Genomic DNA, 71,755 nt, shown 5'->3' with positions numbered 1-71,755 from the left:
GTGTGACCATACAAGTAGGGCTGCAAGCGCTGCAGGGCCCAGACTATGGCCAGGCACTCCTTCTCAATTGTGGAGTAGGCCACTTCCCTCGGCAAAAGTTTCCGGCTCAGGTATAACACGGGGTGCTCTTGGTCCTCCGAGTCAACCTGGCTGAGCACAGCACCAAGGCCAAACTCGCTGGCGTCGGTCTGCACCAAGAACGGTCGACTGCTGTCGACTGCTTTCAACACAGGGGCGTTGCACAGTGCGGTTTTCAACGCCTGGAAGGCCCCCTCACAGCCATCTGTCCAGTTGACAATGTGAGGTAGCTTCTTCCTGGTGAGGTCCGTCAAAGGTTTTGCCAGGCTACTATAGTGCTTTACGAAGCGCCTATAGTACCCTGCAGTGCCCAAGAAGGACATCACCTGTTTCTTGGTCACGGGAGTGGGCCAGTTCACGATCACTCCCACTTTGTCAGGCTCTGGCTTCAGGGTGTTCCCGCCTACCCGGTGCCCCAGGTAGTGAACCTCCCTCATGCCCATCTGACACTTTCCCGGCTTGATAGTCAGTCCTGCTTGGTGAATTCGCCTGAGCACCTCCTCGAGATGCTGCAGGTGTTCCTTCCAGGAGGGACTGAAGATGGCAATGTCATCCAAGTACGCCACGGCTTACGTCTCCAGTCCCTGAAGCAGGAGGTTGACCATCCGCTGGAAAGTGGCAGGGGCATTCTTCATGCCGAAGGGCATGACCGTGGACTCGTACAGTCCAAAGGGTGTGATAAAGGCGGACTTTTCCTGCGCCTCGGGGCTCAGGGGAATCTGCCAGTATCCTCGACTCAGATCCATTATTGTTAGGTAATCTGTGCCAGCTAACTTCTCAAGCAGCTCCTCCATGCGCGGCATTGGGTGCGCATCCGAGGCTGTGATGGCGTTGAGCCCCCTGTAGTCCACGCAGAACCGGGTGGTCCGGTCCTTCTTTTGCACGAGAACTACAGGTGATGCCCACGCGCTCTTTGACCGTCGAATCACCCCCAGCTGTAACATCTCATCGATCTCTTGGCGCATAGTCTGCTGCACCTGGTCAGAGATTCGATAGGGTGTTCGCCGTAGTGGGGCGTGATTCCCGGTGTCCACCTCGTGGATGGCTAACTCAGTCCTCCCAGGTCGGTTGGAGAACACGACCCGGAAGGGTTCCAGTGTGGTTTGCAACTGCAACCGCTGGGGTTCAGTTAACGAGGCGCTTACCTCCACGTCCTCAATGGACCCATTGGCCTTGGCTTGGGCCAACATGTCCAGGAGGGTGTCTTCCTCACCGTCTTCGGGCAAGCTGCAGACCGGTAGGACGAAAGGTTCACGTTCGTGATGAGCCTTCATCATGTTGACGTGAAAGGCCTTTCGCCTACCCCGAGCGTGGTCAAGCGTGACCACGTAAGTGACCGGGTTGAGCTGTTGGTGGACGACGTACGGGCCCTCCCAGGCTGCCTGAAGCTTATCCGTTGGTACAGGGACCAGCACCCACACCTTTTGACCCACGTGGTAGGTCCGCTCCCGGGCGTTCTGGTCGTACCAGTGCTTCTGGTCAGCCTGAGCCTGCGTCATGTTGTCATGCACCAACTGCGTCAAGGTCTGCATCTTGTCACGGAAGCGCATGACATACTCCACTATGGACACTTCAGAAGGGTTCGGCTCCTCTTCCCAGGATTCTCTTACCAACCCAAGGGGTCCCCGGACTCGCCTGCCGTACAGGAGCTCGAAGGGTGAGAACCCCGTCGAGGCCTGCAGAACCTCTCGGTAAGCGAACAGCAGGTGTGGGAGGTACCGCTCCCAGTCGCGCCCTTGGGTCTCAACCAGCATGCGTAGCATCTGTTTGAGGGTACCATTGAAGCGTTCACACAAGCCATTGGTCTGTGGGTGATACGCACTCGATACCAGGTGCTTCACCTGCATTCTCTTACAGAGAGCCTCCATTAGGCGAGACATAAATTGGGTCCCTTGATCAGTAAGCATTTCCCTGGGAAATCCTACACGTGAAAAGATGGCCAACAGGGCATCCGCCACCTTATCTGCCCTAGTTGACGACAGAGCTACTGCCTCTGGGTACCGGGTAGCATAGTCTACCACAGTAAGGATGTATTGCTTTCCAGAGCTGCTGGGGACGGCCAGCGGGCCCACAATGTCCACCGCGATCCTCTGGAAAGGCTCCTCTATCACTGGCAAAGGGATCAGGGGAGCCTTAATAGCAGGTCCCGCCTTCCCCACTCTTTGACAAGTGATACAGGAGCCGCAGTAGTTTGACACATCTGTCCCCATCTTAGGCCAATAGAAGTGTTGAGACAGCCGGGCCTTAGTTTTGCTGATCCCCAAGTGTCCAGCTAGCGGGATCTCATGGGCAATCCGCAACAACTCACCCCGGAATTGCTGCGGGACGACCAGCTGTCTTTCCCTCAACCACTCCTTTTGTGATTCTCCAGGTACTGTCTCCCGGTACAACCTACCTTGTTCCCAGAACACCTTCTCCTTATCAGTCTCGGAGAAGTGCGTCCCGGCAAGTTGTCTCAAACTCTCTAGGCTCGCATCTGTGTGCAGAGCGGCCTGCAACTCCTGGCTAGGGGAAGCCAGAAGCGATGTCAGGGTCCCTTCCCCACGGGAACCCTCTTGGACCTGCTCTGGGTCCACCTCTGGTTCAGTCACAGTGATGACTGAGGAGGGTCCGGAAGGCTGACAGTTATCTGCGTTCCGGGCACTCTGACTGCGGGTGACAGCAGCTACGTAGGCTGTCTCCCCGGGGATTTCTACAGACCCATCAGCCGGCGCTGCTATGGGCTCTACCTCCCCATCCACCCCCAACACTCCAGGGGCAGTGCTACTTATGGGCCAGTTACCTTCCTCGGTGGCACTGGTCAATTTCATGGCATCACCTTTCTCACGGTTCCCATGCCTCTCCCCATTTCCTGTAGCACCGACACTTGCCCCTGTTAGGGGTTCCTCAGCCGTCTCACTCCGCAGAGCGACGTGGCTGGGCACGCCTGCACCTATGGACACATTAACCTTCACAGAAAAATCATTATCAGGTTCAGCTGGCACAGGTACAACATTTTCACCATCAATCCTAGGGAAAAAATGGTTATTAGATGCATCATTACAAGATAAAGCATGGTCAGGTAACACATGCGATTTCCCATCATCATCATCATCAGGGTTAACTTTACCCTTATTAGTAGATTGGGGAGGGGTGTCAGGGACGTAGTATGCAACCATCCTCCCCAAATCAGTCCCCAACAAAACATCAGTGGGCAAATTATCAGACAGCCCCACTTCCCTCACCCCGCTCCCGGCACCCCAATCAATAAAAACCCGCGCCATCGGTAAGGGACAGCTGATGCCCCCAATCCCAGTGACAGTTGGGGTTTTCCCCGGAATGATTTCTTCAGGGGCCGCCAGTTCGGGTCGGATGAGGGTTCGTTCAGCCCCGGTGTCCTTGAGGCCTGTAGCAACATGGCCTCCCACAGTGACGGGCTGTACGTTGTCACACACCCTCCCAACCACACCACCCACCAAAAGAACTGCTGCATTAGGCCCTGGGGCCTTGGCTGGGGGGTTCTTCGGCCTGTCTGGACAGAAGGTACTGATATGCCCAGGCCGCTTGCTGGTGTGACACGTGCGAGGTTCGGTGGTAGGTCTGGTGCTGTTGGCCACAGGGCCAGGACCTCTGGTGTGCTGGCTGGCAGGGGTACTGGCGTTGGTTGCAGGCTTACCCCCTCTCCAGCTGGTAGTGACTGGCTTCCGCACTTCCGATCTACGGTTGGCCTCATAGGCATCGGCAATCTGCGCTGCTTTCGTCACGTCTTTGGGTTCTCTGTCCATCACGGAACTGTCGCACCTCAGCTGGGCAAAGATGAAAGAACTGGTCTTTGATCATCAGGTCTCGCAGCTGTGCAAAGGTGGTCACTGACAGTCCTTGGGTCCACTGGTCAAAGTGGGTCCCCAGTCCATGCACCACATCGCTGTAACTGTCGTGTGGGCCACGTTGGAGGGTCCGGAACTTTCTACGGTACACCTCGGGAGTAAGCTGGTACTTTGCTATCAGGGCCTGCTTGATGGCCTCATAGTCTCCATCTTGTTCTTGAGGGAGGGCAGCAAACGCCTCCAGAGCTTTGCCTCTCAGCCCTGGTGTCAGGTATCGGGCCCATTCTTCTGTAGGCAGCCGGTACTGTCTGCAGGCTTTCTCAAAGGCCCGCAGAAAAGTGTCCAAGTCTCCGTCCTTCTCCATAACAGGGAAGTGATCGGGCCGGGGCTTAGGCATCTGAGCGCTGCTGGGCTCACGGCTGGACTGGGACGACCCCTGCATTTGCAGTCGGGCCATCTGCAGCTGGTACTCCCGCTCCGCTTGGGCCTCTCGCTCGGCTCGCTGGGCCTCTCTCTCGGCTCGCTGGGCCTGGGCCTCTCTCTCAGCTCGCTCCTGGTATTGCTGGATCAGCTGCAGACGTCTCTCTAGGTCATCTGCGGAGCATTGTTGCAGAGCCAGCTGCAGGAGGAGGTCTGCGCCCCCCTGGTTGCCAGTAGGGCCCGTATTTAGTGGTTGGACCTCTGCTGCAGCCTCATGTTCGCTGGTGCTGGCTTCTGCGGCCTCTGAGCTCTGAGATTGGTCTCGAGCGGCTTCCCATTGCACCAGATCTGCGACCAGTTGGGCTTTGTTTTTGCTTGCAAAGTCAATGTGCTGTGACTTGCATAAGGCAACAAGGGTGTCTCTGGTCTGCTGCTCATAGAAGGTTTCTCCCAGCACAACCATGGTTGCCAAATAAAAGATAGGATAGAAAAACGAAGAGAAAGGGAAGGGATAATTACCAGTACGCAATTGTCTCACAACTAAAAAGCACTAAATTCGTTCTCCAAACTTATTTGCGCAGAGTCCTCGCAAGAACTTTCTGCAAGTTTTTAGTGAGAGGAATGATTACTCAAACCAAATCACTAATGCTCTAAGATATCCCACCGCCTTGCCACCAATTGTCACGATTCCCCTGACCGCTGTCACCACTGGGTCAGGATTCACACCGTGACCGTCACCCCTACGTCACGGATCAGGGTGACTTTAGGCCAACAGACGGCTATCACATGTGCAGGGGGGCTTATCTTAGTTATCCCTCCACTGCTAACAATGTGATGAAAAAACCACACACAAGGCTATTGACCTCTTAGTTTACAGCAGGGGCTTATTCTAGGTATCCCACTGCTTTTCTATATACCACGAACTGCAGGGATTTATGTATATCCCGCTTACAGTTCCACTTAACACTTGCAGCTCTCTGGCGCCCCCCTTACTCTCAGGTCAGATTAGGTACTGCACCCTGGGTAATTAGTCGCCAGAAAGGCTGCCTGCTATGTACTGGCTATTGGGCACGCTGCAGCGACGCGATAACTACTCCCACACAGGCAGGAACAATAATTATCAAACCCGCAGTTGCTTCAGCATAATCCAACCGTCAGCACACTTTCGCTGCCACCAGCTTCGATTAAACGGGTCCGAAGCTAACCCAACTCAACAGTAATAGTAGCGAATTTTCCCTTCAAGAGACTTAGGGTACAGTTTAGAGCAGGAGAACGAACTAATATATAATAGTATATCCCATTCAAAATAACTAGGCAGTGCGTTATCAAAAATAGTTTATAAAGATGTTATACATGAGACAATTGCAAATATGTACAAGGGTAATTATAACATACAGGGAATAAATGAGAAAAGATAACACTCACATATTAAAAGCATTGCAGGCATCCAGGCTAGTGCAGTTTCCATACATCCCAGTCCATGGGATGTACCAGCTCTTCCAGGACAATAGGACAAAGCAGTCCAGAAGGAGAAATCAGCAAAAAGTGACTCCTCAGAGCCTGCCAGACACTTAAAACATTAAGGCTGTGACATCACAGAAAGGCTGGCTTATCCAGACCCTCCTCTCTCTACATTCTGCCTAAACTTTAAACTATTCTCTCTAATTTCTATAACTTCACTACAAAACATGACAGAGTCATACCAAACCCATAATTCATCTCGGATTAACGTGAGCATTCTAATGAGATCAAATATGTCCTATCTGGGATACATATTTACAGAGAAAACCCTACTTCTTTACCAGATGGAGTTAGAAACCCGAGATTCATGGGATGTGTAAATACACCGAGTGAGAATAAAAATATATATTTTCGTATTTCTAGCTTAAATCGTTTGCCTAATATCTAACAAAAACTAAACAAAGAATCTTTCCTGAATCTTGGAGCCACTTTTCCAGTTTGAACTAGAGAATGTGGGAGGGGTGAGGGACTTTCCTCTGAGCCTGGAATTTACGACCCCAGAGCAATAAAACCTCTCTTCCCCCATACTCTCAGAGAAGGAAAGCCAGGAATTTGCAGCTACAAACTGTTGCTCCAAGAAGGGGGGCTTAGCCCACACAGGCTAGAGAACTACTTATGATATTTCATACCATATCGTGACAGATGCATACGGGGGGCTGCGCATCGCCTTTTCTCGCCGATCTGCCCGCGATTACAGGACCCGCCGGCATTGAACTGTAGTGAATGGAAATGTCGGCCGAGCCCAAATAAATGTCCTCGGCGGGCCACATGCGGCCTGTGGGCCACAGTTTGAGGACCCCTGTTCTAACTATATATCACTATGGGAAAACGCCCGTTAAATTTATGGATCTCCGCAGCAGCTTTTGAGACCCCAGGTGATGTGATGAGTTTGTCTATACGAGGCCATGTTAAGTATTTTACATCCGTATTTGTGTTCGCTCACACTTGCTTCTAAATACGTTGAGTGCAATGTGATATAAAAACAATCGCATCATGCTGCATATGGATGTGTGAAATGAAGAACGGTGTTGGTTGCGTATATAATTAACTAGCTGAAGAGCCCGGCGTTGCCTGGGCATAGTAAATATCTGTGGTTAGTTATAGCACGTCACTTCTCTTACTTTCCCATCACGCCTCTCATTTTCCCCCTCACATCTCTCATTTTCTCCCTCACACCTCTCATTTTCTCCCTCACTCCTCTCATTTTCTCCCTCACTCCTCTCATTCCCCCCTAACACTTGTCATTTCGACCTCACATCTGTCATTTTCTGATCACTCCACTATATTCCCTCACTCCTCTCATTTTGCACTCACACCTTTTCATTTTCACCTCACACCTCTCATTTTCACCTCAGTATATACATGTTTGTCATCTCCCTTATATATAGTATACACCTGTATGTCATCTCCTGTATATAGTATATACCTGTATGTCATCTCCCCTGTATATAGTATATACCTGTGTGTCATCTCCCCTGTATATAGTATATATCTGTGTCATCTCCTCCTGTATATAGTATATACCTGTATGTCATCTTCTATATATAGCATATACCTGTATGTCATCTCCTCCTGTATATAGTATATACCTGTAGGTAATCTGCTCCTGTATATAGTATATACCTGTGTGTCATCTCCTCCTGTATTTAGTATATACCTGTATGTCATCTCCTCCTCTATATAGTATATACCTGTGTTATCTCTCCTGTATATAGTATATATCTGTGTGTCATCTCCCCTGTATATAATATATACCTGTGTGATCTCCTGTATTAGACCTCGTTAACACGTTATTTGCTCAGTATTTTTACCTCAGTATTTGTAAGATAAATTGGCAGCCTGATAAATCCCCAGCCAACAGGAAGCCCTCCCCCTGGCAGTATATATTAGCTCACACATACACATAATAGACAGGTCATGTGACTGACAGCTGCCGTATTTCCTATATGGTACATTTGTTGCTCTTGTAGTTTGTCTGCTTATTAATCAGATTTTTATTTTTGAAGGCTAATACCAGACTTGTGTGTGTTTTAGGGCGAGTTTTGTTTGTCAAGTTGTGTGTTGAGTTTTGTGTGGCAACATGCGTGTAGCAACTTTTTGTGTGTCGAGTTGCATGTAACAGGTTAGTGTAGCAAGTTGTGTGCAGCAAGTTTTGCGCATGGCGAGTTTTGCGCGTGGTGAGTTTTATGTCTGGTGCCTTTTGAGTATGTGCAACTTTTGTGTGAGGCAACTTTTGCATGTGTTGCAAATTTTGTGCATGTGGCAATTTTTCCGCGTGTGCAAGTTTTGCGTGTGGCGAGTTTTCCATGAGGTGAGTTTTGCACTTGTGGCGAGTTTTGCGGGAGCCTAGTTTTTGCATGTGGCGAGTTTTGCGCGTGGCGAGTTTTGAGCGGCGACTTTTGTGTTTCGACTTTTATGTGGCGAGGTTGGTGTATGTGTGGTGAAATGTGTGCTGAGGGTGATATGTGTTCAAGCACGTGGTAGTGTGTGGCGCATTGTGTGTGTGTTCATATCCCCATGTGTGGTGAGTATCTCATGTCGGAGCCCCACCTTAGCAACTGTACGGTATATACTCTTTTGCGCCATCGCTCTCATCCTTTAAGTCCCCCTTGTTCACATCTGGCAGCTGTCAATTTGCCTCCAACACTTTTCCTTTCACTTTTTTCCCCATTATGTAGATAGGAGCAAAATTGTTTGGTGAATTGGAACGTGCGGGGTTAAAATTTTGCCTCACAACATAGCCTATGACGCTCTCGGGGTCCATACGTGTGACTGTGCAAAATTTTGTGGCTGTAGCTGCGACAGTGCAGATGGCAATCCCGGACATACACACACACACACACACACACACACACACACACACACACACACACACACACACACACACACACACACACACACACACACACACACACACACACACACACACACACACACACATACACACATTCAGCTTTATATAGTAGATGGAGGTCCTCTCATGCTCTGTAACCCAACTGATGCAGGGGATAGGTGCTGCCCTTATATTTCAGTCGATTTCCTGTCCTTGGTGGGTGGACCACTCTCAGGTGTGCTGTCATGGGTCCCGAAAAAATGATTAGCTGCAAGTAATTTTGGTATTTTTCAAGGATTGCAATTAAAATTGGTTGGAACTATTTTGTATACAGACCTTACGCAGTATGTTTTATCACCCTCTTTATACAGCCTCTGAAATTCCAGTGAAATCAAACGTGAATGCAACATATGGCGACTCTGGAGCACCGCCAAGCAACAATACAATGAGCCACATTTTAGTCTGACAGCTAAGGTACCTGAGGTGCAGGGAGGGGAACCTCTAGTCAGTCATTTGATCTTGGGCCACCAGCCCTGTTTTTCTTTTTGCCAGTTGTTTGAGTTTTCTGACAAGCATGCGCGCACACACAGCATTCACTACTGAAATGAAGACCATGGGACATGCAGAGCTAGCTTGCATCCATCGCTGGCCAGTGTCAGCATCAGGACGTTCTTTTTTGGAGGGGCTTAGCGAGCTCCGCGCTCCAGCCTATGAGTTGTAGGCAGCTGTCAGTGTCTCCTGAGTGATATATGCAGGAGTCACAGTTTCTCCTATGTGATGTATATACAGCAGTGTCAGTTAGCACATCTGGCCGAGTCATGAAGATACCACCAATTTGGCAAGGACACAGTGGCTCAGTGGTAAGCACTGCAGCCTTGCAGTATTAGTATTACTACATCCAGACTCATATTGTGACCCTCACCAGTAGCTTGGCCACTAAATAAACCTCCATATATGTCAATATACAAAAAGGAGAACGACATGGAGTTTGTTAAAAATATATATACACATAATCTTTAATTATATTTCCCAAAAAAACACTAGTACAAAAATACACAAATAAACATGAAAGAGAAATGATGTGAAGATGCCTAAAAACAAATACAACGAGCCACATATCATGGGGTAGTATGGTACATAATATGTAATAACAGGTGCAGGGCACCACCCTGCCTAACCTCTCCCAAAGTGAGTGAAAGTAGCACAGTCACCCCCTCTAATTACTTGGTCCATGCTCCATTGCACAAAACCTAGCCCCTTAAATAAGGAATCTGTCCCCATAATCCATATTGTGACAGCCAGAGGGAGGAAATAGATGTATGGTGGGAGTAGGAGGAAGGTATGGATGTCACCTCACCAGTGGCCACGCTGCCCAAACGTCCCCAGACGTTGTTTTTAGGCATCTTCACATCATTTCTCTTTCATGTTTATTTGTGTATTTTTGTACTAGTGTTTTTTTGGGAAATATAATTAAAGATTATGTGTATATATATTTTTAACAAACTCCATGTAGCCTTGCAGTATTGTAGTCCTGGGTACTAATCCCACCTTGGACAACATCTGCAAGGAGTTTGTATGTTCTCCCCGTGTTTGCATGGGTTTCCTCCGGGTACTACTGGTTTCCTCCCACATTCCAAAGACATACTGATAGGGAATTTAGAGTGTGAGCCCCAACTTCGGGACAGTGATGATAATGTGTGCAAAACTGTAAAGCGCTGCGGGATATGTTAGCTCTATATAAAAAAAATATAGATTATTATAACAGCAGGAGGAATCACACAGCTCCCACCAGTTTGTCAAGGATAACAGCAGGAGGAATCACACAGCTCTCACCAGTTTGTCAAGGATAACAGCAGGAGGAATCGCACAGCTCCCACCAGTTTGTCAAGGATAACAGCAGGAGGAATCACACAGCTACCACCAGTTTGTCAAGGATAACAGCAGGGAAAAAAAAAATCACACAGATCCCACCGCTGTCACCAATTTGTCAAGAGCTGCAACTCAACGGCCTCAAATTGTCATCTGAATTAAGCAATTAACTGATGAGTGGTGGACAAGGCCGAGGTTGCTTCCACTACTAGCTAAGTTATTGGGGAACTCACAGTGAACATGTGGTTTATAAAACGGATTCCAATGCATAGAATATATACAGCCTTAATCCGGCATACAGGGATTTGGGCCATCTTATTTCGGGCTACTTTTTATGATCTTTAGCAAGGAGCTTGGCTCATAGTGAAATAATGCAGAGCAGCCTAAAGACACCGCGGCTTTAGAACGTTATTAACGTTAAATTTTACAGCACCTTTTACATTTTTTTTTGTAAAAGGGATTGTCAGGTCTTTTGATATTGATGAGCCATTTCTCAGGATAGGTCATTAATATCTGATTGTCGTGGGTGTCAGGTGGGGGCTGCACATAAACAATGAACAGAGCTGAACAGCAGAGCTCCATTCAACATGTAGCAGTCACTGCAGAAACAGGAGAAGAACCCCTAATCAGCCATCTTGACATGTTTGTTAACCCCTTTACCCCCAGGGGCGGTTTGCACGTTAATGACCGGGCCAATTTTTACAATTCTGACCACTGTCCCTTTATGAGGTTATAACTCTGGAACGCTTCAACGCATCCTGATGATTCTGACATTGTTTTCTTGTGACATATTGTACTTCATGATTGTGGTAAAATTTCTTTGATATTACTTGCGTTTATTTGTGCAAAAAAAACTGAAATTTGGCAAAAATTTCGCAATTTTCCAACTTTGAATTTTTATGCTCTTAAATCAGAGATATGTCACACAAAATACTTATTAAGTAACATTTCCCACATGTCTACTTTACATCAGCACAATTTTGGAACCAATATTTTTTTGTTAGGGAGTTATAAGGGATAAAAGTTGACCAGCAATTTCTCTTTTTTTACAACATTTTTTTTTTAGGGACATCACATTTGAAGTCACTTTGAGGGGTGTTGTGAACAGGTTATTCAGAACCACAATGGACCTTGTAGTTCAGAGTACACCAAGTGACCTGACAATTACCAAAAACATAGGACGAGCTCTGAGACGTGGGAACTCTGCTGACCGCAATCCCTAATCCTATCCAACCACACTAAAGGTAGCCGTGGAGCGCTCCTGACCAGTCCTATGCGCCTCGAGCACAGCCTGAGAAACTAGCTAGCCCTAAGAAAGAAAAATAAGCCTAGCTTGCCACAGAGAAATACCCCAAAGGAAAAGGCAGCCCCCACATATAATGACTGTGAGTTGAGATGAAAATACAAACGCAGAGATGAAATAGATTTAGCAAAGTGAGGCCCAACTTACTGAACAGACCGAAGATAGGAAAGATAGCTTTGCGGTCAACACAAAACCCTACAAACAACCACGCAGAGGGGGCAAAAAGACCCTCCGTACCGACTAACGGTACGGAGGTGCTCCCTCTGCGTCCCAGAGCTTCCAGCAAGCAAGAAAAACCAATATAGCAAGCTGGACAGAAAAAATAGCAAACAAAAATAACACAAGCAAAACTTAGCTTATGCAGGAAGACAGGCCACAGGAACGATCCAGGAGAAAGCAAGACCAATACTAGAACATTGACTGGAGGCCAGGATCAAAGCACTAGGTGGAGTTAAATAGAGCAGCACCTAACGACTTAACCTCAGCACCTGAGGAAGGAAACTCAGAAGCCGCAGTACCACTCCCATCCACCAAAGGAAGCTCATAGACAGAACCAGCCGAAGTACCACTCACGACCACAGGAGGGAGCCCGGCCACAGAATTCACAACAGAGGGGTCTATATGATAGAAAATACCCAAATGACACCATTCTAAAAACTGTACCCCTCAAGGTGCTCAAAACCACATTCAAGAAGTTTATAAACCCTTTACGTGCTTCACAGGAATTTTTGGAATGTTTAAACAACAAATGAACATTTAACTTTTCTTCACAAACAATTTACTTCAGCTCCAATTTGTTTTTTTTTACCAAGGGTAACAGGAGAAATTGGACCCCAAAAGTTATTGTGCAATTTGAGGACGCTGATACCCCATATGTGGGGGTAAACCATTGTTTGGGCGCATGGCAGAGCTCGAAAGGGAAGGAGCACCGTTTGACTTTTCAATGCAATATTGATTGGAATTGAGATGGGACGTCATGTCGCATTTGGAGAGCCCCCGATGTGCCTAAACATTGAAACCTCCCACAAGTGACGCCATTTGGAAAGTAGACCCCCTAAGGAACTTATCTAGATGTGTGGTGAGCACTTTGACGCACCAAGTGCTTCACAGAAGTTTATAATGTAGAGCCGTAAAAATCAAAAATATTTTTTCACAAAAATTATTTTGCCCCCAATTTTTTATTTTCCCAAGGTAACAGAAGAAATTGGATCCCAAAAGTTGTTGTGCAATTTGTCCTGAGTACGCCGATACCCCATATGTGGGGGTAAACCACTGTTTGGGCGCATGGCAGCGCTCGGAAGGGAAGGAGCACTGTTTGACTTTTCAATGCAAAATTGTCTGGAATTGAGATCGGACGCCATGTCGCGTTTGGAGAGCCACTGATGTGCCTAAACATTGAAACCCCCCCAATTATAATGGAAACCCTAACCCAAACACACCCCTAACCCTAATCCCAACTGTGAAGAAACCAGATTGTATCTTAATTTCCCAGACAACCATATTTTTGTAAACCAAAAGTACTGGCTTTTTTTCTGTATATTGGCTTGTGAATTTAAATGTTTATGACTGGTGGGTCAAGAAGACAGACTGGCCAACTGATATACTATCTAACATACTGTGTAAAGGTACCTTCACACATAACGATTTCGTTAACGATATCGTTGCAACGTCACGCTTTTTGTGATGTAGCAACGATCCCGCTAACGATTTCGTTATGTGTGACAGCGACCAACGATCAGGCCCCTGCTGGGAGATCGTTGGTCGTTGGGGAATGATCAGGACCTTTTTTTGGTCGCTGATCACCCCCTGTCATCGCTGGATCGGCGTGTGTGACGCCGATCCAGCGATGTGTTCACTGGTAACCAGGGTAAATATCGAGATACTAAGGGCAGGGCCGCGCTTAGTAACCCGATATTTACCCTGGTTACCATTGTAAAAGATAAAAAAAAAACACTACATACTCACATTCCGATGTCTGTCACGTCCCCGCCGTCAGCTTCCCTGCACTGACTGTCAGCGCCGGCCGTAAAGCAGAGCACAGCGGTGACGTCACTGCTGTGCTCTGCTTTACGGCCGGCGCTGACACTGTCAGTTACGGGAAGCTGACGGCGGGGGACGTGACAGACATCGGAATGTGAGTATGTAGTGTTTTTTTTTAATCTTTTACAATGGTAACCAGGGTAAATATCGGGTTACTAAGCGCGGCCCTGCGCTTAGTAACCCAATGTTTACCCTAGTTACCTGGGGACTTCGGCATCGTTGAAGACAGTTTCAACGATGCCGAAGTCGTTCCCCTGATCGTTGGTCGCTGGAGAGAGCTGTCTGTGTGACAGCTCCCCAGCGACCACACAACGACTTACCAACGATCACGGCCAGGTCGTATCCCTGGTCGTGATCGTTGGCAAGTCATTTAGTGTAACGGTACCTTAAGTCTAATAGTGACTGTACATAGGGTGTATTAGGCTTTGTTTATTGATGTGTGCTGATTAGTGTTGAGCGATACCGTCCGATACTTGAAAGTATCGGTATCGGATAGTATCGGCCGATACCCGAAAAATATCGAATATCGCCGATACCGATATCCGATACCAATACAAGTCAATGGGACATCAAGTATCGGAAGGTATTCTCATGGTTCCCAGGGTCTGCCGCTACGTCTTTGAAAGCCATTAACGCGCTCATTTTTAAAAATGAGCGCGTTAATAGCTTGCGGTGACGTCGCGGCTTGTGATTGGTCGCGTGGCCGCGACCAATCACAAGCCGCTACGTCTTTGAAAGCCATTAACGCGCTCATTTTTAAAAAATGAGCGCGTTAAGGACCTGCGAATGACGTCGTGGCTTGTGATTGGTCGCGTGGCGGTCACATGGGCGGCCCGCGACCAATCAGAAGCCTGGACGTGATTCTCAGGTCCTAAAAGCGCTGATTTTGAACAACGAAGCCTGCCGGTTACCCGTGCTGAGTCCAGGGGCGCCGGAGAGGTAAATATATCAATATTTTTTATTTTAACTCTTTATTTTACACATCTCTATGTATCCGATACCGATACCCGATACCACAAAAGTATCGGATCTCGGTATCGGAATTCCGATACCGCAAGTATCGGCCGATACCCGATACTTGCGGTATCGGAATGCTCAACACTAGTGCTGATATATTAATAGTGCTACTTGATCCCATCACCATTTTTTTACCTGGTCTTGATGTTGGACTGAAGAATCCTGGGTAATTCGAAAAATAGCTTACTTGCCTTGGGTATAAAAAGACTCAGATCACATCATTGAGACTGAAGTAACACAGTGCTACCAGCCAGACATTCTGCAAAACACCCAACAGACAAGAGAAACGACTGCAGCTAATTCATCATGGCACCATCACGAGGGACACTGATCTAGGATTCTATAGGAAACAACCCAGGGGTTTTCAGCTCCGGTTGGAAGGACACAGATCTGTTCCAGTGACCATCTCTGAACCATGGATATATCTGGAGAAAGCCAGGTTTGGGACTCGCAGGTTGCCTGGTTCCATGGAGATGGTCAGATAAGCCAGGTGGTGACTCTCGTGTCAACTGGCTTTTGACCTTGTACAGACTCTATGGACAGTTCTGTCATCTTCCTACGCTTGTCGATATCTCTTCTCCGTGTGTATATCACAGGTGGAATAGCAACCCTGGGAGCTCTAATATAACATCTACCATTATCCCAGCGAGACAACGGAAGAGTAAAGGTACCGTCACACTAAGCGACGCTGCAGCGATACAACGATGTCGATCACTGCAGCGTCGCTGTTTGGTCGCTGGAGAGCTGTCACACAGACAGCTCTCCAGCGACCAACAATGCCGGTAACCAGGGTAAACACCGGGTTACTAAGCGCAGGGCCGCGCTTAGTAACCCGATGTTTACCCTGGTTACCATCGTAAAAAAAAAAAACAAACACTACATACTTACCTTCCGCTGTCTGTCCCCGACACTGTGCTTTCCTGCACTGGCTGTGAGCACAGCGGCCGGAAAGCAGAGCGGTGACGTCACCGCTCTGCTTTCCGGCTGGCCGGCGCTCACAGCCAGTGCAGAAGCACAGCGCCGGGGACAGACAGCGGAAGGTAAGTATGTAGTGTTTGTTTGTTTTTTACTTTTATGATGGTAACCAGGGTAAACATCGGGTTACTAAGTTCTGCCCTGCACTTAGTAACCCAATGTTTACCCTGGTTACCAGTGAAGACATCGCTGAATCGACGTCACACACGCCGATTCAGCGATGTCTGCAGAGAGTCCAGCGACGAAACAGTGCTGGACTTTCTGCAGCGACCAACGATATCACAGCAGGATCCAGATTGCTGCTGCGTGTCAAACTGAACGATATCGCTATCCAGGACGCTGCAACGTCACGGATCGCTAGCGATATCGTTCAGTGTGACGGTACCTTAAGACCCTGTCATGTGCACTATGATGGGGTAAATGATGAGATTGTTCTGTTTGCTATTGTGTGTTGTGGTTTAATAAAGTATTAAAGTATTAAGTAACCCTAACCACACTCCTAACTCCAACACACTCCTAATCCCAACCATAACCCTAACCACACTCCTAACCCTAATCCCAACCGTAAAAGTAATCCAAACCCTAACCCTAATTTTAGCCCCATCCCTAACTTTTTATTGCAAAAAATTGTTTTGTGTCTCCACATTTTGAGAGCTGTAATTTTTCCATATTTTGGTCCAGAGTCATGTGAGGTCTTGTTTTTTGCGAGACGAGTTGACGTTTTTATTGGTACCATTTTCAGTCACATGAAATTTTTTGATCGCTTTTTATTCCGATTTATGGTGAGGCAGAATGACCAAAAACCAGCAATTCATGAATTCCTTTTGGGGGGTTTGGCGCTTTTATACAATAAAAACTTTTATATAAAAAATTATTTTTGCATCGCTTTATTCTGAGGACTATAACTTTATTTTTTCCTTGATGACGGTGTATGGTGGCTCGTTTTTTGCGGGACAAGATGACGTTTTCAGCGGTACCATTTTTTTTTTATCCCTCTTTTTGATCGCGTGTTATTACACATTTTGTTTGGCGGTATGATAATAAAGCATTGTTGTTTTTTGCCTCTTTTTTACGGGGTTCACTGAAGGGGTTAACTAGTGGGACAGTTTTATAGGTTGGGTCATTACGGACTCGGCGATATTAAATGTGTACTTTTATTTTATTTTTTATTTAAAGAAATGTATTTATTGGAACAATAATATTTTTTTCTTTAATTTAGTTTTTTTTTTTTACTTGTTTACTTTGCGCCAGGGGGGCATGACTATATAGTGTCAGATAGCTGATCTGACACTTTACACAGCACTGTGTCAGACCAGTGATCTGACAGGCACTGCAGAAGGCTTGCCGGCGCTTGCAAGCCACCTCCCTGGAGGACGGACCTGGAAGGAGCCCCACGGCCATTTTGGATCCAGGGTCTGCAGGGAGGAGGACATAGGAGACCCTCTGAGCAACGCGATCACATCGCGTTGCTCCGAGGTTCTCAGGGAAGCCCGCAGGGAGCCCCCTCCCTGCGCGATGCTTCCCTATGCTGCCGGACCGCTGCGATCATGTTTGATCGCAGTGTTCCGGGGGTTAATGTGCCAGGAGCGGCTCCCGACACCCGGCCCCGCATGCCCCCCCCCCCCCCCCCCCCCCCGTGAGTGCGGCTGATCGGTGATGACGTACGATCCCTTTGATCATAGGGGCCCATACCTCCTCGACGGGATAGTACATCAGATGTCAGAAAGGGGTTAAAGGCCAGATTCACGTTCTGAATACAGTCTGGTGTCCGGACAGGCCACTTTTCTTCTGACCCGAACTCAACAGGCTTATATATGCTTAAAGGGGTTGTCCAGGACTTAAGTCTTTAGGCCCACAGTGAAGAAAAAGAAAAAAAACAAAAAACAGGCAAGTAGTTGATAACTGTTTTACCCGGCGCCGGGTCACAGCGGCCGCCAACTGCTCCTACCGGAGCTCCACATCAACACAGCAGTTCTTTTGCTCTGCAAGCGACATGACTGCTGACATTATGCTGATTTACAGCCAGTCCACCGTGCAGAGCTGAACAGTTGCTCTGCCGTCGTGACATCACCATAAGCTGCTGAATCGCCAGCAGGAGCGGTCTGTGAAAACTCTGTGCCGGCAGAGGTCAGCACCGGGCACAACAGGCAGGTAGTTAGCAACCACCTGCCTCTTATTTCTTAGGCATGTAGTAAAAGTAAAGTCCCAGATAACACCTTTAACCCCTTCAAGACGCAGCCCTTTTTAGTTTTTGCGTTTTTATTTTTTGCTCCCCTCCTTCCCAGAGCCATAACTTTTTTATTTTTCCGTCAATATGGCCTTGTTAGGGCTTATGTTTTGCGGGACGAATTGTACTTTTGAACGACACCATTGGTTTTACCTTGTCTTGTACTAGAAAACGGGAAAAAAATTCCAAGTGTGCTGAAATTGCAAAAAAAAGTGCAATCCCACACTTGTTTTTTGTTTGGCTTTTTATTGCTAGGTTCACTAAATGCTAAATCCGACCTACAATTGCGATTCTCCAGGTCATTACGAGTTCATAGACACCAAACATGTCTAGGTTATTTTTTATCCAAGTGGTGAAATAAAAAAAATTCCTAACTTTTGCTAAAAAAAAAAAAAATTGCGCCATTTTTCGAGACCCATAGTGTTTCCATTTTTCGGGATCTCGGGTCAGGTGAGGGCTTATTTTTTGCATGCCGAGCTGACATTTTTAATGATACCACTGTTGTGCAGATACATTCTTTTGATCGCCCGTTGTTACATTTTAATGCAATGGCGTGGCAACCAAAAAAAGTAATTATGGCGTTTTGAGTTTTTTTTCGGTACGCCGTTTAGCGATCAGGTTAATCCTTTTTTTTTTTACGGATCGGGTGATTCTGAGCGCAGCAATACCAAATGTGTTTGATTGATTTTTTTTTTTTTTTAATGGGGCGAAAGAGGGGTGATTTATACTTTCATATTTTTTAAAACTTTTTTTATAACTTTTGCCATGCTTCAATAGCCTCCATGGGAGGCTAGAAGCTGGCACAACTGGATAGGCTCTGCTACATAGGAGCGATTATCAGCAGCAAGCCGGAAAGGAGACCTCAGGTTGTCATGCCGACGCCTGATCACATGACGGGGGTCATCGATGCGCCCTCCAGTACCTTCTCAGACTACGCAGCACTTTTGCTGTGTGGGAATGTACCCTAACAGACACAAGCCTGAAGTTTACACTTTTGTTCATGTCCAGTTAAAAAAATTATTGGGCACAATAGAGAGGAAAAGTGAGGTATAAACTGCCGATAGTAGTTAGCAAATCCAAGAAATCGCTGAATTGCTTTCACTCCAAGAGGACGTGGCCAGTTGAGCACGACAGAAACTTTTCCCGGATCCATACACAAACCAGCGTCAGAAATGATGAAACCCAAGAAGGGCAGAGATGAATGTTTGAAGACACATTTTTCCAGTTTAGCGTACAGCCGATTCTCTCTCAAACGCTGAAGTACTTCCCGTACATCTCTTCTCTGAGTAGACAGATCTGGAGAGAACACAAGGATATCGTCCAAGTACACTACAACACAGGTGTAACGTAAATCCTGAAAAACATCATTTACAAACTCCTGGAAGACTGCGGGTGCATTGCGAATGGCATAACCAAATATTCATAATGACCATCTCTGGTATTAAACACAGTCTTCCACTCATCACCGGAACGGATACGGATCAAATTATAAGCTCCTCTGAGATCCAATTTGGTTAAGATTCGTGCTCCACGTAGAGTTCTGGTATGAGAGGAAGTGGGTACTTGTTTTTGATCGTGATAGTGTTGAGACCCCGGTAGTCTATACATGGGCGAAGAGAACCGTCCTTCTTAACGAAGAAGAACCCAGCTCCTGCAGGTGAGGAAGACTTTCGAATGAAGCCTCTGGCCAGATTCTCTTGGATATATTCAGACATGGCTTGAGTCTCGGTAGAAGACAATGGGTAAATACGACCTCTAGGTGGAGTAGAACCAGGAACAAGGTCTATCGGGCAGTCATAAGCGCGGTGCGGCGGCAAAATCTCCGCTTCCTTGTTAAAGACGTCCGACAAAGCGCAATAGGCTGGAGGAATTCCCACGGATTCCGAAGCAGACCGAGAGGAGGACGCAGGCTTGACGGGAAGCAGGCACCTGTTCAGACAAGACTGTCCCCACCATAGAACATCTCCAGTACGCCAGTCCAGAGTGGGTTCGTGATCTCTCAACCAAGGAAGACCCAACAGGAAACAATGAGACAAAGAAGGTAAAACATAAAAGGCCAGTTTCTCACGATGAAGAGCTCCAATCTGAAGTTCAACTTCCTCCGTAACAAAGTTGATGGTCTCCCGCAAAGGCTGACCATCGACGGAAGCTATTTGTCTAGGAGTCTCCAAGGGTCTAGCAGGTATCCCAAGCCTGTTAACAATCTCGAGCTGAACAAAGTTCCCAGCCGCTCCTGAATCAACATAAGCCTCCAGAGAAAAGTGACGGGAACCTAAATGTAGAATAACAGACAAAACCAGAGGCGGAGAGGAATCATAACCACCTAGGAAGGCCTCTCTTACCTGTCCTAGGCGGAGGCGTTTCCCGGCTTCTGAGGACAGGCGCGTAAGAGATGAGAGGCATTGCCTCAGTAAAAAAAAAGACCTTGTGCGAGTCTCTCCATGCGGCGTTGCTCAGAAGACTTAAGGCGATCGGCCTGCATGGGTTCAGGAGACGATGAAGAGGCCACCGGGGCTGCTTGAGAAAAAGAAGTCCCTCGAGCAACAGTGGTCTGGCAAAGAGGTTGCTTCTCTCTGACAAGCTCGCGAGTGCGCTCCTGAAAGCGAAGATCAATGCGTATGGCCAAGGAGATAAGATCATCCAAAGAGGTAGGAGTGTCCCGTCCCGCCAGCTCATCCTTAATCGTTGAAGACAAACCGCTCCAACCAAAGCCTCATTATTCCACCCAAGGTCTGAGGACAGAGTCCGGAAACAGATGACGTACTGGGCTACTGAGAGAGTACCCTGGTAAAGGTTAAAGAGGGACTCTGTGGTAGAGACCAGACGACCAGGTTCATCAAAAACCCTGCGGAAGGTATCCAGGAACGGATTGAGTTGGGAGACCAAAGGATCATCATGCTCCCAGAGGGGATTAACCCACGCCAAAGCCTCACCCTCCAAATGGGATACTATAAAAGCAACCTTAGCTCAGTCGGTAGGATAAAGTAGCGGAGACAATTCAAAATGCAACTGGCATTGATTAAGAAAGCCGCGGCACGCTTTAGAATCCCCACCATACCGAGGAGGTCGAGCAAGTCGGGGCGAGGGTTGTGGCACAGAGACAGGAGTGGAAACAGAGGCCACATTCTGGAGGGAGAGAAGCCGATCATTAATGGAGGCCATAAAATTCAAAATATGGGACTGAGTGTCCCCTTGTTGACCTAGCTCCTGCTGAAGGGCAACCAACTGAGGAGCAATACCAGGATCAGAAGGCTGTAAAGCCGCTAGGCGAGACTCCATATTCTTTAAAAACTACATAATCCTAGTCTGGTTTTCACGCAAAAAGAGTAACTCTTTTAGAGTGGCGGAGACTCCAGCGGGGTCCATGGCCTGATGTTACTGTGATGCTGTAAGAATCTGGCTGCACTCGGATGTCACCCGAGTGCAGTCCTATTTGAGCGTGTCGATTCAAACAGGGAAAAAGGAGAGTGGACCCACTGGACCGTGATGACGAACCCCTCTCGGACGAGCTGACGAGGTGGACCGCCCCCTATACAGGGAGAGTTATTGGCAGGCCCGTGAGGGACTATCGCCACGGAAGCTGGAGGATCGACTGAGATAGACGGGTACACTGTAGGCAAAAAGGGACAGAGGGAACAGAAAGGAACTACTGAGACGAGGGAGAAGATGGGCACGCTACGGAGATACGGAGGCTGGCAGGACAATATGGAGACACTGAGGCTGACGGGAGCAAGGAAAGGATATAGGAGCCGGGCAGGTACTGCAGAGGAAAAGGAACTGAAGGAACACATGAAACCAAGATCAGAGAGCTAGGAACGCACAGAGACCACAGGCGACCAGAAGCACTTGTAAACACAAATGAACATCAGGCACAGAGGAGCAGCAGGAAGCAGTTTATATAGCAGCGTGGGAGCTACTTCCAGGTTACAGTCCTCCAGGATGACAGAGAGGACAGGAAAGAGCGCCAACAGAGGAATCAGATGTGCGCACGCGCAGAGCTGAATGCGACGCGCGCGCACACCCGGCGAGCTGCAGTGGGGAGAGGCGGCGGCAGCAGCGGCATGACAGACCCGTGAACGTTTACCTGTTACGACCGACATGAGCACAGCCGTGGCCAAACGTCAACAGGCCGTCTTGAAATTAATTTATTTGGGGAATCGAAGCCACACAGCGCAGGAGCTCTGGAATGCCATCAAGCAGGAGAGCGATGTGTGGTTTGTGCCAGCAAAATCTCCAGCCAGGCATGGTAGTGTGTGACAATGGCCTAAATCTGGTGGGAGCTCTGGGCCTCGGCAACCTCACTCACATCCCATGTCTGGCACATGTGCTCAACTTGGTCATGCAGAGTTTTTTGAGGGACTATCCGGATCTTGATGCACTGCTGCACAAGGTCCGCCTAGAGTGTGCTCACTTGCGGCGTTCCAGCACGGCAAGATCGCGCATTGCAGCTTTGCAGCGCCGATTCCGCCTTCCGGAACAACACATCATATGTGACCTACCCACAAGGTGGAATTCCACGTTACATATGTTGGAGCGGTTGTGTGAGCAGCAGCAAGCAGTAATGGAGTACCAGCTGCATCAGGTGCAAAGAAGTCACACTCCGCGCCGTTCAGACTTCACAACCACAGAGTGGGCCACTATGAAGGATGTCTGCCAGGTTTTGCGTCCCTTCGATTATTCCACGTGGATGGCGAGTGCAGATGATGCACTAGTCAGCATGACTGTCCCCCTTATCTGCCTGCTTCAACAAACACTGCAAGCGCAAAGGGATGATGTTGTGGAAGAGGTGGAGGATGAGGAGTCACCATTTCCATCAGCTTCTGGACAGTCAGCGCCACGTGGTTCCTCACAAACGCGTAGGCAGGGGACACTTTGTGAGGAGGATGAGTCAATGGAGGAGGAAGACATCCGTCCAGAGGAGGGAGTTACACAATTGTCCAGTAGTCAATGTGTACAGCGAGGGTGGGGTGATGAAGAGCAGGCAGAGATCACGCCTCTTGCAGGGGACAGCGTTTCTTGGCCAGTTGGCAGTCCGCAGCACATGGTTGATTACATGCTGCAGTGCCTGAGAAATGACCGCTGCATCGCCCACATTCTCAACATGGCTGATTATTGGGTGTACACCCTCATCGATCCTCGCTACCAGGACAACGACAAAACCTTATCACACCGTTGACCCGGGAGCGTAAAATGTGGGAGTACCAAGACACACTGATGAATTTCATCATCTCCTCCAGTCCAACTGAGAGGAGTGCTGCTAGTGCTTTACAAAGCAGCTCAGTGCATCGAGGCAGTGGAGGAGGCTCTGCACAAAGAGGGAGCAGAAGCAGTGCCTCTGCCCAAGGCAAGATCAGTATGGCCCAACTGTGGCACAGTTTTGTGTGCCCGCCCCAAATGTCTACACCATCACCGGCGGCTCCAGTCAGCAGGAGGCAACGGTTCCGTCAGATGGTGACAGACTACATGTCTTGCCCTCTTGCTGTACTCCCAGACGGCTCTTCCCCTTTCAAGTTTTGGGTCTCTAAGCTGGATACATGGCCAGAGCTAAGCCAGTGTGCATTGGAGGTGCTGGCTTGCCCTGCGGCTAGTGTCTTATCGGAACGTATCTTTAGTGCCGCAGGTGGTGTACTAACAGACCGTCGCATACGACTATCCTCCGATAACGTTGACCGGCTTACTTTTCTGAAAATGAACCAGGCCTGGATCTCGCAGGAATTTGCCACTCCTCTGCCTGATTAAATAATTGGGTGTCATCCAGGTCTCCTGATATGTTCATCTTTCTACCACCTGAACTGTAATTCCTGGGCTCCAACAACGCCAGTTGAGGCTCAGAAGTGCAGGCTGCACAGTCAAAACATACGACCCAGTGTTATTGGGTTTCAGTAACGTCAGCTGTTCCCCAGCTGTGTAGCTGGCAATGTATCCTGCGACCGCCACGCTGACACAACAACTTAAATTTAAGGGAACCTGTCCCGCACCCCCCCGGCGTTTGTTACTGAAAGAGCCATCTTGTGCAGCAGTAATGCTGCACAAGGAAAAGGTAGCTCTTTTAGTTTAGCTCCTTGCACACGCAGAACTTAACACTTATAAAATGTGTCCACTGATACCGTAAAACCATCCCGGAGGTGGTACTTTCCTTTTTAATGACACGCAGCAACCCCCTTGGTAGCGCTGCCCGTCTTCTGACATCATTGGTTGGCTGGCTGCGCCTCTGCGTCCGCCCTGCCTGACACAACGCCCCTCGGTGTCTTATTTATTTTGACTGCGAGGGTGTGATTGATGGGCATGAGCAGTGCATATCTTCGCCTGGCTGCCACTCATCTCCTTCCGCCTTCTTCAGACTATGCGGCTTCATGGCCGTGGCATGCGATAAGGGATCAGCTGACGCCGCCCAGTCTGAAACAGGTGTAAGGACATGAGTGAGAGGCGAACATATTTACTGCGCAAGGCCATGAATCCCAGCCCTGCAGTGTGAATTAATGAAAAGACACTGAGGGTCTGGGATTCATGGGCATCGCTAACCGCACCGGCCGACATGAAATGAGGTCAGAAGACGGGCAGCGCTAACAGCGCATGGCCAAGGGATAACACAACAGCGCAGACTCCCGTACAGCAAATAACGACGCTCAGGAGGCTGCGCCCAGCACCAAGGTGGTATTTTTGACAGCTGTGCTGCGTCTCATTAAGAAGGCAAATGCATGTAAAGAAGCTGCGGAGACACCATCACGTGTTTCTCGACGCAAGCAGTGAATAGCCAGGCCTTTCCCCGGGAAGGAACAACCACGGGAAGGGCAGCATCCTATGAAGGAAAGCCACCTATGCAAAGCATGGTATCCATCCACAGACAGCTGTTTCGGGGTTTTTGCCCCTCATCAGTGTGGAGTAGGAATCTGGCTATTAGGAGCAGTGCCTAGTAAAAAGGCTATAAAGGTACAGATGATTGGCCTCGGGGAGACCGAAACATCCAACACCGCGGAGACACCATCACGTGTTTCTCAACACAGTGATTCCAGAACACTGCCCCCATCCCTTATGAGAAATATGCAGATGCATGTAAAGAAGCTGCGGAGACACCATCACGTGTTTCTCGACGCAAGCAGTGAATAGCCAGGCCTTTCCCCGGAAAGGAACAACCACGGGAAGGGCAGCATCCTATGAAGGAAAGCCACCTATGCCAAGCATGGTATCCATCCACAGACTGCTGTTTCGGGGTTTTTGCCCTTTATCAGTGTGGAGTAGGAATCTGGCTATTAGGAGCAGTGCCTAGTAAAAAGGCTATAAAGGTACAGATGATTGGCCTCGGGGAGACCAAAACATCTAACACCGCGGAGACACCATCACGTGTTTCTCAACGCAGTGATTCCAGAACACTGCCCCCATCCCTTATGGGAAATATGCAGATGCAAGTAAAGAAGCTGCGGAGACACCATCACGTGTTTCTCGACGCAAGCAGTGAATAGCCTTATGGGATGGGGGCAGTGTTCTGGAATCACTGCGTTGAGAAACACGTGATGGTGTCTTTGCGGTGTTGGATGTTTTGGTCTCCCCGAGGCCAATCATCTGTACCTTTATAGCCTTTTTACTAGGCACTGCTCCTAATAGCCAGATTCCTACTCCACACTGATGAGGGGCAAAAACCCCGAAACAGCTGTCTGTGGATGGATACCATGCTTGGCATATGTGGCTTTCCTTCAAAGGATGCTGCCCTTCCCGTGATTGTTCCTTCCCGGGGAAAGGTCTGGCTATTCACTGCTTGCGTCGAGAAACACGCAGCACATGATGGCAGAGACCGCGCCAGCCGCCGCTCCCCCTCCAGCAGAACCGGCCGCCAAATCCAAGAAGCAGCCGAAGAAATCCGCCGCCAAGAAGAGCAATAAACCTTCCGGCCCCAGCGTCTCCGAGCTGATCGTGAAAGCCGTGTCCGCCTCCAAGGAGCGCAGCGGGTTGTCTCTGGCCGCCCTGAAGAAGGTTCTGTCTGCCGGAGGATACGATGTAGAGAAGAACAACAGCCGCCTGAAGCTGGCCGTCAGGTCTCTGGTCACCAAGGGCGCCCTCCTCCAGGTGAAAGGCAGCGGCGCCTCCGGGTCCTTCAAGCTGAACAAGAAGCAGGAGACGAAGGACAAAGTGGCCAAGAAGAAGCCAGCAGCTGCGGCCAAACCCAAGAAACCCGCTGCTGCCAAGAAAGCCGCCAAATCTCCGAAGAAGCCCAAAAAGGCTCCGACCGCGGCCAAGAAGAGCCCGAAAAAGGCCAAGAAGCCCGCAGCTGCCAAGAAAGCGGCCAAGAGCCCCAAGAAGCCGAAAGCCGCTCCCAAGCCCAAGAAGGTGACGAAAAGTCCGGCTAAAAAGGCGGCCAAACCCTCCAAGAGTCCGGCTAAGAAGGCTGCGAAAGCCAAGAAGCCCGCGGCTAAGAAATAAGCTGCAGCCCCTGTTCTGTTACCACAAAGGCTCTTATAAGAGCCACCACTTCCTCCCCGCAGAGCTGTATGATCAGTGCCATCACCTCCTCCCCGCAGAGCTGTATGATCAGTGCCACCACCTCCTCCCGCAGAGCTGTATGATTAGTGCCACCACCTCCTCCCCGCAGAGCTGTATGATCAGTGCCACCTTCTCCCCGCAGAGCTGTATGATCAGAGCCACCACCTCCTCCCCGCAGAGCTGTATGATCAGAGCCATCACCACCTCGCAGAGCTGTATGATCAGTGCCACCACCTCCTCCCCGCAGAGCTGTATGGTCAGGGTCACCACCACCTCGCAGAGCTGTATGATCAGTGCCACCACCTCCTCCCCGCAGAGCTGTATGATCAGTGCCACCTTCTCCCCGCAGAGCTGTATGATCAGAGCCACCACCTCCTCCCCGCAGAGCTGTATGATCAGTGCCACCACTTCCTCCCCGCAGAGCTGTATGGTCAGGGTCACCACCTCCTCCCCGCAGAGCTGTATGATCAGTGTCACCACCTCCTCCCCGCAGAGCTGTATGATCAGTGTCACCACCTCCTCCCCGCAGAGGTGTATGATCAGAGCCACCTTCTCTCCGCAGAGCTGTATGATCAGAGCCACCACCTCCTCCCCGCAGAGCTGTATGATCAGAGCCACCTTCTCCCCGCAGAGCTGTATGATCAGAGCCACCACCTCCTCCCCGCAGAGCTGTATGATCAGAGCCACCTTCTCCCCGCAGAGCTGTATGATCAGAGCCACCACCTCCTCCCCGCAGAGCTGTATGATCAGAGCCACCACCTCCCCGCAGAGCTGTGTGATCAGTGCCACCTTCTCCCCGCAGAGCTGTATGATCAGTGCCACCACCTCCTCCCCGCAGAGCTGTATGATCAGAGCCACCACCTCCTCCCGCAGAGCTGTATGATTAGTGCCACCACCTCCTCCCCGCAGAGCTGTATGATCAGTGCCACCTTCTCCCCGCAGAGCTGTATGATCAGAGCCACCACTTCCTCCCCGCAGAGCTGTATGATCAGAGCCATCACCACCTCGCAAAGCTGTATGATCAGTGCCACCACCTCCTCCCCGCAGAGCTGTATGGTCAGGGTCACCACCACCTCGCAGAGCTGTATGATCAGTGCCACCACCTCCTCCCCGCAGAGCTGTATGATCAGTGCCACCTTCTCCCCGCAGAGCTGTATGATCAGAGTCACCACCTCCTCCCCGCAGAGCTGTATGATCAGTGCCACCACCTCCTCCCCGCAGAGCTGTATGGTCAGGGTCACCACCTCCTCCCCGCAGAGCTGTATGATCAGTGTCACCACCTCCTCCCCGCAGAGGTGTATGATCAGAGCCACCTTCTCCCCGCAGAGCTGTATGATCAGAGCCACCACCTCCTCCCCGCAGAGGTGTATGATCAGAGCCACCTTCTCCCCGCAGAGCTGTATGATCAGAGCCACCACCTCCTCCCCGCAGAGCTGTATGATCAGAGCCACCACCTCCTCCCCGCAGAGCTGTGTGATCAGTGCCACCTTCTCCCCGCAGAGCTGTATGATCAGTGCCACCACCTCCTCCCCGCAGAGCTGTATGATCAGAGCCACCACCTCCTCCCCGCAGAGCTGTGTGATCAGAGCCACCTTCTCCCCGCAGAGCTGTATGATCAGAGCCACCACCTCCTCCCCGCAGAGCTGTATGATCAGAGCCATCACCTCCTCCCCGCAGAGCTGTATGATCAGTGCCACCTTCTCCCCGCAGAGCTGTATGATTAGTGCCACCACCTCCTCCCCGCAGAGCTGTATGATCAGTGCCACCTTCTCCCCGCAGAGCTGTATGATCAGAGCCACCACCTCTTCCCCGCAGAGCTGTATGATCAGTGCCATCACCTCCTCCCCGCAGAGCTGTATGATCAGTGCCACCACCTCCTCCTCGCAGAGCTGTATGATCAGAGCCACCACCTCCTCCCCGCAGAGCTGTATGATCAGTGCCATCACCTCCTCCCCGCAGAGCTGTATGATCAGTGCCATCACCTCCTCCTCGCAGAGCTGTATGATCAGAGCCACCACCTCCTCCCCGCAGAGCTGTATGATCAGAGCCATCACCTCCTCCCCGCAGAGCTGTATGATTAGTGCCATCACCTCCTCCTCGCAGAGCTGTATGATCAGAGCCACCATCTCCTCCCCGCAGAGCTGTATGATCAGAGCCACCACCTCCTCCCCGCAGAGCTGTATGATCAGAGCCACCACCTCCTCCCCGCAGAGCTGTATGATCAGTGCCACCACCTCTTCCCCGCAGAGCTGTATGATCAGAGCCACCACCTCCTCCACGCAGAGCTGTATGATCAGAGACACCACCTCCTCCCCGCAGAGCTGTATGATCAGTGCCACCACCTCCTCCCCGCAGAGCTGTATGATCATGTGGCACCCCTAGGGGTATTTGCCACAAAAATAGTTACTGACAGTAAGTACAAAGACTAAAATAGCAAGACTGCACTACCACCTCCGGCCAGAAGGGGGAGCTCCAGAGACTCCCCTTGATCCATTCTGGTCTGAGAGAAGAAATGGCAGTTGGGCTAAGGAGCTGAAAGTGAGAGGTCATACAGTTGAATCTCTAACAGCCCTGTGACTGTTACCAGGCCTAAATCACCGGCCTGAGGAGAAGAGGGATAGAGAAAAAGGACATTGTGAGAACCGGGTAGCATTAATCACTACCCAGAACAGGCGCAAAGACGGATACCGGATCCGTGGCTGTATTCATTATATATAATACAGCAACCGGAAAAACGTGAGGTGATATCAGCTTCACTAGGGCCGGACGCAGCAACAGACACAGAGTTCAGCGGTACTCCCAGAGGGGGTAAACCGATAAAAGGACTCGGGTTGCCCGTCGAACCAGGACCCGGAGGGGACAGATTGGGCCGGCAGCCAGTTCACATACAGCAGCAGGGCCACACAGAAATTGCGCACAATAAGAGGCGAAGACCCCGGCAGGGTCAAAGTAACTCAGAGTTCCCATACAGACTCCGGTGACAGGACTGGTTGTAAATCCTTTTATGTTAAAGTAAACTGGTTAAACGTTTCAGTGCCTCAGTCTTTCATTTGGACAATAGCCATCTATCCAGGATCGGGATCGTCACCGCTGGGAGAACCTGCTGCTGATCAAGTAAGTGCCTGTCCCCTCATGATACCCCTTACACTGTGCATTGCCTGAGGCCACAGCACCGGGTCAAGCCACCCGTGACATCCCCCTCAAGAGACAGACTCCATTGGTCCGGTGCTGGGTATCCCGGTCTCCTGGGCGTCACAATTGGCGTCACGAACAGGATCTAGCCAGCCCGTATACCGGGTATTGTGTGCCGTGATTGGAGCCCAAAACTGTGAAAACTGGGATGAAAAATCTTGAAAATTGACTTTATTAAAGAAAAATCCATTCCCCATTGAAAACTATTGAAAGTGACTTTTCCCCATTGGTTATAATGGAGTAAAGATGGCCGCCATCCCCTGAGGTAATCACTTCATAACCGTTAGGCACGAGACTGTTAATTGAGCTATGCCATCACCTGAGCCCCAGTCTAACTGAAAAACTTCAGAATCCGCCATTACAGAGCGCGGTGGGTGGGAGCAGCAGGGGGCGTGTCATTGTGGGCGGCACCAAGCTGAGCGCTCTGACATCAGAGCAAGGGGAAAATCGATCCTGCTGCACAGCGGAACGAATCTACACTATCCCGACGGAAGCGGAGGACCGGAAGGGTCCGGATTAACTAAGGGGGCACAGTATGTCGCAGCACGGAGACGCCGCAGCACCCGGCAACGCTAATGCAGCTAAAAGACAGAGTGTCAATAGAGAGTCCGGCAGCGCAGCGGTGCAAGGAGTGGCGCCCATCATGCCGGTGCTGATGCCATATACCCCGGGTGGCCCATGGCTTCCAATGTATGAAGGTGAGCCTAATACCCTTGACGATTTCAGAGAAAAGATGCTGGCCCATTTTGACATGTTCCCTGTGGGTGAAGTTCAGCGTGTTAGTCTCCTGATGATGCAGTTAAGTGGCCATGCTAAGCGAGAAGTCACAGCATGGGCAGCTGATCTAAAAGGCACTGTTGAACGCATATTTGCTGGATTAAAAGCTACATTTGAAACCACGGCCAGCAGCAAAGCTAAAATACGATTCTTTAATTGCAAACAAAAAGCTAATGAGGGCGTGAGAGACTTTGCCTTAAACCTGCAGGAAGCCCTTAAATCACTTACACTGGCTGAACCCATTTTTAACACCGGAGCGGATAAACTGCTAAGAGATCAATTTATTGAGGAACTCTACACCCCTTCTCACCGGGGGCATGTGAGCATGCTTGTTTTTAAGAACCCTGAATTGACATTTGCCCAATTAAAGGAGAGCGCTATACGTCTCCAGCTGGCAGAGGCACCTCGGGATCAGGATCCTGCGCAACCCATGGCAGAGGCACCTCAACAACAGGGAGTGCCAGTGACATCAGCTATGTCTGGGGCCATTGCTAAGCCCCTGGGGCCCAGTACTAATGAGGCTCTTCAACAAAAGCTTGACTCTTTAGCTGATGTTGTTGCTTCAATGGCTAAAACCATGCAGGAGATGAGAGGACACAAGATGGAGTTGGCAAACTGTAGAGAGGATGTTCCATGGATGAGACCCCGGAGATACCCGACATGGAGAGGACGACCCCGCGACCGCTACCAACCGGATGGACAGCCCATTTGCCGCCATTGCCAGCAGCCGGGCCACTTTGCACGAGATTGTGATTTAAACGGGAATCCCCTGGGAATGCGGGCCGCTTCGCAGGAATGAACTTTCAAGGCCCAACCCCCTGGCACGACAGGTACATCGGAGGACGACCCATTATCCCTATCGTGCTGGACGGAATTCCCCTCAACGCTTTGCTGGACACAGGTTCCCAGATTTCATCTATACCGTATATCCTTTATAAGAGGTACTGGGCTGATGCAGATATTGATAAAGGGCCCTCTGATGTTGAACTAGATATATGGGCCAGTAATGGTAAGTTGGTACCGAAACTAGGATTCAGGGAGATGACCATAAAGATTGGTAAAGTAGAACTGGAGAAACAGGGTATAATTGTTGTTGATGTTGACCGGCGGAACTGTGAACCAACTGTATTGATAGGAATGAATGTGTTAGAGAACTGCTTTTCCGAAGTCATTTCTGTCTTACAGCAAATTGCTGAAACTGCCCAATCCTGCCAGCAGAGAGTTCTCCGGAGGGAAATAAAAGTATTGATGTTAAGGCAACAGGTAGAAGTTGCAGGTGGAGAAATCGGCAGTGTGAGGGTAAGTGATCCAACGTCTATTGTAATCCCACCAAAAACAGAAATGCTGGTATGGTGTAGAGCAGCCATTGGTACTAAGGGACGAGATTATCAAGCCTTAATAGAACCAGTGTACACCGACAGCAGGCCCACTATACTCACAGCACGAGGGATAGTCGAGGTACACCGGGGACGAGTGCCGGTACGACTTTTGAACTGTGGAGAGGAAGAGGTCACTTTGCCAAGGTATGCTACAATGGCAAAGCTATATACTGTTGACAATAATGCCATCACAACCATTGAGCCCTTAGAACCAACCTGTCAGGTGGAAGGCAATGGCTCAGATGGAGAAATGGAGGATTGGTGCCAACAGCTACACGTGGGCATAAATTCAACACCTACCCATCAAAAACAAGGGGTGTATAGGCTAGTGACGGAATATGAACAAGTCTTCAGTAAACACCCATTGGACTTCGGACGGATAGAAGGGGTAGAACACACAATCCCCACAGGTGACCATCCCCCAATAAAAGAAAGATATAGACCCATACCGCCCGCTCACTATCAATGTGCAAAAGATATGCTGAGGGAAATGAAACAGGCCGGGGTAATAAGAGACAGCTGTAGCCCCTGGGCAGCCCCTCTAGTGATTGTCAAAAAAAAGGACGGAACCATGAGAATGTGCGTAGACTACCGGAAGATTAATAACATCACCCATAAAGACGCCTACCCCTTGCCTAGGATAGAAGAGTCCGTAACTGCTTTGAAATCTGCTAATTATTTTTCCACCTTAGACTTAACAAGCGGGTATTGGCAAGTCCCTGTGGCTGAGAGAGATAAGGAAAAGACGGCATTCACCACACCAATGGGTCTATGTGAATTTAATCGCATGCCGTTCGGACTCTGCAACGCATCCGGTACCTTCCAGCGGCTGATGGAATGCTGCCTCGGACACAAGAACTTCGAGACCGTCCTCCTGTACCTAGATGATGTGATCGTCTACTCAAAGACTTACGAACAACACTTAATAGACCTGGCAGAAGTGTTCGAAGCCTTATCCAGGTATGGCATGAAAGTCAAGCCATCCAAATGTCATCTTCTCAAGCCAAAGGTACAGTACCTGGGACACATCGTGAGCTCGGAGGGAGTAGCACCAGATCCCGAGAAAATAAGCGCCATAAGGGATTGGCCAAGACCTACCAGCGCAAAAGAAGTGAGACAATTCCTGGGATTGGTGGGTTACTATCGCAGATTTATAAAATGATTTACCAAGTTGGCAGCACCCTTGCAAGACACCTTGGTAGGGCAGACGAAGAAACCTTCAAACCGAAACCCTCCTTTTCAGTGGAACGACGAAAGGGAAGACTCCTTTGAACAACTAAAGAAGGCACTAACTGGAGAAGAGGTTCTGGCATACCCAGATTACCATCAACCTTTCATCCTCTACACCGATGCCAGTAATGTGGGACTAGGAGCGGTGCTGTCACAAAAGCAAGAAGGTCGGGAGAAAGTCATCGCCTTTGCAAGTAGAAAGCTCCGGCCTACTGAAAGAAATTCAGAAAATTACAGCTCCTTCAAATTGGAACTACTGGCAGTAGTTTGGGCTGTGACAGAGCGTTTCAAACACTATCTGGCCGCTGCAGAATTTATTGTCTATACTGACAACAATCCGTTGACCCACCTGGACACAGCCAAATTAGGTGCGTTAGAACAGCGATGGATAGCCCGGTTATCTAATTACAACTTCATAATCAAGTATCGAGCAGGTCGCAAGAATGGAAATGCCGATGCCCTATCCCGGATGCCACACTTGAGAGATGTAGAAGAGGAAACGGGGGAGCTTGAAGAAATTGAACTACCAGCCTTCCATCGTCCCAAGGCAAAACATCATCAGTCAAGTACCTATCAGAAACAACAAGAGGTGAATTTTAATCCGTTAGCACACCATAGATGGGCTGACACCCAAGACAGCAATCCGGCTGTGAAGTTGGTGAAGGAACTGTTGACTGAGCAAAGTGCATATCCCGATGAGGATGCCCCAGAAGAGACGCATCAACTCTGGAAAGAGAGAGGCAAAATGTTCCTGTATCAAGGGAAGCTCTGTAGAAGATACACCAATCCGAAAACACATGAATTGGTTTGGCAGATTATTGTGCCTAAACAAGATGTGAAGATGGTCCTCGAAGCTTACCATAATGGTGCTGGTCACTTCGGTTGGAAAAAGTTAGAAGTACTTCTAAGAGAAAGATTTTATTGGGTCGGGATGAGAAAATCAATCGAACAGTGGTGCAGAAATTGTGGCCCGTGCAACCTCAGAAGAAACGATCAAAAGAACCAAAGAGCACCACTGCAGCCCATAATCACCAAACAACCACTTGAACTTGTAGCCATGGACCACGTGAAGTTGACACCAAGCCGGTCCGGCTATGTCTATGCCTTGACCATCGTGGACCATTATTCACGTTTCTTGGTAGTAGTACCCGTAAAAGATCTGACAGCAAAAACAGCAGCCAAAGCGTTCCAAACGTACTTTTGTAGACCCCATGGATATCCGGAACAGGTTCTCACCGACCAAGGTACAGCCTTTGAATCAGAGATCTTCAGAGAATTCTGTAATATGTATGGTTGCAAAAAGATCCGGACGACGGCCTATCATCCACAAACAAACGGCTTATGCGAGAAGATGAACCATATTGTAATAGACCTACTAAAGACTTTACCTGAGACAGAAAGGAATCAATGGCCAGAGAAATTGCCTGACTTGGTGGATCTGTATAATCATGTCCCGGTGAGCTCCACCAACTGCACCCCAGCTTACCTTATGCGTGCAAGACCCGGCCAATTACCAATCGATCTAGAAATGGGAATTCTGAAACCAGACGCAGAAGTTCAAGACTCCAATTGGGATATCATACGGCAAAAGCAGTATCGCCAAGTGCAAGAGAGTGTGGAAAGAAGCCTTCAGCAAACTAGAGAAAGACAAGAGCGAACTTTCAACCAGAATGCTCTAGCGACCCCATTAAGACCAGGTGACCAAGTGCTCAAGAGAAATCGTCGAACCAATAAACTGGACAATCAGTGGGAAGCCGTACCCTACACAGTTTTACCAACAAGAGTGGATAATCCTAAAATGTGTCTCATTAGCAAAAACGGAGGCTTAACATCTGTACTAGTGTCAAGAGACAATCTTAAATTGTGTCCGGAAGCATTGAAAGAGCCAGACGTTGTCCAGCCAGAACCAGAAGTTATTCAACCCATACAGGTTCAACCAGTAAAGGAAAAAGAAGAGGAAGTGTATCACACCTGTATAGGAGACTTTCCCAAAACCCTACTAACATACCATGGTGCAGTAGTGGTTCCCATGGTGGCCTTTTACCCAACACCGAACCCAATACCAGAAGTCCCAAGACAGGAAGAGGCTGACCCCGTACTACAGGAGGTTCCAGGCCAGGAAGAACAGATTCCTGGTCAGAGTAATCCTATTCACGGTGGACTTGCCAACTCCATAGTCGTGGAATTATCTTTAGCAGAGCGGGCAGATACTACATCCGCAGTACACAGTAGTACACCACATGAAGAGACACCGCTATTACGTAGATCACAGCGTAGTACCCAGGGTCAATTACCGGCCAGGTATGCAGATTACCAACTATAAAGCTCATAATGTGAATTGTATATATGTTATGCCGTATATAGTTAAACAGAAAATGTAGTATAGTCATTGTTATCAGTCTGCAACGTTTAAGCCCAGTGCCTACAGAGACTTGTCTGTATGAACTTATTGCATATTCTTGAACTTTTTATCAGCCCGGAGGCACTAAATCAAAGCTCCGGAAAGACTGCTTTTTGAACTTTGCTTTTTGCTCTTTTTGAACTTTCTTTAGACTTTATATTGATAACTCCGTTGGAAAAATGGAACTAAATTCCTGGACACTAAGTACAGTGCCGTTCCTAATACCTTCAAGGATAGAACTGTATTAATGGACGCTATTTGAAGTGACTTTTTACAGAACTCTATTTTTGTTTCCTTGAGTGGTTTTTGTAACTTTTCTTTTTTAAGACTCTGTACATATTAATTGTTATTTCAAAATGTTATTGTCCCACAGTCCCGGAGTACTGTTCTTAACTAAGGGGGAATGTGGCACCCCTAGGGGTATTTGCCACAAAAATAGTTACTGACAGTAAGTACAAAGACTAAAATAGCAAGACTGCACTACCACCTCCGGCCAGAAGGGGGAGCTCCAGAGACTCCCCTTGATCCATTCTGGTCTGAGAGAAGAACTGGCAGTTGGGCTAAGGAGCTGAAAGTGAGAGGTCATACAGTTGAATCTCTAACAGCCCTGTGACTGTTACCAGGCCTAAATCACCGGCCTGAGGAGAAGAGGGATAGAGAAAAAGGACATTGTGAGAACCGGGTAGCATTAATCACTACCCAGAACAGGCGCAAAGACGGATACCGGATCCGTGGCTGTATTCATTATATATAATACAGCAACCGGAAAAACGTGAGGTGATATCAGCTTCACTAGGGCCGGACGCAGCAACAGACACAGAGTTCAGCGGTACTCCCAGAGGGGGTAAACCGATAAAAGGACTCGGGTTGCCCGTTGAACCAGGACCCGGAGGGGACAGATTGGGCCGGCAGCCAGTTCACATACAGCAGCAGGGCCACACAGAAATTGCGCACAATAAGAGGCGAAGACCCCGGCAGGGTCAAAGTAACTCAGAGTTCCCATACAGACTCCGGTGACAGGACTGGTTGTAAATCCTTTTATGTTAAAGTAAACTGGTTAAACGTTTCAGTGCCTCAGTCTTTCATTTGGACAATAGCTATCTATCCAGGATCGGGATCGTCACCGCTGGGAGAACCTGCTGCTGATCAAGTAAGTGCCTGTCCCCTCATGATACCCCTTACACTGTGCATTGCCTGAGGCCACAGCACCGGGTCAAGCCACCCATGACATCCCCCTCAAGAGACAGACTCCATTGGTCCGGTGCTGGGTATCCCGGTCTCCTGGGCGTCACCAGGAGTGCCACCACCTCCTCCCCGCAGAGCTGTATGATCAGAGCCACCACCTCCTCCCCGCAGAGCTGTATGATCAGTGCCATCACCTCTTCCCCGCAGAGCTGTATGATCAGAGCCACCACCTCCTCCACGCATAGCTGTTTGATCAGAGCCACCACATCCTCCCCGCAGAGCTGTATGATCAGTGTCACCACCTCCTCTCCGCAGAGCTGTATGATCAGTGTCACCATCTCCTCCCCGCAGAGCTGTGTGATCAGTGCCACCTTCTCCCCGCAGAGCTGTATGATCAGAGCCACCACATCCTCCCCGCAGAGCTGTATGATCAGTGTCACCACCTCCTCTCCGCAGAGCTGTGTGATCAGTGCCACCTTCTCCCCGCAGAGCTGTATGATCAGAGCCACCACCTCCTCCCCGCAGAGCTGTATGATCAGAGCCATCACCTCCTCCCCGCAGAGCTGTATGATCAGAGCCACCACCTCCTCCCCGCAGAGCTGTATGATCAGCCACCACCTCCTCCCCGCAGAGCTGTATGATCAGAGCCACCACCTCCCCGCAGAGCTGTATGATCAGAGCCACCACCTCCCCGCAGAGCTGTATGATCAGAGCCACCTCCTCCCCGCAGAGCTGTATGATCAGTGCCACTACCTCCTCCCCGCAGAGCTGTATGATCAGAGCCACCACCTCCTCCCCGCAGAGCTGTATGATCAGAGCCAACATCTCCTCCCCGCAGAGCTGTATGATCAGAGCCACCACATCCTCCCCGCAGAGCTGTATGATCAGAGCCACCACCTCCCCGCAGAGCTGTATGATCAGAGCCACCACCTCCCCGCAGAGCTGTATGCTCAGTTCTCAGACTTCTAATGCTTTTAATATAACAGATGCTGGGCGCAGTCTCAGGATGGGGGGTGGATGTGATCTGACGATATTGCGGGAGCTGCAGTGTACAGCGCTATACACGGGGACATTTCAGCACAGATACATCAGCTGCTCCAGCAGTGGCAAATTAGTGATCTGAGGACAGGCGCATCACGGAAGAGGCGGGGACTCCGGGGGGCGGGGTTACTGGGCGGGAATAATAACAATGTGGTCAAACACATCAACCCTTATTGGCCACTTTATTTCATGAAAGAACCAGTGGAGCGCAGGGGGCGTGTTTCCCAGAGACCAATGAGGACGCGCACCGGAGCATAAATACCCTGCTCCCGCCGCTGCGCTCATCACATCTGTGCACGACACGTCTATACAGAGTCATGGCCAGAACTAAGCAGACCGCTCGTAAATCCACCGGAGGGAAAGCTCCCCGCAAGCAGCTGGCCACTAAAGCCGCCAGGAAGAGCGCTCCCGCCACTGGTGGAGTGAAGAAGCCGCATCGTTACCGGCCGGGAACAGTCGCTCTCCGTGAGATCCGCCGCTATCAGAAATCCACCGAGCTGCTGATCCGTAAGCTTCCCTTCCAGCGCCTGGTGAGGGAGATCGCCCAGGACTTCAAGACCGATCTGCGTTTCCAGAGTTCGGCCGTCATGGCTCTGCAGGAGGCCAGCGAGGCTTATCTGGTGGGGCTGTTCGAGGACACCAACCTGTGCGCCATCCACGCCAAGAGGGTCACCATCATGCCCAAAGACATCCAGCTGGCCCGCCGGATCCGTGGGGAGAGAGCTTAGATCTGCCCCGGCAGCGACCACAACACAAAGGCTCTTTTCAGAGCCACCAAATCCTCCCACAAATGAGCCGAGTCCTGAACGGTCCCTCTTTTGCGCGTATTCTCCGTGTAGGAAGCGCAGGCACGGCCGATCAGTTAATAGACGGCGGCTGCTGCTTCAGATATTGTAGGTGATCAGCGATATTAGTTATTAAAGGACGGGGTAAAGTGTGTACAGTGCACAGCCCAGGTCTGTGGTGGTGGATATGCGGTTCCTGTACAGCACAAAGTAGATGGGGTGGATCTGCAGGAACGCGGTCACTAAGGAGTTAATGGAGTAAAAGTAATCGGTGATTGGTCGGTTCCTGAGCACGGTTCTTTAGGCTGATGTTTTGTGGTCATTTACCGATCCGGTGGATTTGAAATTGCTGCTCGCGCTCCCGAGGATCATAACCGATCACAATCTGCTGTCGCACGCGCTGGGTCCTAGTGCCGCCTCCTCAGTCCTGCGGCTTTAGGTTGTTTTCTATTTTTGTGATCGGAGATCTCTGCGCTTAGTTTCTGTTAATAACCTCATTTGTCCCCCAGATCGGTTAAGGCCTTTATGTGAATCTATTCTGCCTGACACTGATCTGAGCAGATCCCTCCGTGTGCTGCGATGGTCGCTACAGATCACATTTGTGGTGGGTCGTTATGTAATTCTGGTATATTTGACTTTTCCCATCTTCTCCAGGGCTGGAGCCGCAGGGGGACTGGTTACATGCAGCTCCCTGCTCTGAGGGACTGGTAATGGCCGGCACCACATGTAATGATGAGTGACTGCCGAGGAGCAGATGAGTTCTCTGTAGATCATTGTCCCTAAAATATACTTTTATTCTACTTTCTAACATTTGGCAGAAGCTGGAAACTAGCAACAGAAATAACAATGAAAAAAATCTAGATGACCAACAGATCGAGCAGCGGCGCCGAGATGAGAAGAATAGAGAAGCGGGAAAATAAGAGCACAATAAGCGGGAAATTCAAAATTAGCAAATGTTCTGTGCTCAACCAATCAGAGACTAAAGGGAGGAGCTAACTGTAAATTCAGTACCAGAAATCTCGCCCCGGAAACGCGTCATCTCTGCGGTTCTCGCTCCGGTCCGCTCACTCTCTATATAAAGGAAGGACTCTGCGCCGATCAGTCATCGTGTTCTGCTGACTACGTGGAAGATGTCTGGTCGCGGCAAAGGAGGGAAAGGTCTCGGGAAGGGCGGCGCCAAGCGGCACAGGAAGGTGCTCCGTGATAACATCCAGGGCATCACCAAGCCTGCCATCCGCCGTCTAGCTCGCAGAGGAGGCGTCAAGCGCATCTCTGGCCTCATCTATGAGGAGACTCGCGGTGTCCTGAAAGTCTTCCTGGAGAACGTGATCCGTGACGCCGTCACCTACACCGAGCACGCCAAGAGGAAGACCGTCACCGCCATGGACGTGGTGTACGCGCTCAAGCGCCAGGGCCGCACTCTCTACGGCTTCGGAGGTTAATTGTGTTCTGTCCTCACAACCCAAAGGCTCTTATCAGAGCCGCCCACAGCTCAGTGAGAGGCTGCACCTTCCTATTCCTGCGCTCTGGTTCCTGGTGGTCTTAAAATCTAGGTTAATAAATGGTTTAGAAACCTTTCACGAGCCACAAACCTCTTCGTGTAAGGCTAAATGTACCTCGCTGTGCTGTGATCTTCTGTCTCCTGTGCGCTGGTGACTTCTCTACGCTCTTATGTGATTTCGGCAGTGAACAAGGCAAACGCATGTGCAGAAAGACGGATGATGATACCTGACACTAACGGATAAACACTGTTCCGCGGTCTCGGGTACCGACCTCTGATGCTGGGTATGGGCGGATGGTTCTGTTGTAGCTTTGGGTGTTTGAATTTCCCGCCTTGTGGCTTCAGTTTCTTCCTGCAGCTCGTGGTGTCAGGACTGGCGGCTGTAGGACGATGTTTGTGTACAATGATGGCTTGTTCTGGAAGAGTGCCTCACATGTATCTAGGCTTCCCAGATAAGGGAGCAATATTCACTGGATAGAGCTGGAGCTCAGCAGAGCTGTGGGTTCCCGGTGGAAGGAGTGAAGCCGCATTATCCAGATTCTGTGCCCGCAGTGTGTGATCTGGGACCAGGGTCTTTTCCATTATCTTGACCTAGAAAGACTAACCTGGTTTTCCCAAGCAGATCCCTCTACAGCTCTAATAACGGGCAACTCCCGGCGTTTTCTAAATTAACCCCTTAGTGACCGAGCCAAATTTTTGAAATCTGACCAGTGTCACTTTATGTGGTAATAACTCTGCAACGCTTCAACAAATCCCAGTGATTTTGAGATTGTTTTTTCGTGACACATTATACTTTATGATAATGGTAAATTTTGTTCAACATTTTTTGTGTTTATTTATAAAAAATATCAAAAATTTGAGAAAAATGTTAAAAAATTAGCAATTTTCTAAATTTGAATGATTATCCCTTTAATCCAGATAGTCATACAACAGCAAACCATTAATAAATAACATTTCCCACATGTCTGCTTTACATCAGCACCATTTGTAAAATGTTATTTTATTTTGTTAGCATTTTAGGAGGTTTAAAAATGTAGCAGCAATTTTTCATTTTTTCACAGAAATTTACAAAATTTATTTTTTTAGGGACTTATCCATGTTTGAAGTGATTTTAGGGGTCCCATATATTGGGAAACCCACACACGATACCATTTTAAAAACAGCACCCCTAAACATATTGAAAACTGCTGTCAGGTAGTTTATTAACCCTTCAGGTGCTTTACAGGAATTAATGCAAAGTGGTATGACAGAAATGAAAATGTGTATTTTTACTACCTAAATGTTGCTAACTTCTAAACAGATTACAACAGCCGTCAGACTCTAAGGCCGCTATTTGGTCATAAATTGCCATTGCAAACATCAGGACAACAAAATCATGATCTGAGGGCACCAATTGTGACAAAGAAGAAGCCCCCACACTCTGTTAACCTTTTATAATGATGTAGTCACTATTGACAGCAGCATCTAAGGGGTTAAACAGATTTAGATGGTGCAAATACTGATCGTGGCTGGTACAGCAAGTTGTCAGCTATAGTGTACAGCCGACAGATGATGGATTGTCATCTGTATGGGGAGGCTATTCTCTTATATCTCAGGTCAGTTAAAAGACGTATTGGCGGTCATTAAGAGGGTTAAGATGTTGTCCTAAGATGCTGCTTTTATTGGGCGCTGATTAGTATCGGGCGGCTGCCTGTAGTATCGGTCACAGCCTGGGACGTGTCTTCTATACTCTCCCCTCTTATTTTCCTCCCCGTCTTTCCATACTAGAGCCGGCACCGCAAACTTCGGGTGATGCGGTTTCTTCTCATTGATCTATTACATAAACCTCACCGATTTATGGGGGCTATATCCGCACACTGCCTCCCAGAGACCCCTCTGTGCACACAGTACAGACCCCGGAGTGATGCGGATACTACAGTCCTGCCGTGAGATGAATGTGTTGATTCTGCTACTTGATGTTATACTGAACAGGGGGCAGCGGATATTCACAGGGGATGTGGCTGTCTGAGGCAGCTGGATGGACGGACGCCCTGTGTACCGGGTACGGAGACTCCTGTGTGATGGCCACGTCCTGGACACTAAGGTTTCGGATGGATGGCGCCTCTGAAGACTAGGGTTGAGCGAAACGGGTCGAACATTTTCAAAAGTCGCCGACTTTTGGCAAAGTCGGGTTTCATGAAACCCGATCCGACCCCTGTGCGTGGTCGGCCATGCGGTACGCGACTTTCGCGCCAAAGTCGCGTTTCAATGACGCGAAAAGCGCCATTTCTCAGCCAATGAAGGTAAACGCAGAGTGTGGGCAGCGTGATGACATAGGTCCTGGTCCCCACCATCTTAGAGAAGGGCATTGCAGTGATTGGCTTGCTGTCCGCGGCGTCACAGGGGCTATAAAGGGCCGTTCCCGCCGACCGCCATCTTACTGCTGCTGATCTGAGCTTAGGGAGAGGTTGCTGCCGCTTCGTCAGAAGCAGGGATAGTGTTAGGCAGGGTCCATTAACCACAAAACCGCTTGTGCTGTAGCGATTTCCACTGCCCAACACCACCTTCGGTGTGCAGGGACAGTGGAAGCTCCTTTTTTTTTCCTCAGCGCTGTAGCTCATTGGGCTGCCCTAGAAGGCTCCCTGATAGCTGCATTGCTGTGTGTACGCCGCTGTGCAAACCAACTGCTTTTTTCAAAGCACAAATCCTCTTGTTCCTTCCTTTCTGCACAGCTATCTTGTTTGTTTGTCCACACTTTTTATTTAATTTGTGCATCAGTCCACTCCTTATTGCTGCCTGCCATACCTGGCTGAGATTACTGCAGGGAGATAGTAATTGAACGACAGTTCCTTTTTTTTTTTTTTTGTGGGAGATTAAAATTGGCATTTCTGCTAGAGTGCCATCCCTGTCTGTGTCATCTCTCACTCAGTGGGCCATAGAAAGCCTATTTATTTTTTTGCTTGATTTGGGTTCCAAAATCTACCAGAAAAAATCACATCAATCAGTGGGAGAAAAATATTGGCCTCAGGGCTTGTGTGCCACTCCTGACTCCTGTGTGTGCCATCTCTCACTCAGTGGGCCATAGAAAGCCTATTAATTTTTTTGCTTGATTTGGGTTCTAAATTCTATCTGAAAAAATCAATAAATCAATCAGTGGGAGATTAATATTGGCCTTTGGGCTTGTGTGCCAGTCCTGAGCGTGCCATCTCTCTCACAAATAGTGGGCCATAGAAAGCCTATTTATTTTTTTGGTTGATTTGGGTTCATAATTCTACCTGAAAAAATCAATCAATCAGTGGGAGATTAATATTGGCCTTTGGGCTTGTGTGCCAGTGCTAAGCGTGCCATCTCTCTCTCTCAGATAGTGGGCCATAGAAAGCCTATTTATTATTTTTTTTTTTTTTGGGTTTATAAATTTTCCCTGGGAAAAAAAAAAATGGGAGATTAATATTGGCCTCTGGGCTTGTGTGCCAGTCCTGAGTGTGCCATCTCTCTCACAAATAGTGGGCCATAGAAAGCCTATTAATTTTTTTTCTTGATTTGGGTTCCAAAATCTACCAGAAAAAATCACAAAATCAATCAGTGGGAGATTAATATTGGCCTCTGTGCTTGTGTGCCACTCCTGACTCCTGTGTGCGTCATCTGTCACTCAGTGGGCCCTAGAAAGCCTATTTTTTGTTTTATTTGTTTTCTAAATTCTCCCTGAAAAAATCATTTTATTTTCTTTGGTTTCTAAATTATTCCTGAAAACAATCATTTTTTTTGTATTTTTTTTTCTCTAAAGTCTCCCTGAAAAAAAAAAAAAAAAAAAAAATCTGTGGGAGATTCTTATTGCCCCTTCTGCTTGTGTGCCAGTCTTGACTCCTGGGTGTGCCATCTCTCTCTCTCTCCCCAATTGTGGGCCATAGAAAGGCTATTCATTTTTTTGCTTGATTTGGGTTCCAAAATCTACCAGAAAAAATCACAAAATCAATCAGTGGGAGATTAATATTGGCCTCTGGGCTTGTGTGCCACTCCTGACTCCTGTGTGCGTCATCTCTCACTCAGTGGGCCCTACAAAGCCTTTTTTTTTTTTTCCCTAAATTCTCCCTGAAGCAATGATTGCATTTTATTTGTTTTATAAATTCTTCTGTAAAATTTTTTTTTTTTTTTTTTTCTGAAGTCTCCCTTTAAAAAAAAAAAACAGTGGGAGATAAATATTTACATTTGCGCTTCAGTGACAGTCCTGCGTGTGTGGCATCTCATTTGTTGCCAACAACAACAGAGTGTGTAACATTGTGGCTGATTTTCGTTGTGGTCTCACCCACCTGTAAAGGGGTAGCTAAATCATACTGAAGTTATAGCTCACCGTGTAAGTTGTGTGACAGCAACAAATACCGTTCGTTTGGTAACGTTTTTAAAACAATGAGGAAGTCTGGTGGAAGAGGTCGTGGCCGGGGGCGTTCATTGTCAGCTGGTAATGAGGGTAGTGGTAGTGGTGGAGCATCAGGTGGTCGTGAGAAAAAGAATATTGCACCTAAGTCTGGAGCTGTGGAGCCAGGTTCGTCGTCTGGCTACACAAGGCCTCGAACCCTCCCTTTTCTGGGAGTAGGAAAACCGCTTTTAAAGCCGGAGCATCAAGAGCAAGTTTTGGCTTATCTTGCTGACTCAGCCTCTAGCTCTTTTGCCTCCTCTCGTGAAACTGGTAAAAGTAAAAGCAGCGCGTCGTTAGTGGATGTTCACGGTCAGGGACAAGTCACTTCCTTGTCCTCTTCAGCAAAAACAACAACAGAGAAGAATGCAGCAGGCGACACAACGGGTTACTCCATGGAGCTCTTTACACATACCGTCCCTGGCTTAGAAAGTGAAGCAGTTAACAGTCCATGCCCATTACAAGTTGAATCTGACATGGAGTGCACTGACGCACAGCCACAGCCAGACTACTATGCTGGTCCTTTGACTCAGACCACAACATTGCCCTCGCAGGGTGCTGATCAAGAATCAGACCCTGATGAGACTATGTTGCCCCATCACGAACGCTATACCACCGACCGACACGGTGACACAGACGAAGTTGCACACGAGCTACAAGAAGAGGTAATAGATGACCCAGTTCTTGACCCCGATTGGCAGCCATTGGGGGAACAGGGTGCAGGCGGCAGCAGTTCTGAAGCGGAGGAAGAGGGGCCGCAGCAGGCATCAACATCGCAACAGGTTCCATCTGCCGGGCCCGTATCTTGGCCAAAACGCGTGGCAAAGTCAAAACCTGTTGGAGGACAGCGTGGCCATCCGGTTAAAGCTCAGTCTGCAATGCCTGAAAAGGTATCCGATGCTAGAAAGACTGCAGTCTGGCATTTTTTTAAACAACATCCAATTGATCAGCACAAAGTAATCTGTCAAAAATGTTCAACTACCTGAAGCAGAGGGCAGAATCTGAAAAGTCTCAATACAAGTTGCATGCATAGACATTTAACCACCATGCATTTGCAAGCTTGGACTAACTACCAAACGTCCCTTAAGGTTGTAGCACCCTCGGCCAATGAAGCTAGTCATCAACGCAACATCCCTTCCGGCAGTGTAGGGCCACCATTTTCTGCACCACCTGCAGTATCTGTGCAGGTTTCTTTGCCAGGCCAAAGCAGTCAGGGTCAGGGAATCTCCAGTTTCGTAGTAGGAAACACTGCATCTAGGGCACCGGCGGCAACAATACCATCTCCCACCGTCTCTCAGTCTGCCATGTCCACCGGCACCCCCGCTAGTTCCCCGATCTCCAGCTCTCCAGTCCAGCTCACCCTACATGAGACTATGGTCAGAAAAAGGAAGTACTTAGCCTCGCATCCGCGTACACAGGGTTTGAACGCCCACATAGCTAGACTAATCTCGTTAGAGATGATGCCCTACCGGTTAGTTGAAAGCAAAGCTTTCAAAGACCTGATGGACTAAGCTGTACCACGCTACGAGCTACCCAGTCGACACTTTTTTTCCAGAAAAGCCATCCCAGCCCTCCACCAGCATGTTAAAGAGCGCATCGTCCATGCACTCAGGCAATCTGTGAGCACAAAGGTGCACCTGACAACAGATGCATGGACCAGTAGGCATGGCCAGGGACGTTACGTGTCCATCACGGCACACTGGGTAAATGTGGTGGTTTCAGGGTCCACAGGGGACAGCAAGTTTGGGACAGTTCTGCCTAGCCCACGGTCTAGGAAACAGTTGGCTGTAGCGGTTCGCACCCCCTCCTCCTCCTCCTCGTCCTCCTGCAGAAGCGAGAGCTCGTCCACAGACCGCAGTCGCACAACCACTCCATCCGCAGCTGCCACTGTTGCACACCAGGTCTCCCATTATGGGGCAGCTACTGGCAAACGTCAGCAGGCTGTATTGGCTATGAAGTGTTTGGGCGACAACAGACACACCGCGGAAGTTCTGTCCGAGTTCTTGCAGCAAGAAACGCAGTCGTGGCTGGGCACTGTAGATCTTGAGGCAGGCAAGGTAGTGAGTGATAACGGAAGGAATTTCATGGCTGCCATCTCCCTTTCCCAACTGAAACACATTCCTTGCCTGGCTCACACCTTAAACCTGGTGGTGCAGTGCTTCCTGAAAAGTTATCCGGGGTTATCCGACCTGCTCCTCAAAGTGCGTGGACTTTGCGCACATATCCGCCGTTCGCCTGTACACTCCAGCCGTATGCAGACCTATCAGCGTTCTTTGCACCTTCCCCAGCATCGCCTAATCATAGACGTTGTTACAAGGTGGAACTCAACACTGCACATGCTTCAGAGACTGTGCGAACAGAGGCGGGCTGTTATGTTTTTGTGGGAGGATACACATACACGGGCAGGCAGTAGGATGGCAGACATGGAGTTGTCAGGTGTGCAGTGGTCGAAGGTTAAAGACATGTGTCAAGTCCTTCAGTGTTTTGAGGAATGCACACGGCTGGTTAGTGCAGACAACGCCATAATAAGCATGAGCATCCCCCTAATGTGTCTGCTGATGCAAAGTTTGACGCACATAAAGGATCAGGCGTCTGCACCAGAGGAAGAGGAAAGCCTTGATGACAGTCAGCCATTGTCTGGTCAGGGCAGTGTACAGGACGAGGTAGCGGGCGAAGAGGAGGTGGAGGATGAGGAGGATGATGGGGATGAGTATATTTTTAATGAGGAAGCTTTCCCGGGGTCACTGGAAATTGGTGGCGTGGCAAGGCCGGGTTCTGGTTTTTTGAGGGACACAAGTGACGTAGATTTGCCTGCAACTGCCCCTCAACCAAGCACAACCGCAGATTTGACAACTGGAACTTTGGGGCACATGGCGGATTATGCCTTGCGTATCCTCAAAAGGGACACACGCATTACAAAAATGATGAACGATGACGATTACTGGTTGGCCTGCCTCCTTGATCCTCGCTATAAAGGCAAATTGCAAAATATTATGCCACATGAGAACTTGGAACTAATATTAGCAACAAAACAATCAACTCTTGTTGACCGTTTGCTTCAGGCATTCCCTGCACACAGCGCCCGTGATCGTTCTCACACGAGCTCCAGGGGGCAGCAGACCAGAGGTGTTAGAGGGGCAGAAATCAGAAGTGGCGTTGGCCAGAGGGGTTTTCTAACCAGGTTGTGGAGTGATTTTGCTATGACCGCAGACAGGACAGGTACTGCAGCATCAATTCAAAGTGACAGTAGACAACATTTGTCCAGTATGGTTACAAACTATTTTTCATCCCTTATCGACGTTCTCCCTCAACCGTCATTCCCATTTGATTACTGGGCATCCAAATTAGACACCTGGCCAGAATTGGCAGAATATGCATTGCAGGAGCTTGCTTGCCCGGCAGCTAGTGTCCTATCAGAAAGAGTATTCAGTGCTGCAGGTTCAATACTAACTGAAAAAAGGACTCGTCTGGCTACCCAAAATGTAGATGATCTAACCTTCATTAAAATGAACCACAACTGGATTTCGAAATCTTTTGCCCCACCTTGCCCGGCTGACACCTAGCTTTCCTATGAAAAGGTCTTGACTGTGGACTCTTCTGAATGACTTTTCCAATCTCGTAATTTTCTGCACCTGATTGTCCAGCATACGACATGTTTACTCCTAACAAAATGGCCAAACTCCCCACACGGGGCCGTGGTATCGCCACTTTGCGCCAGCACCCGTGAGAGTGCAGTTTGTCTGAAGAGGTGGGTGAGCCCGCTTTTGGTCGACGGCACTGCCACTGGGTCCCTCATAGTACAATAAAGTGTCTCTGGCGGTGGTGGTGCGCACCCAACGTCAGACACACCATTGTAATATGAGGGGCCCTGTGCCTGTACCGCCGGCCACAAGACAGTTCCCCCCCCCAGCTCAAACAGTGCTCTACCACTAGCAAAATTATCTCTCACAGCTTCACCAATGTTTAGTCTATGCGCTGACATCCTTCAATGCCTGGCACTGACAATACCATTGTTTTGACATTTTTGTTATGTTAGGCCTTCGAAGCCTGTCTGCGGTCCGTTCTTTCTACAACTACTACACTGACCAGGCCACTGCTGGCCGTGTTCCCCTTGAACCAATTTAAAAGTGCCTACAGCCAGCCCAATTTTGTTATGTTAGGCCTTCGAAGCCTGTCTGCCGTCACTCCTTCCACTAGACTTCCACTGACCAGACCACTGCTGCCCGTGTACCCCTGGAACCAATTTAAAAGTGCCTACAGCCAGCCCAATTTTGTTATGTTAGGCCTTCGAAGCCTGTCTGCCGTCACTCCTTCCACTAGACTTCCACTGACCAGACCACTGCTGCCCGTGTACCCCTGGAACCAATTTAAAAGTGCCTACAGCCAGCCCAATTTTGTTATGTTAGGCCTTCGAAGCCTGTCTGCGGTCCGTTCTTTGAACTACTACTACACTGACCAGACCACTGGTGCACGTGTACCCCTGGAACCAATTTAAAAGTGCCTACAGCCAGCCCAATTTTGTTATGTTAGGCCTTCGAAGCCTGTCTGCCGTCACTCCTTCCACTAGACTTCCACTGACCAGACCACTGCTGCCCGTGTACCCCTGGAACCAATTTAAAAGTGCCTACAGCCAGACCAATTTTGTTATGTTAGGCCTTCGAAGCCTGTCTGCGGTCCGTTCTTTCAACTACTACTACACTGACCAGACCACTGCTGCCCGTGTACCCCTGGAACCAATTTAAAATTGCCAACAGCCCAATGTTATTATGTTAGGCCTTTGATGCCTGTCTGCCGTCACTCCTTCCACTAGGCCTCCACTGACCTGTCTACTGCTGCCCGTGTTCCCATGGAACCAATTATAAATTGCCTACAGCCAGCCCAATATATTATGTTAGGCCTTCGAAGCCTGTCTGCGTTCCCTCCTTCCACTAGGCCTCCAGTGACCTGTCTACTGCTGCCCGTGTACCCCTTGAACCAACATCATAAAATAAAATAATAAGTATTTTAATTATAAAAAAGAAAATAGTGGTGAGATATCAAATGCAGACATTTTAACATTAAAAACAAACACACAACTAAAATCTGGAACAGTACAAAAAATGGCCACCAGCTACAATTACTTTCTCCTGCAAGTAGTTAACTGAAAGGTTTTTTAAATTGAAAACACAGATATGGCATCCACCGAGTGTTGTCCTGTCGCGTCTTCTTTATATTATTGCCAAGAAGATGTAAAACAATGAAAATAATTAAATCATTAATTACAAAAATAATAGAGTAAGTCAAAACCACATTGCAAATAAACATTCATTACAAATAAAGAAGCAGGGCGCGTCCGAGGGTGAGTATATACCTAATAAGAATATAATCACCCTCGGACGCGCAATGCTTATTTCCAACAGCCTTCCTTCCTAAGAATCAGCCCTTCCGTGGTGTAGAGAGAGGTTGTGTTACACTCCAAGGTGTTCCCCAGGTTGCCTTTCCAGAGCTTCGATCTTCCGGCTCTCGTTTAGTAGTTCTTGGAAACTACACTGCATTAGGCCTACAAATTGGGTATGGGGTGGAGAGAGATGGTGTGTTACACTCCAAGGTGTTCCCCAGGTTTCCTTGCCATTGCTTCGGTCTTCCGACTCTCGTTTAGTAGTTGTAGAAAAGTACACTGCATTAGGCCTACAAAATGGGTATGGGGTGGAGAGAGATGGTGTGTTACACTCCAAGGTGTTCCCCAGGTTGCCTTTCCTGAGCTTCTATCTTCAGGCTCTCATTAAATTGTGGTTAAATGGAACAACTGCATTTGGCGTACTAGTTGGTTTGGGGCCTACTATCGGTGTCTGCCACTCCTTGCTGTTCTCCTGGTTTCCTGTCCTGAAATTCCATTTTCAGGCTCTCGTTAAGTAGTTGTTAATGTTAGACTGCATTTGGCCTACTAGTTGGGTTGGGGCCTACTATCGGTGTCTGCCACTCCTTGCTGTTCTCCTCCACTGAACAAAGCTGTGCCGCCTGTTTACTACGGTTGCCAATTTTGAACTGCATTTCGACTACTTACTGATTTGGCCCTACTCTCTGTGTCAGCCTCTCATTCCAGTTGTCCTCCACTGCAATGCCCCCTGGTTATTCCTGTGTTACCAATTTTGAACTGCATTTAGCCCACTTTATTCTTTGGGCCTATATCTGTGTTTCCACTTCATCGTGCCCATTGCCCAGCCAGTGATAGATGAGTCTGCTGGTACATTGACCCATAACGCAACATTCCCCGTGCACGCTACACAACAACATTGTGACCCTGCTGAAAGTCAGGTTGCTCTTCCCGCATACCATACCACCTTACACGGGGACAAACAGGAAGGTGCAGATGAAAGTGCAGGTTCCTTCATCAGGTGGGGGGAGGAATACTAGTTGGCGACGTCACTGGCACAGGGCCTCTCATAGTACGCAAAAGTGTTGCTGCCGGTGGGAGGCGCCCCCGCTGTGCAAACACACCGCTGTACTTTGAGGGGCCCTGTGCCAGTGCCAATGCCAACAAGTGGGCCCCCCCTGCTTGCTCAGGTTCACAGCAATTGCAAAGTTGAAATACTTACCTCTCCCTGCTCCACTGCCGTGACGTGGTCCAGATTTCCTGGGCCCACTAATTACTTGAACCAGCCCTACCCACCACAACTTTAGCCAAATGACCCCCAATTTCAAATGCCTTCCAATTATTATAAGGTAAATTACGCTTGACAAGCTTCATTAAGAAGAATGGATGGTTTTGACATTAAAATGGGCACTCTAGGTGTTTTCCTGGCCCCCACTCACTGCCGACTATGCTGCCCCATTGACTTGCATTGGGTTTCGTGTTTCGGTCGATCCCGACTTTTCGCCGTAATCGGCCGATTTCACTCGACCCGAGTTTTGAGATAGTCGGGTTTCGCGAAACCCGGCTCGACTCTAAAAAGGTCAAGGTCGCTCAACTCTATCGGTTACCATTATTATTCTGGGGAGGTTATAATAGTCTTCAGAGGCGCCATCCATCCGAAACCTTAGTGTCCAGGACGTGGCCATCACACAGGAGTCTCCGTACCCGGTACACAGGGCGTCCGTCCATCCAGCTGCCTCAGACAGCCACATCCCCTGTGAATATCCGCTGCCCCCTGTTCAGTATAACATCAAGTTGCAGAATCAACACATTCATCTCACGGCAGGACTGTAGTAACCGCATCACTCCGGGGTCTGTACTGTCTGCATAGAGGGGTCTCTGGGAGGCAGTGTGCGGATATAGTCCCCATAAATCTGTGAGGTTTATGTAATAGATCAATGAGAAGAAACCGCATCACCCGAAGTTTGCGGTGCCGGCTCTAGTATGGAAAGACGGGGAGGAAAATAAGAGGGGAGAGTATAGAAGACACGTCCCAGGCTGTGACCGATACTACAGGCAGCCGCACGGGGGATATTGTGCCCTGCAGAGACGCTGCACCCGATACTAATCAGCGCCCAATAAAAGCAGCATCTTAGGACAACATCTTAATTTAGAAAACGCCGGGAGTTGCCCCGTTATTAGAGCTGTAGAGGGATCTGCTTGGGAAAACCAGGTTAGGGTACGTTCACACTAGCGTTGCGCCGCCCTGCGTCGGCGACGCAACGCGCGACGCATCGAAAAACGCGCGCAAACGCGCGCAAAAACGCGCGCGTTTTGCGACGCGTGCGTCGTTTTTGACCAAAATCGGACGCACAGAAAATGCAACTTGTAGCGTTTTCGTGCGTCCGACGCCAGCGTCGGAAACGACGCACGTGGCGAAAAACGCAACCAAAAAGACGCACGCGTCCCCTATGTTAAACATAGGGGCGCGTCGCCGCTGCGTCGCCGACGCAACAGCGGCGCAACGCTAATGTGAACTTAGACTTAGTATTTCTAGGTCAAGATAATGGAAAAGACCCTGGTCCCAGATCACACACTGCAGGCACATCCCAGAATCTGGATAATGCGGCTTCACTCCTTCCACCGGGAACCCACAGCTCTGCTGAGCTCCAGCTCTATCCAGTGAATATTGCTCCCTTATCTGGGAAGCCTAGATACATGTGAGGCACTCTTCCAGAACAAGCCATCATTGCACACAAACATCGTCCTACAGCCGCCAGTCCTGACACCACGAGCTGCAGGAAGAAACTGAAGCCACAAGGCGGGAAATTCAAACACCCAAAGCTACAACAGAACCATCCGCCCATACCCAGCATCAGAGGTCGGTACCCGGGACCGCGGAACAGTGTTTATCCGTTAGTGTCAGGTATCATCATCCGTCTTTCTGCACATGCGTTTGCCTTGTTCACTGCCGAAATCACATAAGAGCGTAGAGAAGTCACCAGCGCACAGGAGACAGAAGATCACAGCACAGCGAGGTACATTTAGCCTTACACGAAGAGGTTTGTGGCTCGTGAAAGGTTTCTAAACCATTTATTAACCTAGATTTTAAGACCACCAGGAACCATAGCGCAGGAATAGGAAGGTGCAGCCTCTCACTGAGATGTGGGCGGCTCTGATAAGAGCCTTTGGGTTGTGAGGACAGAAGAGAACACAATTAACCTCCGAAGCCGTAGAGAGTGCGGCCCTGGCGCTTGAGCGCGTACACCACGTCCATGGCGGTGACGGTCTTCCTCTTGGCGTGCTCGGTGTAGGTGACGGCGTCACGGATCACGTTCTCCAGGAAGACTTTCAGGACACCGCGAGTCTCCTCATAGATGAGGCCGGAGATGCGCTTGACGCCTCCTCTGCGAGCTAGACGGCGGATGGCAGGCTTGGTGATGCCCTGGATGTTATCACGGAGCACCTTCCTGTGCCGCTTGGCGCCGCCCTTCCCGAGACCTTTTCCTCCTTTGCCGCGACCAGACATCTTCTGCAGTCAGTGAGCAAAAACTGATTCCTGAGCCGCACGGACTGCTCCTTTATATGGAGGAAGAATGGACCAGAGAGAGAACTTCAGAGATGACGCTTTCCAGGGCGGGGCTTACATAATCTACATTTGCCCCTCCCTTCCTCTGCTGATTGGCTAAATACAGAACTGTTGGGAAGTTTGAATTTCCCGCTCATTGTTCAGTTTCTGCAATTATCTTTTCCAGCTTCTATTATATGCAATTTCCTTCCCTTATGACTGAGGGTATCCCAAATATTGTCATTACTGTTCCAGATCACGATGGATCATACCCTCCACAATGGATGATGCCCACAGTTACCCTCCACATAGTATGATGCCCCCTACACAGTAAGATACCCACACAGCAGGATGCCCCCACAGTTACTGTTTAACCCTCCGTCACGTCACATACAATATGACAGGCGCATCTCTTTTACTTTCATTTCTCCCTTCACAAACCAGAAAGACACATTTTTATGCATTTTTTTACATATCATGTTATGCTTTAGTAATGCAAAATCACAGGAATGGGCCCTTAATTGTAAAGTACAAATTATTAGGGGGGGGGGGGGTTGCTTCTTTTTCATTGTTTGTCTTAATGTGAAAACTGTACTGGCAGCAAACGGGTTAAAAAAACAGTAACAGAAACATGATCCCTACTACATTGTCCTCTATAGTGCCAGAGGCATTTACTCTCTTACAACCAGGACTTCCTTCTTAGGCGTTAGGGCAGTGAACCCAATAAATGCTGCAGGTCGGTTACTGAGTAGCTGTATGATGGCTCCTGGGTCCCAGTAGGGCACTGTATGAAATACCAGGTCGGATCCACTGCCAATTACAGCACAAAGGCATTTTTGGCAGTGAAATCTGATTAAGAAAAGTCCCTCTAACATCCACACCAGTAGCAATATGCATCTTGCATCCCCCCATAAAGTGGTTTTGACGTCCTGCAGCAGTGGCAGGGGAGTCTAGCGAAGATAATCGCTGTTTTTCGGCAAGGAGCATTTCATGTTATCCAAATCCATTGTCTTTATGACCCCAGTGGCCCATTCTGGTGGGCGCTCCTGCCGGTCCCCGGCACCGTCCCCGCCTTCCTTTTGCGTTTCTGTTATCGTGTGCTCCAGCCAGTCCCTTCCATGCTGTTCGGAGGGATCGGTGTCCCCATTGCAGTTTGGGCTACACGGCGAGAAGGATTTCACAAGCCTTCAATGCCACTGGCCGGTCACAGTCACAAAGACAAATAAATAAGGCCTGGAAAAGCCGGACTCCTTCACATGTAACCAGAGCGTCTGAGATGGAAGCTGAGGTTCTGCTAGATGGCAGCTCTATAGTGTAAGGGCACGGTAGGGACGGTCCCATCTCCAATATTTGTGACATATAGGAATCCTTAGCCAAACCGTAAACACCTTTACCAAAGTCACGGTGTGTTTCGAAGTCCGACAGCCGAGCAGGTGCGTTTGGAGGTCTGGCAGCAGGACAGCGCATTTCCAGATCTAACAGCTGTGGAGGGGCAGATCCGACAGCCGGGTACATGTGCTTCGAGGTCCTGCAGCCGCGGCGGAGTGATTGGAGGTCCTGTCACGTAGATATATATCCAGTTAGTGCAGTGTACGGGGAACACAGGTGTTGGTTCTGCCCTCTACAGCCCCTGTCCTGTGTATATATGTATATATATATATATATATATATATATATATATATATATATATATATATATATATATATTTACAGTGTATACATTGTTTCCGGTGTATAGGGGACACAGCGCTACCGGGGCCTGGGGTGAAGGTGCCGCATCTGTGGATACTCTGATAATGAAAGATCAGCTGGAACACGGGAAATAAGAAGTTAAACGGAGGAGACACGTATGTGTGCCTGATGTACGTAGACGTCTCTCCTCCATTTAACTTCCTATTTTCAAGGCTGAGCTTTCCCAAGGCTGCCCGTTCATTGTCTGATCACAGGATCCGTTGGGAGATTTGAATTTCCTGCTCATAATCTCGGAAGGATTGTTACCGGTCACTGCTGATAGCGGAGATCACAATCCGGTCACACCCGGAACAGCGCGGAGTCCTGTCCTCCCAGAGAAGGCGCCGTCACTGATGAGGAGAATCACCCGCCCGGTCCGATACTCCGGCAGGTCCTAACTACATGTAGACCTCAGCGCGGAGTATCAGACACTAATGAGGGGACATTTCCTGCGAGCTTCGCAGACGACACTCGCTCTAGCACAAACGTCCGTAACCTCTCTAACCTTATACCCATTTGCACATCCCCCGCCTCCCCAGTCCCACTAACAGGAGCTCTGTGGAACGCCCGCTCTGTCTGCAACAAGCTCTCCTACATCCATGATGTCTTTGTTACTACCAAACTTTCCTTCCTCGCCATCACCGAAACCTGGCTCACCCCTTCTGACACAGTCTCCCCTGCTGCACTCTCTTACGGTGGCTTCCACCTTTCCCACACACCCCGCCCCAGCAGCAAACATGGCGGAGGAGTTGGTTTTCTCCTGTCAGATAACTGTTCCTTCACCCCAATCCCACTGCCACCCTCTGTTACCCTCCCTTCCTTTGAGGTGCACTCTGTGCGCATCTATTCCCCCACCAACCTCCAACTGGCTGTCATTTACCGCCCCCCAGAGCCAGCCACCATCTTCTTTGACCACTTCACCACCTGGCTACTTCATTTCCTTTCTGCGGACATCCCCACTATCATCATGGGTGACTTCAACATCCCCATTGACACTTCCCTCTCAGCTGCCACTAAACTTCTAACTCTCACTTCCTCCTTCGGCCTCACTCAATGGTCTTCTGCAGCCACTCACAAAGACGGTCACACATTGGACCTCATCTTCACCCGCCTCTGCTCTCTATCTAACCTCTCTAACTCACCTCTTCCACTCTCTGACCACAACCTTCTCACATTCTCATCTCTCTCCACTCCATGTCTACAATCCCCACCCCACAAACTTTCACACCCTCGCAGAAATATTAAACATCTTGACCTACACTCATTCTCTGAATCCCTCCTCCCCCTCACAGGCATAAGTTCCATACACAATGCGGATGACGCTGCTGCTCTATATAACACCACAATAGCTCTAGCTTTGGAATCTGCTGCCCCACTTACACATACCAAAGCTCGCAAAATCAATAGACAGCCCTGGCACACCAGCCTGACCAAAGAACTGAGGCGAGCTTCCAGGGCTGCTGAGCGCAGATGGAAAAGATCCCACTCTAACGAGCACTTCATCGCATTCAAACAGTCCCTCACTACTTTCAAGACCACACTCGCCACAGCTAAACAAACCTACTTCTCATCTCCTCTCTCTCTCACAACCCTAAACAGTTATTCAACACCTTCAATTCTCTCCTCCGTCCCCCAGCACCTCCTCCCTCCCCACTTATCTCTGCTGAAGACTTTGCCTCATTTTTCAAGCAGAAGATTGATAGTATTAGAGACAGTTTTGGTCAAAAACCCCCAGAGCTCTTCCTCCCGATTTCCCAGCCCTCCACCTCCAAAACCAACTTCTCCACCATTACAGAAGATCAACTCTCCACTCTACTCTCAAGATCGCATCTCACCACCTGTGCACTTGACCCACTCCCATCCCACACCTCACCACAATCTTCATCCCAACCCTAACCCATCTCTTCAACCTATCACTAACAACTGGTGTTTTCCCCTCAAGCTTTAAACATGCCTCAATCACACCTATCCTCAAAAAGCCCTCTCTTGACCCATCCTCTGTATCTAGCTATCGCCCTATATCACTTCTCCCCTTTGCCTCAAAACTACTGGAACAACACGTCTACCTTGAACTGTCCTCCCATCTCTCTTCTTGCTCCCTCTTTGACCGCCTACAATCTGGCTTCCGGTCACACCATTCCACCGAAACTGCCCTAACTAAAGTCACCAATGACCTCTTAACCGCCAAGAGCAAGCGATACTACTCTGTCCTCCTCGACCTGTCGGCTGCCTTTGACACAGTGGACCATTCCCTATTATTACAAACCCTCTCCTCCCTTGGCATCGCAGACTTGGCCCTATCCTGGATCTCATCATACCTAACAGACCGGACATTCAGCGTCTCCCACTCACACACCACCTCCTCACCTCGCCCCCTATCTGTCGGAGTCCCACAAGGTTCAGTCCTTGGGCCCTTGCTCTTCTCCATTTACACCTTTGGCCTGGGACAGCTCATAGAATCTCATGGCTTTCAGTATCACCTGTATGCTGACGACACAGATCTACATCTCTGGACCAGATATCACCTCCCTTCTAACCAGAATCCCTCAATGTCTGTCCACTATTTCATCCTTCTCCGCTAGATTTCTGAAACTTAACATGGACAAAACAGAATTCATCATCTTTCCCCCATCTCAAGCGACCCCCCCCCAACGAACCTATCCATTACAGTAAATGGCTGCCCACTCTCCCCAGTCCCACAAGCTCGCTGCCTCGGGGTAATCCTTGATGCTGATCTCTCCTTCAAACCACATATCCAAGCCCTTTCCACTTCCTGCCGACTTCAACTCAAAAATATTTCCCGAATCCGTTCATTCCTCAACCATGAATCTGCAAAAACCCTAGTCCATGCCCTCATCTCTCGCCTTGACTACTGCAACCTCCTGCTCTGTGGCCTCCCCTCTAACACTCTCGCACCCCTCCAATCTATTTTAAACTCTGCTGCCCGACTAATCCACCTGTCCCCCCCTATTCCCCGGCCTCTCCCCTCTGTCAATCCCTTCACTGGCCCCCCATTGCCCAGAGACTCCACTATAAAACCCTAACGTACAAAGCCATCCACAGCCTGTCTCCTCCATACATCTGTGACCTCGTCTCCCGGTACTTACCTACTCGCAACCTCCGATCCTCACAAGATCTCCTACTCTACTCCCCTCTTATCTCCTCTTCCCACAATCGTATACAAGATTTCTCTCGCGTATCACCCCTACTCTGGAACCCTCTACCACAACACATCAGACTCTCGCCTACCATTGAAACCTTCAAAAAGAACCTGAAGACACACCTCTTCAGACAAGCCTACAACCTGCAGTTACCACCGATCGACCAAACCGCTGCATGACCATCTCTACCCTCACCTACTGTATTCTCACCCATCCCTTGTAGATTGTGAGCCTTCGTGGGCAGGGTCCTCATTCCTCCTGTACCAGTTATGACTTGTATTGTTTAAGATTATTGTACTTGTTTTCATTATGTATACCCCTCCTCACATGTAAAGCGCCATGGAACAAATATAATAAATAATAATACTCCACCTGAGGGTCTGAGACTCCGTGTGGGATTGACCCATTCATCTCCTATTATTCTGTGGATATGTGCACCAACACACGAACTGGTGGCATCAATGGTGTATATACCATCAGCCTCACGTGAGGACCCCCGAGATAGGCGGCGCCGGCTCTTGTGGTGACGGTGTGGGTGGCTCTTAGAAGAGCCTTTGGTTTGGTAGAGATTGGCGGCAGCGCTCACTTGCTCTTGCTCGCCTTGCTGCTCTCGGTCTTCTTGGGCAGCAGCACGGCCTGGATGTTGGGCAGGACGCCCCCCTGGGCAATGGTCACCCCACCCAGCAGCCTGTTCAGCTCCTCGTCATTGCGCACCGCCAGCTGCAGGTGACGGGGGATGATGCGGGTCTTCTTGTTGTCCCGGGCAGCATTGCCGGCCAATTCCAGGATCTCAGCGGTCAGATACTCCAGCACAGCGGCCAGATAGACCGGAGCGCCGGCGCCGACTCTCTCAGCGTAGTTGCCCTTGCGGAGAAGCCTGTGCACACGGCCAACTGGGAACTGCAGTCCTGCCGGGATGAGCGGGTCTTGGCCTTAGCACGGACCTTTCCTCCTTGTTTGCCGCGTCCAGACATGATGCCGATAACTAAAGACAGAAAATCGTATGGAGAAGAGACCGTGTTGTGTCGCCTTGTATAGTCTGCTGCTCCGCCCTCCTCTCCTGTCATTGGATGAATCTGAAGCTGCCAATCAGGAAGAGTCTTGAGGAACCGCCAATGAGCTGCCGAGGGCGGAGCTTATTACTGCTCCTTGCTCAAATGAGTTTCTCACCCAATAGAAAACGTTTGTTTTGAACAGAATAGATAAGGGGTGAAAACAGATATTTGTCATGGAGCAGAAGGAAATGCAGAAATATTCTGTTGATTTGTAGTTTGCACTTGTTGAATTTGTGACTGCTATCAGCAATAAATTACAATGACAGTCGGGCGGGTGAGGGGTTAATCCCTGTCAGTGCTTCTCCTCCGCTCCATCTGCACAGGCGGAGGCTCCTCTCTCACCCGCTTATTATCCTGTGCAGATCCCCTGTGGTGTCCGCGCTGATCCTATCACAGCCTGACTGAGACAAGTCTCCTATGTTCTGCCCGGAGCCTGATGTGACGCTGCCGGGTCTCGGGTGGGGGAAGTCGCCGGATCTGTAAAGCGAGTGTGTAGTGGGGGTCAGCACACACGGCCACTAAAGAGTTAAATGGAGGCGGATATTCCTGTATCTGGGATTGGTCGGCGCCTGCGGATGTCTCTCGCTCATTGGCTTATTGCAGATCCGTTGATGGTTTTGAATTTCCCGCTCAATCTCTGTTCTTTGTCCGTCGGATTATTACCGGCCCCTCTGCTGGAGGGGCGATCACCGATAATACCGGGTCCTGTCCTCCCATCTGTCTGCCCCCAAACACGGGGATCGGTTTTCTTATCGGTGGCCATTATTATTCTGGGGAGGTTCTAATAGTCTTCAGAGGCGCCATCCATCCGAAACATTAGTGTCCGGGACGTGGTCATCACACAGGAGTCTCCGTACCCGGTACACAGGGCGTCCGTCTATCCAGCTGCCTCACACAGCCACATCCCCTGTGAATATTCGCTGCCCTATTCACCCCACACGGATCTGATCAGGAGAATATTACTGTACAGCCTGTTCCCCTGTAAATCCGTGTTATATTTTATAGATCAATATGAAGAGACCGCATCACACGACGTCAGCGGACCAGTTCCAAGATGAATGACGGGAGATCAAAAATAGTAATGGGAGCAGACACCGCCCCAGTATATGTCAGGAGGATATAACGGACACTGCCCAGGCTGTGACCACTGCGGATATTACAGGCAGCCGCACAGGGGATCTCACACCGGCATAGACACAGCCCGACACCGGCCCCGTCCTCAGGATCTTCGGTTTCCACAGAGAACATTCCATTAACCCCGGGCCAGGACTCATCCCACTTGCTCTTTTTTCCTGGCTCTTCTGCAGGAGATCAGTCCTTATATTCCCGGCATTAGTGACATTTGTGCTATGATGAGGTCACCAGTACTTGGGCATCTTACAGTCAGATTTGTGATCGGAGCTCTCTGCACTGCAGTGATTTTATCTCATGTTATATTAACCCTTTGCTTTCCGGGCACATGGTGGCACCCGATCATTGATGGTGCCACTATTTTCATTTTTGCTGATGGTGGTTGATGTTTGGGTCTGACTCTTGTTTTTGGCTTCTCCGTTTGTCACCCTGAACAGTCTCCTCCGAGATCTGTGACATTCGTTATACATCATTACATCCGGTGCTAGAGGATCTTATCCTGCGATTATATTGGGATATTTCTCCTAAGAATCGTTGTTCCCCTCCTCATTCTCGGAGCTTCTACATGTGGATATATTGCCCGAGAGACGCCAGTCCTGACACTGGATGAAGCGGGGAGGAAAAGTGATAGAACAGAAGGACGATCAGTAACTGAGCAGGAATCCTGTGAGGAGGATGTGACGGCCGATAATGTAACTACCTGACCTGTGAGATCCCGACACCACAGGGTAATGTTCTGAGCAGGGAACTCTCAGCAATCTTAATAATAATTTTATTTATATAGCGCCAACATATTCCGCGGCGCTTTACAATTTATAGAGGGGACTTGTACAGACAATAGATATTACAGCATAACAGAAAGCACAGTTCAAAATAGATACCAAGAGGAATGAGGGCCCTGCTCGCAAGATTATAGACTATGAGGATCTACACATGATCGTACATTTCCCATCACTGACTTCCTGCCTGCAGCCGTAGGACTGATCTATAATGGGGAGACATGGTGGGATCTGCTGGGAAGGGCAGAATTGGTCTTCCCTGAAATGTCTCTTGTAGGATACGTCCCTGACCAGTATATCGTCTCCACAATATTGATTGTGATGGGAAAGGGACGATCTGATCGTCTCCATGTCAGACACACGGGCACATCACAGCAAGTGGAGAACAGGAATCATAATAAATGTTCCCCCAGAATGCCGAGATCTGTGCAGCAAGGGGTTAAATAAGAGAAGTCCTTGAATACACAGCAACTCGCTGAGAAATGCCCAGATTATTATTCCTGAGGTTTTCTCCCCATCTCCCTCATCACCAGGTGCAGAGCCCCGGGCGGTGCGAGCAGACACATCGGGGAGACGGGAGAGGACACCGGAGCAGCCACAGCTCTTATAGTGAGGCTGTGGGGGGCTCTTATAGCGAGGGTGTGGGGGGCTCTTATAGTGAGGCTGTGGGTGGCTCTTATAGCGAGGCTGTGGGGGGCTCTTATAGCGAGGCTGTGGGGGGCTCTTATAGTGAGGCTGTGGGGGGCTCTTATAGTGAGGCTGTGGGGGGCTCTTATAGCGAGGCTGTGGGTGGCTCTTATAGCGAGGCTGTGGGGGGCTCTTATAGTGAGGCTGTGGGTGGCTCTTATAGTGAGGCTGTGGGGGGCTCTTATAGTGAGGCTGTGGGTGGCTCTTATAGTGAGGCTGTGGGTGGCTCTTATAGCGAGGCTGTGGGTGGCTCTTATAGCGAGGCTGTGGGTGGCTCTTATAGCGAGGCTGTGGGGGGCTCTTATAGTGAGGCTGTGGGGGGCTCTTATAGTGAGGCTGTGGGTGGCTCTTATAGTGAGGCTGTGGGTGGCTCTTATAGCGAGGCTGTGGGGGGCTCTTATAGTGTGGCTGTGGGTGGCTCTTATAGCGAGGCTGTGGGGGGCTCTTATAGCGAGGCTGTGGGGGGCTCTTATAGTGTGGCTGTGGGGGGCTCTTATAGTGAGGCTGTGGGTGGCTCTTATAGTGAGGCTGTGGGGGGCTCTTATAGTGAGGCTGTGGGGGGCTCTTATAGTGAGGCTGTGGGTGGCTCTTATAGTGAGGCTGTGGGGGGCTCTTATAGCGAGGCTGTGGGTGGCTCTTATAGCGAGGCTGTGGGGGGCTCTTATAGTGTGGCTGTGGGTGGCTCTTATAGCGAGGCTGTGGGGGGCTCTTATAGCGAGGCTGTGGGTGGCTCTTATAGTGAGGCTGTGGGGGGCTCTTATAGTGAGGCTGTGGGTGGCTCTTATAGTGAGGCTGTGGGGGGCTCTTATAGTGAGGCTGTGGGTGGCTCTTATAGCGAGGCTGTGGGTGGCTCTTATAGCGAGGCTGTGGGTGGCTCTTAGAAGAGCCTTTGGGGTGAGGAGCAGAGCACGGAGCCGATCACTTGGCGCTGGTGTATTTGGTGACGGCCTTGGTGCCCTCGGACACGGCGTGCTTGGCCAGCTCTCCGGGCAGCAGCAGGCGCACGGCGGTCTGGATCTCCCGGGAGGTGATGGTGGAGCGCTTGTTGTAGTGAGCCAGGCGGGAGGCTTCACCTGCGATGCGCTCGAAGATGTCGTTGACGAAGGAGTTCATGATGCCCATGGCCTTGGAGGAGATGCCGGTGTCGGGGTGCACCTGCTTCAGCACCTTGTACACGTAGATGGCGTAGCTCTCCTTCCTGCTCTTCCTCCGCTTCTTGCCGTCCTTCTTCGGAGTCTTGGTCACGGCTTTCTTGGAGCCCTTCTTGGGCGCAGGCGCAGACTTGGCGGGATCAGGCATGATGAGACCGGTCTCAGCACAAGTGAGAAGAATAATGATCCTGCGCCTCCCAGAGCGGCGGAATTTATAGCCCGGCCATGCAGATGAGCGCTGCTGTCAGACCGCCGTGCTATTGGGTGATGAAGTCATGTGACCAATGGGACCGTCTTACGCTCCGCCCACTGCAGCTCATTGGTGGTTCTGCAGCTGATATTTCGCTTTTCAGCACCCTCCATATAGCGCTGTAAAGCACATATAATGCTGAATACATCTAAATAGTGCTGTGAAGCGTCATATACCGCAGTGCACCCTCATATAGTGCTCTATGTGTTCATGTAGCTCTGTTTACCCTTCATGTGCTGCAGTATACTCCAATATAGTGCTGCTATTCATCTGTATAGTGCACAGTACCCCCATATACTGCAACTTACTGACAAATGATTGTGCCACATTATGCAGACAGTTACAGTGCAGCGCCGACATGTTACACTCCGTATATTGCAGTAATGTCTCCAGATGGTGCTGGGAACCCCGTGTAATTCTGTATACCTCCATATAACAATGCAGTGCCCATCTGTATACCGCTGTATGCCCCCTGTAATGCAGAAATCCCCACATACAGCTGTGAACCTTCCATGTAGAAATAATTTTTATTATTATTATACATTTTTATAGCGCCATTTATTCCATGGCGCTTTACATGTGAATACGAATAATCACCTCTATACAGTAATGCATCTTTCCGAACAGTTCTTTGTACCCCCATATAGTGCTGCACACTGTGATACAGCGGTATAGTGCAGTAAGTGCCCAGTGCTGAAATATAAATGTATATAGCTGTGGATATTCCATCCGATGATCTTCCGGTTTAGCCGCCGGTGGCGCATATTACAGCAGATGCCGCATCACACAGCGGAGATCACAGCTTGTTCTTATCAATGTGGCGGCTCTGATAAGAGCAACAGAACCATCCGCCCACACAGCATCAGAGGACGGTACCGGGACCGCGGAGCAGTGTCAGAATTACCATCCGCCACAATGTAAGATTTCCGACCCCGTAGTATGCGGAGAAGTCGGCACTGATGAGCATTGTACCAGCATTACAGCGATAGCACCAAGGGAGCGCAGAAGTCAGATCCGAGCAGTCAGGTGCAGCCTCTCACTGAGATGTGGGCGGCTCTGATAAGAGCCTTTGGGTTGTGAGGACAGAACACAATTAACCTCCGAAGCCGTAGAGAGTGCGGCCCTGGCGCTTGAGCGCGTACACCACGTCCATGGCGGTGACGGTCTTCCTCTTGGCGTGCTCGGTGTAGGTGACGGCGTCACGGATCACGTTCTCCAGGAAGACTTTCAGGACACCGCGAGTCTCCTCATAGATGAGGCCAGAGATGCGCTTGACGCCTCCTCTGCGAGCTAGACGGCGGATGGCAGGCTTGGTGATGCCCTGGATGTTATCACGGAGCACCTTCCTGTGCCGCTTGGCGCCGCCCTTCCCGAGACCTTTCCCTCCTTTGCCGCGACCAGACATCTTCCACGTAGTCAGCAGAACACGATGACTGATCGGCGCAGAGTCCTTCCTTTATATAGAGAGTGAGCGGACCGGAGCGAGAACCGCAGAGATGACGCGTTTCCGGAGCGAGATTTCTGGTACTGAATTTACAGTTAGCTCCTCCCTTTAGTCTCTGATTGGTTGAGCACAGAACAGTTGCTAATTTTGAATTTCCCGCTTATTGTGCTCTTATTTTCCCGCTTCTCTATTCTTCTAATCTCGGCGCCGCTGCTCGATCTGTTGGTCATCTAGATTTTTTTCATTGTTATTTCTGTTGCTAGTTTCCAGCTTCTGCCAAATGTTAGAAAGTAGAATAAAAGTATATTTTAGGGACAATGATCCACAGAGAACTCATCTGCTCCTCGGCAGTCACTCATCATTACACGTGGTGCCGGCCATTACCAGTCCCTCAGAGCAGGGAGCTGCATGTAACCAGTCCCCCTGCGGCTCCAGCCCTGGAGAAGATGGGAAAAGTCAAATATACCAGAATTACATAACGACCCACCACAAATGTGATCTGTAGCGACCATCGCAGCACACGGAGGGATCTGCTCAGATCAGTGTCAAGCAGAATAGATTCACATAAAGGCGCCTTAACCGATCTGGGGGACAAATGAGGTTATTAACAGAAACTAAGCGCAGAGATCTCCGATCAGAAAAATAGAAAACAACCTAAAGCCGCAGGACTGAGAAGGCGGCACTAGGACCCAGCGCGTGCGACAGCAGATTGTGATCGGTTATGATCCTCGGGAGCGCGAGCAGCAATTTCAAATCCACCGGATCGGTAAATGACCACAAAACATCAGCCTAAAGAACCGTGCTCAGGAACCGACCAATCACCGATTACTTTTACTCCATTAACTCCTTAGTGACCGCGTTCCTGCAGATCCACCCCATTTACTTTGCGCTGTACAGGAACCGCATATCCACCACCACAGACCTGGGCTGTGCACTGTACACACTTTACCCCGTCCTTTAATAACTAATATCGCTGATCACCTACAATATCTGAAGCAGCAGCCGCCGTCTATTAACTGATCGGCCGTGCCTGCGCTTCCTACACGGAGAATACGCGCAGAAGAGGGACCGTTCAGGACTCGGCTCATTTGTGGGAGGATTTGGTGGCTCTGAAAAGAGCCTTTGTGTTGTGGTCGCTGCCGGGGCAGATCTAAGCTCTCTCCCCACGGATCCGGCGGGCCAGCTGGATGTCTTTGGGCATGATGGTGACCCTCTTGGCGTGGATGGCGCACAGGTTGGTGTCCTCGAACAGCCCCACCAGATAAGCCTCGCTGGCCTCCTGCAGAGCCATGACGGCCGAACTCTGGAAGCGCAGATCGGTCTTGAAGTCCTGGGCGATCTCCCTCACCAGGCGCTGGAAGGGAAGCTTACGGATCAGCAGCTCGGTGGATTTCTGATAGCGGCGGATCTCACGGAGAGCGACTGTTCCCGGCCGGTAACGATGCGGCTTCTTCACTCCACCAGTGGCGGGAGCGCTCTTCCTGGCGGCTTTAGTGGCCAGCTGCTTGCGGGGAGCTTTCCCTCCGGTGGATTTACGAGCGGTCTGCTTAGTTCTGGCCATGGCTCTGTATAGACGTGTCGTGCACAGATGTGATGAGCGCAGCGGCGGGAGCAGGGTATTTATGCTCCGGTGCGCGTCCTCATTGGTCTCTGGGAAACACGCCCCCTGCGCTCCACTGGTTCTTTCATGAAATAAAGTGGCCAATAAGGGTTGATGTGTTTGACCAGTTATTGTTGTTATGTGCTTCCCTGTGGATGTACTAGTTCCCCTGTAGGCTATCCAGCTTACCGGTATGTTCCCTTCTTGATTTCCTTCTATATTTGCTATGACAGCAGTTTACTGGATTTATGTGTTTTATGTATTTTTGTGGATATAATTTTCTGTAATAATAAAGCATTATTGATTTGTATTATGTTTTGTGGGACTGGTTCACTCCTTTCTTTGGTTTTGTATGTTTATTGGAGTTGTCCTTATAACCCGAGACATATGGGTAATATTAATAGGGGGGCTATACCAGTGTTATCTCGACCCCATTTTTCTGAGGCGCTTACTGATTATTTGCCGCTGCTGGAGCAGCTGATGTATCTGTGCTGAAATGTCCCCGTATATAGCGCTGTACACTGCAGCTCCCGCATTATCATCAGATCACCCCACCCCCCATCCTGAAACTGCGACCAGCATCTGTTATATTAAAATCATTACAAGTCCGAGAACTGATCATACAGCTCTGCGAGGAAGAAGTGATGGCTCTGATCATACAGCTCTGCGGGGAGGAAGTGATGGCTCTGATGATACAGCTCTGCGGGGAGGAGGTGGTGGCTCTGATCATACAGCTCTGCGAGGAGGTGGTGGCTCTGATCATACAGCTCTGCGGGGAGAAGGTGGCACTGATCATACAGCTCTGCGAGGAGGTGGTGGCACTGATCATACAGCTCTGCGGGAAGGTGATGGCTCTGATCATACAGCTCTGCGGGGAGAAGGTGGCACTGATCATACAGCTCGGCGAGGAGGTGGTGGCACTGATCATACAGCTCTGCGGGGAGAAGGTGGCTCTGATCATACAGCTCTGCGGGGAGAAGGTGATGGCTCTGATCATACAGCTCTGCGGGGAGGAGGTGATGGCTCTGATCATACAGCTCTGCGGGGAGGAGGTGGTGGCACTAATCATACAGCTCTGCGGGGAGGAGGTGATGGCACTGATCATACAGCTCTGCGGGGAGGAGGTGGTGGCTCTGATCATACAGCTCTGCGGGGAGGAAGTGATGGCACTGATGATACAGCTCTGCGGGGAGGAGGTGGTGGCTCTGATCATACAGCTCTGCGGGGAGAAGGTGGCACTGATCATACGGCTCTGCGGGGAGAAGGTGATACCTCTGATCATACAGCTCTGCGGGGAGAAGGTGGTGGCTCTGATCATACACCTCTGCGGGGAGGAGGTGGTGGCTCTGATCATACAGTTCTGCGGGGAGAAAGTGATGTCTCTGATCATACAGCTCTGCGGGGAGAAGGTGGCTCTGATCATACAGCTCTGCGGGGAGGAGGTGGCTCTGATCATACAGCTCTGCTGGGAGGAGGTGATGGCTCTGATCATACAGCTCTGCGGGGAGGAGGTGGTGGCTCTGATCATACAGCTCTGCGGGGAGAAGGTGGCACTGATCATACGGCTCTGCGGGGAGAAGGTGATACCTCTGATCATACAGCTCTGCGGGGAGAAGGTGGTGGCTCTGATCATACACCTCTGCGGGGAGGAGGTGGTGGCTCTGATCATACAGTTCTGCGGGGAGAAAGTGATGTCTCTGATCATACAGCTCTGCGGGGAGAAGGTGGCTCTGATCATACAGCTCTGCGAGGAGGTGGTGACACTGATCATACAGCTCTGCGGGGAGAAGGTGGCTCTGATCATACAGCTCTGCAGGGAGAAGGTGGCACTGATCATACAGCTCTGCGACGAGGAGGTGGTGACACTGATCATACAGCTCTGCGGGGAGAAGGTGGTGGAACGGATCATACAGCTCTTCGGGGAGAAGGTGATGGCTCTGATCATACAGCTCTGCGGGGAGAAGGTGATGGCTCTGATCATACAGCTCTACGGGGAGAAGGTGATACCTCTGATCATACAGCTCTGCGGGGAGGTGATGGCTCTGATCATACAGCTCTGCGGTGAGGAAGTGATGGCTCTGATCATACAGCTCTGCGGGGAGAAGGTGGCTCTGATCATACAGCTCTGCGACGAGGAGGTGGTGACACTGATCATACAGCTCTGCAGGGAGGTGTTGGTGGCTCTGATCATACAGCTCTGCGAGGAGGAGGTGGTGGCACTGATAATACAGCTCTGCGGGGAGGAGGTGGTGACACTGATCATACAGCTCTGCGGGGAGGAGGTGGTGGCACTGATCATACAGCTCTGCGGGGAGGAGGTGGTGGCTCTGATCATACAGCTCTGCGTGGAGGAGGTGGTGGCTCTGATCATACAGCTCTGCGGGGAGAAGGTGGCTCGGATCATACAGCTCTGCGGGGAGAAGGTGGCTCTGATCATACAGCTCTGCGGGGAGAAGGTGATGGCTCTGATCATACAGCTCTGCGGGGAGAAGGTGGCACTGATCATACAGCTCTGCGAGGAGGAGGTGATGGCTCTGATCATACAGCTCTGCGGGGAGGAGGTGATGGCTCTGATCATACAGCTCTGCGAGGAGGTGGTGGCACTGATCATACAGCTCTGCGGGAAGGTGATGGCTCTGATCATACAGCTCTGCGGGGAGAAGGTGGCTCTGATCATACAGCTCTGCGAGGAGGTGGTGGCACTGATCATACAGCTCTGCGGGGAGAAGGTGGCTCTGATCATACAGCTCTGTGGGGAGAAGGTGATGGCTCTGATCATACAGCTCTGCGGGGAGGTGATGGCTCTGATCATACAGCTCTGCGGGGAGAAGGTGGCTCTGATCATACAGCTCTGCGAGGAGGTGGTGGCACTGATCATACAGCTCTGCGGGGAGAAGGTGGCTCTGATCATACAGCTCTGCGAGGAGAAGGTGATGGCTCTGATCATACAGCTCTGCGGGGAGAAAGTGGCACTGATCATACAGCTCTGCGAGGAGGTGGTGGCACTGATCATACAGCTCTGCGGGGAGAAGGTGGCTCTGATCATACAGCTCTGCGGAGAGAAGGTGATGGCTCTGATCATACAGCTCTGCGGGGAGGTGATGGCTCTGATCATACAGCTCTGCGGGGAGGAGGTGGTGGCTCTGATCATACAGCTCTGCGAGGAGGTGGTGGCACTGATCATACAGCTCTGCGGGGAGAAGGTGGCTCTGATCATACAGCTCTGCGGGGAGAAGGTGATGGCTCTGATCATACAGCTCTGCGGGGAGAAGGTGGCTCTGATCATACAGCTCTGCGAGGAGGTGGTGGCTCTGATCATACAGCTCTGCGGGGAGAAGGTGGCACTGATCATACAGCTCTGCGAGGAGGTGGTGGCACTGATCATACAGCTCTGCGGGAAGGTGATGGCTCTGATCATACAGCTCTGCGGGGAGAAGGTGGCACTGATCATACAGCTCGGCGAGGAGGTGGTGGCACTGATCATACAGCTCTGCGGGGAGAAGGTGGCTCTGATCATACAGCTCTGCGGGGAGAAGGTGATGGCTCTGATCATACAGCTCTGCGGGGAGGTGATGGCTCTGATCATACAGCTCTGCGGGGAGGTGATGGCTCTGATCATACAGCTCTGCGGGGAGAAGGTGGCACTGATCATACAGCTCTGCGAGGAGGTGGTGGCACTGATCATACAGCTCGGCGAGGAGGTGGTGGCACTGATCATACAGCTCTGCGGGGAGAAGGTGGCTCTGATCATACAGCTCTGCGGGGAGAAGGTGATGGCTCTGATCATACAGCTCTGCGGGGAGAAGGTGGCTCTGATCATACAGCTCTGCGAGGAGGTGGTGGCACTGATCATACAGCTCTGCGGGGAGAAGGTGGCTCTGATCATACAGCTCTGCGAGGAGAAGGTGATGGCTCTGATCATACAGCTCTGCGGGGAGAAAGTGGCACTGATCATACAGCTCTGCGAGGAGGTGATGGCACTGATCATACAGCTCTGCGGGAAGGTGATGGCTCTGATCATACAGCTCGGCGAGGAGGTGGTGGCACTGATCATACAGCTCTGCGGGGAGAAGGTGGCTCTGATCATACAGCTCTGCGAGGAGGTGGTGGCACTGATCATACAGCTCTGCGGGGAGAAGGTGGCTCTGATCATACAGCTCTGCGAGGAGAAGGTGATGGCTCTGATCATACAGCTCTGCGGGGAGAAAGTGGCACTGATCATACAGCTCTGCGAGGAGGTGGTGGCACTGATCATACAGCTCTGCGGGGAGAAGGTGGCTCTGATCATACAGCTCTGCGATGAGGTGGTGGCACTGATCATACAGCTCTGCGGGGAGAAGGCGATGGCTCTAATCATACAGCTCTGCGGGGAGGTGATGACTCTGATCATACAGCTCTGCGGGGAGAAGGTGGCTCTGATCATACAGCTCTGCGGAGAGAAGGTGATGGCTCTGATCATACAGCTCTGCGAGGAGGTGGTGGCACTGATCATATAGCTCTGCGGGGAGAAGGCGATGGCTCTGATCATACAGCTCTGCGGGGAGGAGGTGGTGGCACTGATCATACAGCTCTGCGGGGAGGAGGTGGTGGCTCTGACCATACAGCTCTGCGGGGAGGAGGTGGTGGCTCTGATCATACAGCTATGCGGGGAGAAGGTGGCTCTGATCATACAGCTCTGCGGGGAGAAGGTGATGGCTCTGATCATACAGCTCTGCGGGGAGGAGGTGATGGCTCTGATCATACAGCTCTGCGGGGAGAAGGTGTCACTGATCATACAGCTCTGCGAGGAGGTGGTGGCACTGATCATACAGCTCTGCGGGGAGGAGGTGATGGCTCTGATCATACAGCTCTGCGGGGAGGAGGTGATGGCTCTGATCATACAGCTCTGCGGGGAGAAGGTGGCTCTGATCATACAGCTCTGCGAGGAGGTGGTGACACTGATCATACAGCTCTGCGGGGAGAAGGTGGCTCTGATCATACAGCTCTGCGGGGAGAAGGTGGCACTGATCATACAGCTCTGCGAGGAGGTGGTGGCACTGATCATACAGCTCTGCGGGGAGGTGATGGCTCTGATCATACAGCTCTGCGGGGAGAAGGTGGCTCTGATCATACAGCTCTGCGAGGAGGTGGTGGCACTGATCATACAGCTCTACGGGGAGGAGGTGGTGGCTCTGATCATACAGCTCTGCGGGGAGGAGGTGGTGGCTCTGATCATACAGCTCTGCGGGGAGGAGGTGGTGGCTCTGATCATACAGCTCTGCGGGGAGAAGGTGTCACTGATCATACAGCTCTGCGAGGAGGTGGTGGCACTGATCATACAGCTCTGCGGGGAGGAGGTGATGGCTCTGATCATACAGCTCTGCGGGGAGGAGGTGATGGCTCTGATCATACAGCTCTGCGGGGAGAAGGTGGCTCTGATCA

The 71,755-nt window shown here is 50.0% G+C and overlaps 4 protein-coding genes and 1 pseudogene across 4 annotated transcripts; 2 read left to right on the top strand and 3 right to left on the bottom strand.

The window, feature by feature from the left end:
* Nucleotides 1-25,868: 25,868 nt before the first annotated feature.
* Nucleotides 25,869-26,504, top strand: LOC138645940 (histone H1C-like). The gene has a single exon (XM_069735418.1). The coding sequence runs from the start codon at nucleotides 25,869-25,871 to the stop codon at nucleotides 26,502-26,504; it is 636 nt and encodes a 211-aa protein (XP_069591519.1).
* An 11,582-nt stretch (nucleotides 26,505-38,086) lies between these two features.
* On the top strand, nucleotides 38,087-38,497 carry LOC138646143 (histone H3). The gene has a single exon (XM_069735606.1). The coding sequence runs from the start codon at nucleotides 38,087-38,089 to the stop codon at nucleotides 38,495-38,497; it is 411 nt and encodes a 136-aa protein (XP_069591707.1).
* Nucleotides 38,498-58,819: 20,322 nt separating this feature from the next.
* LOC138646142 (histone H2A type 1-like) lies at nucleotides 58,820-59,236 on the bottom strand (annotated as a pseudogene).
* A 3,567-nt stretch (nucleotides 59,237-62,803) lies between these two features.
* Nucleotides 62,804-63,223, bottom strand: LOC138645939 (histone H2B 1.2). The gene has a single exon (XM_069735417.1). The coding sequence runs from the start codon at nucleotides 63,186-63,188 to the stop codon at nucleotides 62,808-62,810; it is 381 nt and encodes a 126-aa protein (XP_069591518.1). The 5' UTR covers nucleotides 63,189-63,223; the 3' UTR covers nucleotides 62,804-62,807.
* A 2,661-nt stretch (nucleotides 63,224-65,884) lies between these two features.
* Nucleotides 65,885-66,295, bottom strand: LOC138646141 (histone H3). The gene has a single exon (XM_069735604.1). It carries the CDS (start codon nucleotides 66,293-66,295, stop codon nucleotides 65,885-65,887), a length of 411 nt encoding a protein of 136 aa, XP_069591705.1.
* Nucleotides 66,296-71,755: the final 5,460 nt, after the last annotated feature.

This window comes from Ranitomeya imitator, chromosome 7 (genome assembly GCF_032444005.1).
Source record: "Ranitomeya imitator isolate aRanImi1 chromosome 7, aRanImi1.pri, whole genome shotgun sequence".
Classification (NCBI taxonomy): domain Eukaryota; kingdom Metazoa; phylum Chordata; class Amphibia; order Anura; family Dendrobatidae; genus Ranitomeya; species Ranitomeya imitator.
Note: the sequence above shows the minus strand (reverse complement) of the source record. Positions and strands in the feature narration are given on the sequence as shown.

Bases quoted from the DNA above. Each gene is read 5' to 3' on its own strand.
- LOC138646141 (XM_069735604.1), bottom strand. From the start codon at position 66,295: ATGGCCAGAACTAAGCAGACCGCTCGTAAATCCACCGGAGGGAAAGCT.
- LOC138645940 (XM_069735418.1), top strand. From the start codon at position 25,869: ATGGCAGAGACCGCGCCAGCCGCCGCTCCCCCTCCAGCAGAACCGGCC.
- LOC138646143 (XM_069735606.1), top strand. From the start codon at position 38,087: ATGGCCAGAACTAAGCAGACCGCTCGTAAATCCACCGGAGGGAAAGCT.
- LOC138645939 (XM_069735417.1), bottom strand. From the start codon at position 63,188: ATGCCTGATCCCGCCAAGTCTGCGCCTGCGCCCAAGAAGGGCTCCAAG.